The following is a 67,460-nucleotide window of genomic DNA, read 5'->3' on the forward strand; positions in this document are numbered from 1 at the left end:
TCACACGTGCACAGCCCCACCTGCCCACATGTGTGGGTCCACCCACCCCCGCCACTCCACACACACACTGAAGCTCCCTGGCTGCTCATCTGAGCAGAGGTCACATGGAGGGTCACCAGGAAGGCCATTCAAGGGCAATACAGGGTCCCCGGAAGGTCAGCAGATGGCCCTGGGCCAAGCTGGGACTTGAGCCACACTGGCCTGAAGCCTCCGCCTGGGCTCTACCCCTCCAGAGCCTCCAGGGGTCCTTAGTGCCCCAGCTGGCCCGGTCAGTGCTTTGGGGGTGACCCGTGTCCTGGCTCCACCTCCTCTGACGTGCTGGTTAATAAGAAGCCCGCTGTGGGAGGGCACTGCTGCAGCCATTAGGCCCACTGCCTCCGAGTGCCTGCCCTGTCCTTCCCTGCCCCTTGTGAGCAGTGTCTGGACCTAGGCCCGGCCATGTCCCAGCTGGTGGAGTGTGTCCCCAACTTCTCAGAGGGCAACGACCAGGAGGTGAGGCCCCAGGGGCTGGCGGAGGGTCGATACTGAGGGTCAAGAAGGGAGTCATTCCTTGTGGGCAGAGCTGCCTTCTCAGGACAGGTCCTCGGAGACCCTCATGGGCCCCACGAGTGCCCCAGATGTGGGGGACTCAGTGACTGGCTGGGGTGGGGCACAAGGCTGCAGGGAGTTTGGGCAGATCACTTGCCTCTGGGGGTCTCAGTGGTCCCGTCGGGAGGGGGGCCCTTGAAGACCAGTGTGGAGGGCTGCTGGAGGCCACAGGGGATGTCTGGGCATGGCCCTGCACCAGCCCCGCAGCTGTGAGGTGGACTTGCGCCCCTCGACCTACGGGACGCGAGGCTCAGAGAGGTCAGGCAGGCCACTGGGGGTGGCAGGAAGGGAAGGGGCAGAGCTGCAGCTGTCTCAGAAGGTCCAGGCCTGAGGGCTCCTCACTGCTGTCAGCACCGGCAGGGGTGCTTCGCCGCCCAGAGGCTGGGGGCGAGGGACCCTGCCCTCTGCAGTCTTGGACTGCTGGCCACCCTCGGGTGCCCTGGCCACTGCTCTGGGTGTTACAAGCAGGCCCCAGACTCATTTCCTGCTGAAGGGACACCTGATATCTGCTCCTTGCTGTGTCCGTCCACCAGGGCCCGTGGATGGGGTCTCCCCGCTGACCCCTTCGCGAGCCCCATGTGCTCAGAGCTACCTTCCCAGGCCCGGGCTGGGGCAGGTGCAGCTGCTGCCACAGCTGCACCTGGGTCTGAGGCTGGGGCCCTCCCAGGTGATCGAGGCCATCTCCCAAGCCATCTCGCAGACCCCAGGCTGCGTTCTGCTGGATGTTGACGCAGGCCCCTCCACCAACCGCACCGTCTACACCTTCGTTGGGCAGCCTGAGTGCGTGGTCGAGGGTGCCCTCAACGCCGCCCGCAGGGCCTGGCAGCTCATTGACATGAGCAGGCACAGAGGTGAGGGCAGCTGCGGGGCCAGAGGTGGGGCCACTCCACAGCTCAGCGCGTCCGACTGAGCCCTGTGCTGGCCGGCCGCCTTGGGAGAGAGGTGGCCTGGGCAGTGGTTTGGGGTGTAGGTCCAAGAGGGCCACAGGGCGGACTTCTCCAGGGAAGACCTGCGAAGGATCGCTGACCTGGGCCACACCTACTGTGCTGGCCTGTGAGCGTTCGGGGCCAGGAGCAGGGGAGGGGCACAGAGGGGCCAGTGGACACAGCCATGGGAACCTGCTGGCCCAGAAGGAGTGGGCACCAGCTGCCCCGGCTTCAGGGTCATGAGGTGATCGCCAGCTCACTTATCTGGACCAGGCTCAGGGGGCCCTGGGGGGAGGCAGGGGCAGAAGATGTGACAGAAGCTGACCTGTCAACCTCCTGAAAGCCAAACAGTGATGGGCTGGCAGGGTCCAAAGTCAGTGGACATGGAGCCTGAGCTGGTCAAAAGGCCAGGGTGTCTGTCTGTAGAGCGGGATTCTGGGTGACCCTGACTGGTCACAGATAAGAGGGTTACCACAGGGTCAGGAGGAGCCCATCCTACAGCAGAGGGGTGGGGCTGGGAGGGCTGACCCCAGTCAGGCCACCACAGTGGACGCTGTTTGTTGAGTGGGGCTGGGCTGGCGGTAGCCTGGCCAAGCTGCTGGGTTCGGCCTGGCCAGGAGCCCTGGGAGCTGGGGGTGGCTCTGTGCAGCATTCATGGCTGTCGGCTGGAGACGCTGATCCCAGAGGGGCCTCCTGCCCACCTGCAGCTTCGCCAGGTCTTGGCCCACGCCCCCTGCCATGAACACCGTCTGCGGAGGCCACTGTGGCCACTGCCGTGTCCCTGCTAGGCCCCCCGGGCAGAATCTGCTGCCACCAGGGCGAGTCCAGGCACAGGGGGCTGGCCACTTCCCTGTGGTTGGCATGGACAGCTGGACAGATTATCGGTCTGATCAGCTTGGTCAGGGGGGTGGAGGGTCCTGGGAGTCCCACTCCTCATCAGCCCCTTGCAGGGGAGCACCCTCGCATGGGCGCCCTGGATGTCTGCCCCTTCATCCCAGTGAGGGGTGTCAGCATGGACCAGTGTGTGCTGTGTGCCCAGGCCTTTGGCCGGCGGCTGGCGGAGGAGCTGAAGGTGCCAGGTGAGTGTGTGGCTGGGGGCAGGTGCAGTAGCCCTGCCATGCTGACCCCTGGAGCATTCCCAGTCCCACTAAAAATTGCCATGAGAGAACACTGTGCAGGCCAGGCCCTCTGTGGGGGTAACCAAGGTGCAGGAGAGGCCCCTCCCTGGGGGTAACCAAGGTGCAGGAGAGGCCCCTCCCTGGGGGTAAGCAAGGTGCGGGAGAGGCCCCTCCCTCGACAGTGAGGAGGGTGCAGATGGCAGCAGTGCACCTGGTGCTCTGTCCTGCTGCTGTTGTCCTGGGCGGGGCCCCTGGGCCCATGCGGCAGTGCAGGCCAAGAGGTGCATCCAGACCCTAGCAAGCCTTAGTGAACAGGCAGAGCAGTCAACCCTCCAGGGGAAGGGTGCATAGACACAAGCCCCACCCAGTTCCTGCCCGGCAGTGGCGACTGGCCCGCGGCGTGGGCCTTGGCGAGCTGGTCCTCTGTCGTCTCTGGGTTACTTGCAATGGACTTGCATTTGGAAAAGAAATGCCTTGTCCCGTAGCACTGGCCACTCACTCCACACTGGCTGTGTGACCTTTGTAGGGCATCAGAGCCCCTGGGCAGGGGCCATGCTCTGTCCCTCAGAGGCCATGATGTCCATCCCAGGAGGCACAGAGTGGGGTGCCCAAGCTGAGGGAGGCTGCAGGAGCCGCCTATGGGGCCCCAGGGAACAGGTTTAACCCTTGCTGGCTGAGCTCTCTTGCAGTGTACCTCTATGGTGAGGCAGCACGGACGGCCAGCCGCAGGACCCTGCCAGCCATCCGGGCCGGGGAGTACGAGGCCCTTCCTGAGAAGGTGCTGCCCACAGGTGGCTGGGTGGGGAGAGCATGGCTGTCCCTTCCCCTGCAGCGGGTGGCCCAGCCCTATTCTCATCCAGGGTGAATGTCTCACAGCTCAAGCAGACCGAGTGGGAACCTGACTTCGGCCCCAGCTGTTTTGTCCCCAGCTGGGGGGCCACTGTCACGGGTGCACGGAAGTTCCTCATCGCCTTCAACGTCAACCTGCTCAGTACCAAGGAGCAGGCCCATCGCATTGCACTCAACCTGCGGGAGCAGGGCCGAGGGAAGGACCAGGTAAGCCTTGTGTGCCACTGCCCCACGTCCCTGTGGGCTCAGCCTGTCCCCAGTCCCCCAGCGGTCGAGGCAGTGTCAGCACAGAGCCAGCTGCAGGCCAAGGCAGGGAGCATGGGTGCTGCTCAGGCGGGCTCGGTGGGGCTGCAGGCCCAGCTTCCAGTGCTAGGAGTCAGGAATTTGCTGTGGCACACACTTTCCACAGAAGCAGGCAGACCTTGCCCAGGGCTAGAGCACCGCAGCACTTCCCACTGCCGAGAGGACAGGGCCACCTCCACCCCGCCTCCTCCAACAGGTGCCCTGGTCCCCAAGGTGTCCTACCAACCCTCAGCTGCCTGGAAGCCCCAGGGCCCACGTGTCCCCACATCCCTCAGGCACCCAGGGCCTGCCCCCAGCAGGTCTGCACAGTGGCCTGAGCTCCACTCCTGCAGAGCCAGGGTCAGACAGATGCCAAGCACGCACCTGGTGAAGGAGGTCACCTCCGGCCCGTCTGTCTCCCAGGGGCTCAGGTCCTGCCAAGCCTAGCTGCCCTGCTGTGCACCCTGCTGACATAAAAGCAAGCAGCCCTCAAGTCCTCCTTTGTGTCCTGGCCAAAGGGAGAAAGTCATCAGAGTCCCCTTCTCACAGGAACTTGACTTGTCACTTCAGGACTGAGGGACAGAGCAGCTGCTGGGCGGGTGGGTGGGTTGGGAGGATTGGGGGAGTGTGGGGCCCCGGCTGGCCCTCAAGTCAGTGTCCCCAGGCCTCCAGGGATGGCATGGGCACAGCTTGGGGCCCTACGGGATGGTCATCCAGCACCCACCCCTGGGACCTCAGTTTCCCTGTGACGGGCAGGAATCTTCCTGCCCCTCTCCAATCAGCCCAGGTGAGAGAGAGGCTGGTCCTGATGCCAACCAGCCAGTCTTGGTGGCTCTCAGCACTGGCACCAGGGGGTCCGCGTGGAGGTGGGAGGGAGCTTGTCTCCCAGGCTGGGACACGGTTCCTTTGCAGCCGGGACGTCTGAGGAAGGTTCAGGGCATTGGCTGGTACCTGGAGGAGAAGAACCTGGCTCAGGTGTCGATGAACCTCCTGGACTTTGAGGTCACAGGCCTGCACACGGTCTTTGAGGAGACCTGCAGAGAAGCCCAGGTGGGCTGTCAGGGGGGATGTGTCCTGGGGAGCCGGGCAGTCATGCTCCTGAACACCCTCGGTCCAGCCCGAGGTGCTAATGCTGCCCAACAGGAGCTGAGGTGCTAATACTGGTCAACAGGAGCTGAGCCTCCCAGTGGTGGGCTCACAGCTGGTGGGCCTGGTGCCTCTGAAGGCTCTGTTGGACGCAGCCACCTTCTACTGTGACAAGGAGAACCTGTTTGTCCTGGAGGAGGAGCACCGGATCAGGCTGGTGAGTCCCCTCCATGGGCAGGGACAGACCCCAGGGACCATGTGGAGCCAGTGCTGGAGACTTCCTGGGGCTCTAGGCTCCCACCTGGCCGGGCCCTGGTGGAGCCCTCTCCTCCGGCCCCGTCCCTCCCTGGTGCTCAGAAGGCAGGGCTTTGTTCTCCCTGCTATTCTGCAGAGGCTGTGAGTTTCCTGACCCGTCCATGTCCTTGGCTGCTGCCCTGGTGCAGGACTGCACTGCCCCCTCCTGGGCCCTCCTCAGCTGGAGGGTTGTGGTCCCTGGGCCCCGGGCCTGGTTCCTGTGGAGCCGTGTGCGCAGTTTTCATCCTGCCACAGCTGCACAGCGGGGCTTTCAGAGTCCCTCTGCTTCAGGCTGCTCCTCTTGGTGAGCACACACTGGGCTTTCCGGAAAGCCTCGGTGTGCAGTTGTGCTGGTGGCTGTGTCTGCTGGCTCTGCAGGTGGGCCAGCTCCTCTCTGTGTCTGCGGTGGGCGTGGGAGCACCACCTGGGCTGGTGGGGGTCAGGTCTGTGCGGGTGTCCGGCTCCCGGTCGTTGCAGCAGGATGTCTCCTCAGTATCTGGGCCTCGCAGTGCCGGGCTGGAGGCCAGAGCCAGGGGCGCTGGGCAGGCCTCGGGTTCCACCCGTTCAGAGCTTCCTGCCAGCCTGCTGTGCAGACGGGTGTGACCCCCCCACCCCCGTTTGCTCCCATTTCCTCTCCCTCTGTCTCCAGATTTCCAGAGTGTTTTGGGGGAAGATTCTTTGGTGGTTAGACCTAAGTTTAAATGGTACACTTCGCCCTCTGGCACTTGCTGATCAAGGTCAGACGGCATCGTTGGACCCGTGAAGAAAGCAGTTCAGCTCACTGCACTGTGCAGACGTTTCTGCTCGGCTTAAATTGTTGGGTTGCTCTTTCCATGTGGCCTGCAGTGACCGGACCTCACACCCATGACGGCTACTGCGTGGCTCAGGGCCTCAGGGCTTTCTTCTATGGTCCTGACGTCTGTGGCAATGTCCCTGTCACTATTCTTGTCAGACCACAAGTTGCCTGTTTTTCTAGGAACACCCAAAACGTATGTCCACTCCTTTGGAAGCATCGGCTGGGGAAGCCTACGGCTGACCGGCCTCCTCCTTATCCTAGAGGCTCAGACACTGCCTCTTGTCCTGGTGATGGCGCCGCGCCCTGCCCCTGGGGATATTTAGGCTCCACGGCTGCTCAGGCCCTTGCCTGGTTCCGCCCGGTGCCCGCGATCCCGCGGGCAGACTCAAGGCGCCCCTCCCCTAGCATGCTGTCTGGCTGCGATTCTCCCAGATGGGGCCTCTGGGTCCTGGGCAGGGTTAGACCAAGTCTGCTGCCTGGTTGTTGAAGGTCACTCTGTTCTGTGGACTTGCTGACATGGAGCTCCGTGTGGTCCCTGCTGATAGGCCACTTGTGTCCTGCCCTCTGCTCCCTGTTCTCTCATGCTCAGCATGCTTCTTGTTCTGGACCCCTGGAGAGTGGACAGGACACTGTGTGCACTGTGTCCAATTTGTCCAGAGTGTGTCTTCAGAACAAACACGCTGTTCTCCGAGCCACACTGCTGCCATCAACTCATGGCCCTGGAATTTCATCTGCAGCCATGGTGATTGTGCTGTCCCACCCTGGCTGTTGTCCTTCCCGCCTGGGGTCACTTCAGGCAGCACATTGCCCCTCAAGCCTCTCCTGCCTTCTACCGGGCCAGTTCTTGGTCTCCTGGACATTCCCTGGCCTGGATACACTTCATGAGCAGGCTGGTTGTGTTGTGCAAGGTCCCTCCACAGCCTGGTCTAACACTGCTTGTCACAGGGTGGCCAAGTGTCCGGCGGGAGTGGCCAGTGGCCCCTGTTCTCCTGTAACAATGGGAGGCCAGTTGACCAGGTTCAGTGCCAGGTTCGACTGCAAGTCCAGGTGGGGTCCTCGCCCAGGCTGTCCCCGGGGAGGTACCTTCAGACCAGGAAACGCCATGTGCTTCAGTGAGCTTTCTCATTACTGTGACCACGAGACCTGACGGGAACAAAGAGGAGGGGAAGTTTTCCTGGCTGATGGTTTCGGAGGCCTCTGTCCAGGGATGGCGACCCCTGCTGTGGCTGAGGCGAGGCAGCTTGGGTGGCAGGGGGCGTGGTAGAGGGCAGCAGCTCGGGTGGTGGCTCCGGGAGCAGAGGGCCAGCGAGGTCCCCGCCGGGAGGCTCGGGTGCCGGCCCGCGTCTGGCCTGTGAGCAGTCCTTCTGCCTCTCACTGTCTCTTCTGCTGTGCTTCCTGCGTTTGCCCATGAGCCGAGGACCTTTGGAACCTCATTGGCGGCAGTTCCTGGGCCCTGGGTGCAAAGCCCTCTCGGGCTGGTGTTGCTGCAGTTTGGGTTCAGGGACAGGACTGCCCAGGGCTACGTCAGAGCGCTGGGCCATGCCGGCTGTGGCACCCGACAGGGCTCCTGGCTCCGAGCCCTGCAGCCTGTGCACTGGCCTTGAGAACCGCACTCCCGAGGCCTCCCCCGGGGGCCCACTCCCAGCCTCCGGCTTCACACGGGGATCAGGAGATCAGCCTCCGGCCTGACTGTGTCCCCCCAGCGACCCTCTCCCCAGGACTCGCCCACTTGGCAGAACAGCGAGATGGTCCCTGGCCAAGGGCTCCACCAAGAGTTTGAATGGCTTCTGGTGGGGGGGTTCCTGCCCACACAGGGTCCTCTGACTGCCTTGTGCACCTAGGTGGAACGCGTCTCCCTCCCTCCTGGGTTGGGTGACTCAGCTTCTCCAGCCTGGAGACCTCCTTAGGCCTGCAGGAAGGATTGAGCCTTGTCAGGAAGGGCGGCTGTAGCCGGCCCCTCGTGGCCTGTGGGCGGCGCTGTGGGACATGGTGACCAGGCCCGACCCTTCCTCTGGCCTGTTTCCCCGGGGTACAGAGTAGGGGCCGTCGCAGTGACCTGCCCCAGAGCTGGAGCTTACTCGGGCTCCTGGAGAAACCCATCCTGAGGTCTGGGGCTGAGGTCAGACACCCTCTGCAGGTGGTGAACCGGCTGGGCCTGGGCTCCCTGGCGCCCTTCAACCCTTCAGAGAGGGTCATCGAGTGAGTGCCGTCCCTGAGCCCACATGCCCCCCCCACCCTCGCCCTGTCCAGTCCACCCCTCCACCCAGTCCTCCCCGCCATGCCCTCCATTCCCCCACCTCCTGCCCTGTGCCTGCTGGGCTGGGGGCTGGTGGACACAGTGAGACCCTGACAAGGCCCCTGCTCGGTCCACCTGTGGTTGTTATGTCGGCTGAGGACGGCCTGGTGGGAGTGAGCTGTGACCTGAACTGGCCTGGCCACTGAGCTGTCCACCCTGCAGGTACCTGGTACCAGACAGGCTGGAGAAGAGCCTGCTGGACATGTCCCTGCGTGCCTTCCTCCGAGAGGTGGGCGCCCGCTCAGCCGCCCCTGGGGGTGGCTCGGTGGCAGCAGCCTCTGCGGCCATGGTGAGCACCAGCTGGGGAGGCAACCAGTAGACCCCTGAGTGAGGGACCCCAAGGTGCAGGACCCCAAGAGAGGGGCTGCACTGCCCAGGACCTCAGAGTGCGTGCCCACCATGCCAGTACCCTGCAGGCAGACAGGGTCCCCCTGCTCTGGCCGGGGGCTGGGCCCACCACCCCATGGGACTCTGCAGGAGGATGGGGTCCCCTGCTCTGGCTAGGGACTGTTTGGTTGGCAAGTCCCATCAACATGAGTCTTTGCCAGGGTGCAGCGCTGGCCTCCATGGTGGGCCAGATGACCTATGGTCGGCGCCAGTTTGAGCATCTGGATGCAGCGATGCGGCGCCTGATCCCGCCCTTCATGTGGCCTTGGCTCGGCTGACTTCACTGGTGGACACGGACGCCCAGGCCTTTGCCACCTACCTGGTGAGGGTGGGGACCTCCAGGGCCTGGTCCAATCCCTGGCCTTTGCCACCCCAGCCCCTGCTCAGGGACCTGCAGCCCGCCTGTGGTAGCTTGGGGCAGGGGCTGCTCCCAGCACAGGAGGCTGAAGACTAGGGCAGCAAGATGGCCGGTTGTCCTCCATGCTGTGGGACCAGCAGCTGGCTCCTCAGGAGTCTGAGGGCCAGTATGAGGGCTTAGGCAGGTAATCCATGGCAGGTCACTTCCAGAGCATGGTCCGCGATGCTGGGGCTGGAGGGACCCAGACCGTAGGCCCAGACCTGGAGGGAGAGGACCCTAAAAATAGCCACAACCTGGCTGGACTTTGTAGTCATGCCTGTAATCCCAGCTCAGGAGGTTGAGGCAGGAGGATCACAAGTTCAAAGCCAGCTTCAGCAACTTAGTAAGGCCCTAAGCAAATTAGTGAGACCCTGTCTCAAAATTTAAAAAAAAAGGTGGGGGCTGGGAATGTGGCTCAGTGGTGAAGCCCCCTGGGTTCAATTCCCAGCATAGGAGGTCAACAGGAAAAAGGAAGACTGATGATTAACAGCCTCAGAGAGACGCCAAACGCCCTTGTGCCTAAAATGAAAGATGGAGACTTTGCAAAATGAGAATAGCATCTTTGAAACAGGTTAGATAGAAGAGGGCAGGGAGGGCTGAAGAGAGGGTGGGAATGAGAGAAAGAAAGAGACAGACAGAGATAAAGACAGAGATAAACACAAAGACAGAGGCAGAAACAGAGATAAAAAGAGAGGGAGAGACAGAGAGACAGAGAAAGGAATAGGGAGAGAGAGAGATGAGGGGGGAGAGAGAGAAAGATAGGTGTATTTAAAAAGAAACATCAGTTTAAATGTATCAGAAAATTAGGTACTACCCCATGTTTAGAAATTAGAAGTAAAAATAAGATGAATATTAGAAAACAGTTAGAGGAGAAAGCCCATAAGTGGAAATGTAATCCAACTGCAGGTGAGGAAGAGGAAAATAAGCATGAAGGTGCATAAGAAAACAGGTGTGCCGGAGCCACAGGGCAGGGTCCCGCAGGCAGAGCCGAGCCACCCCGTTCCCTGGCGGCAGGGGATGGAGTGCAAAGCTGGAAGGGAGCTCCTCCTCAGACACAGAGATCCCCAGCTGCAGCAGGAGGCCGCCAGCCCTCACTGGCCCACACCGGCCCACCTCACTGGGAGTGGGAAGCAGCCACCTGGGGGCTGCAGCACCTGAGCTGGCCCAGGCCCCGCAGGCTCCAGCGTGGACGGCTGTAGCTGGGATCCCTGGCGTGGGCAGAAGGCTGTGGTCCGCAGGCAGGGGGCTCAGGCTAGGCCGGTGCCCCGAGGGCTCGCGGGTGGGAGGAGGCCGTTGGGACGGAGGTTTGACTGAAGCTGCCCATGTGGCACCGTCCCCCAGCTGTCCTCCCAGAACCGCCCTGCATGCTGCACGTGGGCTGGCATCTGCTTGCCAGCCGGGCTGGGATCCGAGTGGGGAGTGTGTGACGTCAGGCCCGTGGCTGGTGGCCGGGCGGGCTGCGGGTGGTGCCGTGGGAGGCAGTGCCTGGGTCTCGGCTCCCCGCTGCTCCGCCCACCGCCTGAGGTTCCTGTGTGCAGACGTGGTGCGAGCACCCGCTTGTCTTGAGCCCCATGCTGTGGGAGTCTGGACAGGAATCAAAGGCCCTCCTGGGCCCTTGGTTTCCTTCTCTAGAATCAAGGGCTCCAGAGAGTGTAAAGTCTCTCTGTCTAGGATGGTGAACCACAGACCCCAACATGCTGTTCTCCAGCATGCCACTGCCCAGGTCCTGTGGCCAAGAAACCAAGCAGCCCCCAGCGGGGAACTGCCTGGCAGGGGTGGGCGGGCATGCCGGCATGCTGCCCCAGGACGTGGGCCTGGCTTACTGTCACACAAGCATGGTCTGGGACACAGCTGCTCCCTCTGTGGTCACTGCCTTGTGGTTTTCGGTCTTCTTTCTGGCAGGAGGCAATGAAGCTGCCCAAGAACACTCCCGAGGAGAGGGACAGGTGGGCACAGCAGGGGCAGCCAGGCCATGGCTTCGGAGTTGGGGAGGCCACAGAAAGATGGCCTGGTTGTCCTGCGTGGGTTCTGTGTGCCCGGCCCTGGTGGGAGCCCTGGGGGTGGGGTCAGAGGGACCCCTGCCCCAGCTCAGACCGCGGTTCGCTCTCGCCCAGGCGTGCGGCTGCCCTGCAGCAGGGCCTGAGGGGTGCGGTCGCCGTGCCCCTGGCGCTGGCAGAGACCGTGTCGCCGCTGTGGCCGGCTCTGCGGGAGCTGGCCCTGTGTGGGAACCTGGCCTGCCAGTCTGACCTGCAGGTAGGAGGCTTGGACACCTCACAGGCCCCCTGGTGGTCTCGGTTTCTCTTCCAGCTGGAAGATGGGTTTGAGATCTCACTCGGGGTCCCGTTGAAGTCAGGCTGTGGTCATGCCCCACCCCACTGTCCCCACCTCCATCTGTAACTCCCAGGGCAGCTCGAGTCCATCAGGACCCTGTGGCCACGGGGAGGGTCAGGACGGATGGGTCCAGGGCTCTGTGTCTCCCCCAGCCCCTGGACCCCAGGGCCTGCAGGTCTCCAGGAGAAACCTGGAGGTCTCCAGGTGTCAGGGTTGGGTCCTCAGGCTCCTGATGAGGGGTCCTCTCCCTGGGTGGCCTCAGCTGCTGAGGGTGGGTCAGCGCGCCCTTCCTCTTGGTTTGCCAGAAAAGAGTGGGTGGCCTTCCCAGGCCTCAGGGGCTGCGTCCACTCTCTGTGGGTGGGGATATGAAGGTGTCCAGGCCCTGCCGTCCATGGAGCCCTGGGGTGTGGACCTTGGGCCCAGCCAGTCTGCTCCTCCCTGGATGAGGGTGAGGTTTCCAGGGGCCGTTGGCCTCTGAAGCCAGTGCGCTCCCTGGCGTCAGCAGGTGGCCGCCAAAGCCTTGGAGACAGGTGTGTTTGGTGCGTACTTCAACGTGCTCATCAACCTCAAGATGTGAAGGACCAGGTGTTTAGGACCAGGTGAGCAAGGGCTGGGCTTTCCTCCAGGCCTGGCCCCGGGCCGGCACTCCTGGGCAAGGTTGTTCCTACCAGTCGGCCACTGTGCTGGACAGGTGGGGAGACGGCATTGCCCTCTTGGGGGGCTGCGCAGACAGGGTGGCCAGTGCCAGCTGGCACCCCTTCAGTGTTCCCAAGAGGCCAGGTCTGGCTGGGGACAGGAAGCTGTGGGGGTAGAAGCCTGGGCGCTGGCCTGCCCTCCCCACCCCCACCCCCACCTGCCCCGTGTCCCACCAGTCCCCTGCAGATCTCTCAGGTTGGTGACCTACACCCCAGCCAGCTGGCTGAAAGGGCAGTGGCCCCAGAGCTGACCTCAAGGTCACAGGTGGCGGTGGCAGGACAGCCCACGATGGTTACTGAGGTGTGCCTCATGGAACACAGGCCGCCGTTTCAAGTGCACAGTCGGGCATTTGGCACCTTGGCCACGGCTCTCGGCTTTAGAACAGTCCACCAGCAGAGGCCGCTGCCCGCCCACCGGCATCGGCTCTCTGACTTCTGTCCCCCGGGCGTCTGTGAACCTGGGAAGGGCTACTTCAGCTCATCCTGCCATTGTGCAGGATGTTGGCGTGGCGACCCCTCCAGGGCCAGCTGCACGAGCACTGTCCCACAGGTGCCAGGGACGCAGCTGTATCCTAGGAAGCTGTGGAAGAAGCCAGGAGAAGGGGTGGAGTCTGCAGAGGGCTGGTGGCCCGGCTGCCCTAAGGCTCCCACCCGCATGGAGACCCTGGAGGAGCTGCCCAGATGGCCCCAGTCACCCTGGGTGGCAGGCCAGGGAGAGGGCAGGAAAGGTGGCAGTGGGGGCCTGGGCCCTGGGGACAGTCGGTGGCACTGGGTCACAGCATAGCAAAGGCCACCCGGCAGGCACAGGTGGTGAGTCGCCACGCCTCCGTCCGTCAGGTCCGCCAGCGCATCTCCAGCCTCCTGCAGGAAGCTAAGGCCCAGGCTGCGCTGGTGCTGGACAGCCTGGAGGCTCGGCAGGAGTGACAGCTGGTGGGAGTGACGTGGCAGGAGACCCCTGGACAGCATGGCCTCCAGCAGCCCTGGCCTTCCTGAGGATCCCAGCTGCTCAGGACAGGGCTCCACATGGCTCATCCATGGGGGGCAGGAAGCACGGGCGGGTGAGCAGTAGGTCAGGGTGTGAGGCAGGCCTGTCCCAGGTCTCCTGTGACTGAGCCTGTCACACTTGGTCACCTGTGGCCCCCAATAAAGTCTGAGCTCCAAACCTGTGTGGTGGTTTGGGTTTGGGGAAGGGGAAGGGACCCCAAGGTCAGTGAGCCCTGAGGTGACAGTCCAGCCCTAAGGTCCCCAGACTGGGGGGCCGTGCCCGGTCACAGGTGGCTGGGACAATGTGGCAAGACCTTGCATTGGACAGCAAGTGACTCTAAGGACCTATAGCCTCATGTGCTGGACGGTGGGGCCCCAGCGATCAACTCCCAGCTGCCCCCAGAGCCTGTGTTGCTAGGTTGAAGGTCACTGTTGATAGGACTGCAGATGCGATTCCATGAGAACACAGCTGGACGGTTCCCTGGAGAAGACAGGCCAGGTGCTGGCTTGGGTGGTCTTCCTAAGCTGGGCCGGACCCCACGTTCTCAGGAGGAGAAGCCAGCAGCTGTCCAGTGCCTCCCAGGCAAACAGGCGCCCAGGAAGCTCCTGCAGACCAGCCCACAGGGACAAGGTGCCGGGGAGGGCAGCCCGCCCCTGCTGGTGACAACGGCCTGTGTGCCTGCCTGACATTGCCCTTGGGGGATGGGCGAGGATGGCCGTGAGAGGCCGGGTGCGCAGGGATGGCCCTTGAGCATCTCCAGGGTGTCGGGGTCTTTAGCCCCCTTGCTCTTCTCGACCAGCGCAAGGGAGGGGAGCGCTCCCCACCAAGGCCAGACTGGGAAAGGTGGGGCCGACTGACGCCCGCTCCCAGCCCTCCGGGCAGAGGACAACCAGACGCATCAGGGACCAGCCACAGCAGGAACTCGTTTATTGAGGAAGTCACACAGCTTTTATGTAGGGTGGAGGCTAGGCGGGAACCAATCAGCTTAAAGGTCAGCAAGGGGGGGTCATGCAGGCGAGAGTCCCATAGGACTATATGGCACGTTCGCAGAACTGTTGTTAACCATCCCTGACGGTGGTCCAATTTATCATCATTAACTTTTGAAACCACCTTTGAGGCCTTGATCTTGCTCACCTCGCCAGGGAGTAAGGAGTCAGCCTGAGTTAGTTAACGTGTCATTAGTCCCAACACATCCCCTTTGTTGTTTTATATTAAGGTGTGTCTGTCTTAGGTTGCCCCCGGGAGGGTGTCACCCATCATGGAACATCACCCTAGCAGTTTGGGGGTCCGCCTTACTCGAAGTGTGGCCTGTCTTAGGTTTCCTCTTCTGAGGATCTTACCCGTCATTGACTATCCCCTTAGCACTTCACGTGGGACCCCTCAGGAGGAGCAGGGCTTAAGGGAGACACTTAGACCCCAGTGTCCTGATACGAGTGATCCAACGATCCTATAGGGCTCCCAATCACCATTATGAAGGGCGGTATAATGCTGTTGGACCACCACGAGCTGCACAGACTTAGCCTAGCTCTTCAGGAAATGGATAAGCTTATTGATTATGCAAGGCCCAAAGGTGAAGCACAAGGACAATGGTGATTAGTGGTCCCATAAGCTGGAGGAGGTAGGGGAGCCACCCGTGTAAACCCAGTCCAGAGGAAATTAGAGTGGAGCTCATTCCTACGATGTTCCAGATCTTCTTGTAGGTTTTTGATTTTATCTTGTACAATGCCAGAGGCCGCTGGTGTAGAAACAGCACTCTTCACCAAGGACAAGGCAAAGCCCTCCTTCCTTCGCTGTTAGCAGATCCAAACCACTACGATTTTGCAGGACGACAGTGGCCAAGGAATCAAGCTGAGCCTGCAGATCTAAGATGGTAGAGCTGCAAAGTGCAATCTTAGGAGCTCTGTGCAGCTCTCAGGAAGTCCACTGTCCAGAGTCCATGAGGTCAGAGACCCCAATCTCAATCACTGCTGTACCATTTTGCTACTGCGTATTACACTCTTTCTTAAGTGTCATTTTAAGAAGTTTACATATATTGACTCCTGAGTCTCTATGAACATTAGTTAACACATTTAACATTATATCTAAACATGAATTAAAGAAAGACTGAGAGAGCTTTTAAGTTTCCTTTTGTGTGGCAAAGTGGTAAAATGCTTCATGCTTAACCTTTAAACAAATCAGGCTCTCAATAACTTTTAGAAATACTTTAACAAATTTTACATATACCCTATTGATGACAGGTCCTATATAGAACATTAAATGGATAGGTTTACCATTACAGACAAGTTTAATTTGGAGAATAGCAGCTTGATAAATTTTCTGCTTTAAAAGGCTCGTATACCTGGAAAATATGAACACATTAATATACAAAGGAATAATGTTTAAGTATGTTACCCTATGGAATAACTTTGTAAATTAATCAGATGTCTCTAACCAAACACGTTTGAGTAATTCCATACATGTCGACTCTAATTCACTCATCTTATTGTAAAAAACCAATATATCAGCAGACAAGTGTAAAAAAAACCAAGGTATCAGACAAGTGTAAAAAAAACCAAGGTATCAGACACGTGTAAAAAAAACCAAGGTATCAGACACGTGTGAACGGTACTTGCCGTCTCTTTCCTGTTGAAGAAAAAGTCCTAGAAAATTGATGTTAGAACGTTTTATAAACATCAACATTTTATCAGTGTGACCACTTAGAGACTTGTGAGTTATTTTAAAGACATTTAACTCTTATTAGTTTACCCCAATTTAAATGGAACCTTTTTAAATCATGTGAATTAAAATATTTGGATCCATTTTAAAATTTTAATTTTATGCGCGCTTATATTTAACACAAAAGCAAAGGACTTGTAATGCTTATCTCCATTTCAGTGTAACGGATGTTCAAAAATAACTCTAGAGTTGGAATAAAAAAGAACTGATCAAAATCATTAACCTAGGTATCAAAATTGTGAGCTCAAAAATGTAGCATGAGAAAATGAGAAGGAGAGAAGAGGTGAAAGGGAGAGAAAAAGGATTCTGAGTTGCAGCCCAGGAGACATTTAAGGTGGACACTTCCTTCCTTGGGTTTGAGACTGGTCTCCCACTGAGCATTCTGGTTTCCTCCATTTACATTTCAATGTAAGCCTTGACTGAGATCTGGATCTGAAAGGGGCTAAAATGTTCTAGCAGAAAACTTGATGCCTTGGCATTTTAACCCTTTTTGTTGGTTAGTAATCAATTCAGGTTTGGACTCAGAAAATTGTGAAACAATTATCTCCTACTACTTGTGGGGAAAGGGGCTGCTGTATCTTACTCCTTCTACGACATGCCACTGATGGTTGGGCTGGTTACTCCCTCCACACTGGCATATGTGGGACCTCGTGGCAGGAGGACTAGGTGGGCTGGGCCAGGGAATGGAAGCAGAAACAGCTGAGCCAAAGTTGGAGGAGGAGGAGGGATTTCATAGTGAATTAGGGGCTCTCAGTGTGATTAGAATACTTGCAGTAAACATCCAAAAATGTGATGCCTAGGATGAACGTCAGAAGAGAGAGAGGATGAGAAGTCCAGTAACAATGAGGCAGAGAGTCCCAAAGAAGGAATATTGTACCTCAAGAGGGTGTGCTCTTGGGTAAATTATATTGTTCTGGTTGATGGCATTTGAGGTTCCTGGTGGGCACCCAGAGAGGTTCGGTTCTCCAATCGGAAACACACACCCAAAACCTCTGCCAACACTTCTTAGTGGACCAGGACCACGCCAGCATCCAGTTAATGGATCTTTCCATTCAACTTCAACTTTCAGGTAAGGCACCTGATTGGCCCAGTGTCGTTGGAAGGTAGTTAAAGGCTGATTTTTTGAGAAATTTAAAATATTTAATATAAGCATTGCTATTCTTAATTGATCATGGGGGTTATTTCCCCCTTTTGTTTTATTACTTGATCTTTTAAAGTTTTATTATGTCTTTCAATTATGACTTGTCCTTTTGGATTATATGGGATTCCTGTAGTGTGTTTAATATGCCAATTGTTGAAGAATTCTTGTAATGATTTACTTGTAAAACAGGGCCCATTATCCATTTTGATCTGTTGAGGCAAGCCTAAAATGGCAAAGCATTGTAAGAAATGGCTTTCAGCGTGCTTGGCCTTTCACCAGAGTGAGCAGTGGCCCAGCAGGCATGGGAGGAAGTATCAATAGACATGAATATGTATTTTAATTTCAAATGGTGCATAAAGAGTCACATCAGTCTGCCAGATAATGTCAGGTTTTAAACCTCTGGGGTTTACCCCGGGGATTGGAGAGGTGGAACCTGTAAGAAAGGTAGGCAAGATTTGCAGGTTCTTACAATCTTTTTTAAATCCTTTACGGGGACCAAAGGAAACTTATGATGTAACCCTCTCCGATTTAAGTGGGTCAGGTCATGAAGGCCTTGGGCTAGTTGTAAGTCCTGTTGAGGTTGGGCTATAGCTATTGAGGTCCCTGATGTGGCTAACTGGTCGGCCACAGCATTGCCTTGTGCAAGGGAGCCAGGTAGATTTTGATGTCCTCTTAGATGCTGTAAGAATATGGGTTCGGCCCGCTCCTTTAACAAGGACCGCACCTGGATCATCAAGAGGGTAATAGGATTTTATCTAACTTGATATATGAAGAGACCAATGTAGGTAGCAGGTTACCACATATAGGCTGTCTGAGAAAAGGGTCACGGGTTCTTGTACTTGAGTGAGGGCCATAGCAATTGCATAACTCCTTAAATTGTGCTGACCCAATAACTGGTTCAAAATTGGGTGATTACTTCCTGTTTCACTAATCTGGGAGGGGGGGTAATTACAACAGCAGATCCCTCTTTTCCTCCGTCTGTGATACATTACAGCTTCAGGAGGGGTTTAGTGGAAAAAGTATAGGGGGTGCCCATTTCAGTTTTGAAATGAGGACACCATTTGGGTTGACCATAATGGCAGTCAATCTTTCCTAAGAAGCCCTCGATGCACAGGATACTCTAATCGTTATTCCTTTGAACCCAGTCAAAATCCAACAGGCGATAGGGCACTGTCAAAACAATCAGGCTCTTTTCCACAGTGCCTAAGGGTAGCATCCCTGCCTTTAATTATAAGGTCAGGCCAATTGGTCAAGGTGAGCGTAGACCTAGGAGCCGCCCCATGACTGCGTGTATCCATTGAAGGGGCTCTCCCCACTGAGTTAGGCTGCTGTGGACAGCTGAGAACCGGGGAGAATCCAGAGGCTAAGGGGGTCTTCAGGCCGGTATCGAGCCAACCAGGTAGAGTTAAGGGCTACTTGTATTTTTTGGAGTATATGTTGATGATCTTGAGTTAGGGTAACAATGTTTGTAGGATCTTTGTCCCGTAGCAGGTCAAAGAGAGAGAGGATATCCTCCATAGAGATAGGAAGCCATGGTCTCACCAGTTAAGTTCCCCTAATAATTTTTGTAAATCAACCAAGGAATAGGAGGATTGGAGGAGTAATTGAGGTTTAAGGGGACAACAGAATCCAATTTAAGCTCAGTTCCCAGTACCTTGAAGGGAGGGACAGTTTGGACCTTATCATTAGATATATGTAGTCCTCCTCTCTCCCGAAGGCCTTGGAGTTCTTCGTATGCTGAGCTTAGGTGTAGGGCATTAATGGCTCCTATAATAATGTCATCCATGTAAATATACAAAGTAATTTGTGGCCTTTTTCGTAGGGGTTGAAGGAGCTTCAGAAACAAAATGTTGACAAAAGGCAGGCTATTTGCCATGCCTTGGGGTAGAACCACCCATTCTAACGTTCAATCTGGTCTTGGTAATTGGTAGAGGGCACTGAGAAAGCAAACTTCTCACAGTCGTCTGGGTGGAGTGGTATTGAGAAGAAACAATCTTTGATATCAATAACAAGAAGCAAGAGATCTCTTGGGATAGAAGGGATCCAGGGAAGACCCCTTAAGGGGTTCCCACTGGAACCATACAACTATTAATTTTCCTGAGATCCTGAAGCATCCTCCATTTTCCTGATGTTTTTTGGATGACACAAACTGGACTATTCCAGGGGCTTAGACATGGGTCCTGATATGACCTAAGGTTAGTTGTTCTTGTACAATATTTCTTAAATGTTGAAGCTTATTTTGGGGTAATGGCCACTGTTACCCATATTGGGGGACCTGGGAGCCATTGGATGGCTGGTTATTGGAACAGTGGCCCTTAGGATTGGGGGTGAGGCTTTACCCGGGGAGCTGGGACCTTCTGCCTAGATGCCTCAAAAAGAGGGTCTCCTCTGTAATTGCTAAAAGGGCCAGATAGATAAATTTGTTTCATATTCCTCTTGCTGAAGGAGGTCATCATGCTCTGCCTTGTGATCGTTTTAAGACCCCTGCTTCCCCTAAGATACCGTCCTAGTAAATTTGCAGTAAGACCTGAGGCCACGAGGGGGCGCACGTCTCCCTGGGCACGTCCACATCCCGCCATTTGAGCCAATCTTTGGTCTCTTCTGATTTAGGGTCACCTCCTACCCCAAGCCACTGAGGGCCAGGAACCAACCTCCATTGAGGTGGAACTTCCTCCTTTCTTCACACAGTCCTATCTGCTCCAGTGTCGATGAGACAGCGAAATTTCTTTCCTTCTATAAGAATGTCCATTTTTGGCCACATGGGAACAGTCCAATGTGCCTCAGGGGGGCTATTGGGGGAGAAACCTTTCTGTGACGGGGCTGGAGGGTGCCCCCTGATTAGTTTAAAGGTTTCCCCTCAATGTCGAATTTAGATTTGTAATCCTTCTGCCCATGGAATCCCTTTCTGCGTCTTTGGGCAAGGCGTCTGGGGGTGGCCGGCCTTTGAGCTGAACTCGTAGAGCGTCCGGGGGAGCCTCAGAAGGCACCTGCCCAGTGGGGCGATCCCTCTTGAGGTGGCTGCTTGCCCGCAGCCATGACATGCTCCTTGCCCTTAGCCGCGACTGGTGGCAAGGCTCCCGTGAGAGCCTCGGCAACTGAGGCAGTTTGGGCCTGTCGGGCTGCAGCCAAGGATTGAGACCGATGCGCTTGCGTGCCAATGTCTTTGGCAGCCACGATCCACCTTCCCATGGGGTGATCTTCACCCCGCACAGGCCAATTTGTGATCGGTAGTCATTCCTTCCCAAACTAACATTTTAACAAATCGATCTCTTAGGGGCCCCGGAGGGAATTTTCTCTGAAGGCTTCTTTCTACTCTTTCAATGAAGGTCGCTAGGTCCGCAGTTGCCTTCTGGGAAATCCCTGCGATGGGGTTCTGAGGGGCCTTCCTCTAGCTTTTTCCATGCTGCCAACCCTAGGGCTCTTACTTGTTCTTGATGTGGGGCTGGGATGGCAGCCTGTGAGAGGCCAGCAGAGAATTGGTCACTGGACCCCGAGAGCATCCGTAAGTAACCGGGACGGGAGGGCTAGCGGCCTGGTTCCGTTCAGCCTGAGCATGACGCTCTTCATTAAAAAGGACACCACTTGAGATAGAAAGGACCAGGAAGCACAGCTGTAGTTAGGCTCTTCCAGTCCTGAGTGGTGCACGCTGGCGGGCGAGGCCCTGGAGGATGGTTTCACCCAAGGGGAACTGGGCCCATCCTCTGGAAGAGCTTTCTTCAGTTCCTTTATTCTTGTGCCTCCCATGGGTGCCATACACAGGTCGGTTACCCCCTGGGTTAGCATTTACCGGGAAGGCCATACAGGGTGGCGGGGTAGAGTCAGAGAGTTCTCTCCCAGTATCATAAAATGGCCGCCGGGAAGATTTCCCGCCATCTGGACAAGACGGTGGCAATGAGCCTCCCGGGGCGCAAGTGGGCCCTCGCTATGTGTAGAGGCTGGCTGACCTCGTGGTTCCTCAACCTCCGGAGATGGGCTGGGCTCCTCATTAAAGGTCTCCAATGTTGTTTACTATGTGGCAAGTTTCCGGAAGGAGATGCAACGGGAGGAGCCGCTGGTTCTTTAGGCGGCGGCTCTTTGGGGGGAAACTTGGAGCCCCTTTGGGAGGTCCTGGAGAGAAGCAGGGTATTAAGGGCGGATAATGTAGGGCAGACTCCCAGTGGAGGACCCCCCCCTAAACTGATTTCCCTCTTCCTAACAAGTTGTTGTACACCATCCCATGTGGACCAGTCAGAAAGGTCAGCGGCAGGAAGCCAAGGGGCCACCGAGTAAGGTGTCCCAGGCTTTTTCCGCCTGTGCATCCGACACTCAAGGCCCCTGCTCTTCAGCATGAGTCTGAGCTGAGAGCGCAGGGTCGCCTGTGTGGTGTGCGTCTGCCCCATCTTTTCAGGGGTGCCTCACCTGGGAACTCGCTTGGCCCGATCTGCCAGTACTTTCGGTTTCGAAGCTGCCTCTTCGCTTTGGCTGCGGATCAGCCTTGAGGGCCCCACGCTGGGCGCCACCAGGGCACCAGTGGCTCTTTAAAGGTCAGGAGTCCCCAAGGACAGGGCAGCAGGTCACGCGTGTGCCACCCTTGCATTCCGGAGCTCTACCCGCAGCCAATACCCAGTTCACACCTGTGCGCTCTGTCCTACGAAGGCTGCAGGACCCTGGCCAGCTGGCGTGGCATCGCCAGCTCTCCCTCTGCAGGAGGCTTCAGTGCTGTGACCTCCACCTGGACCCTGAGCCAGGAGTGGGATCCAGACACTGGCCAGTCCTAGGCCAGGGCCAGCAGGGCTCTGAAGGGCTGACCCAGGCTCTCCTTGAACTCTGAGGCTCTGGGAGAGAGGACAGGGCAGAGAACGTGAGCAAACCCTGGCCAGAGGGGTGGGGGGCCTCAGCCCGCGGAGGGCACACCTCAGCTTCTGCCTGCTGCCCAGGGCTCCCTGACCCTGTCTTGCAGAAGGGGACTGGCCAGCTCACCAAACCTACAGAGTGCTGCCATGAACACCCACATCGTGCTCTGCCCGACCCAGGTGCACACACGCCCACGTCTACCACGTTCGCCTGTCCTCTGTGTGTACACGGACACTGACCCACACACACGTGCACGCCAGCACCTGCACAAACACACTCTCACAAGCACACTCTCACACGTGCACAGCCCCACCTGCCCACATGTGTGGGTCCACCCACCCCGCCACTCCACACACACACTGAAGCTCCCTGGCTGCTCATCTGAGCAGAGGTCACATGGAGGGTCACCAGGAAGGCCATTCAAGGGCAATACAGGGTCCCCGGAAGGTCAGCAGATGGCCCTGGGCCAAGCTGGGACTTGAGCCACACTGGCCTGAAGCCTCTGCCTGGGCTCTACCCTCCAGAGCCTCCAGGGGTCCTTAGTGCCCCAGCGGCCCGGTCAGTGCTTTGGGGGTGACCCGTGTCCTGGCTCCACCTCCTCTGACGTGCTGGTTAATAAGAAGCCCGCTGTGGGAGGGCACTGCTGCAGCCATTAGGCCCACTGCCTCCGAGTGCCTGCCCTGTCCTTCCCTGCCCCTTGTGAGCAGTGTCTGGACCTAGGCCCGGCCATGTCCCAGCTGGTGGAGTGTGTCCCCAACTTCTCAGAGGGCAACGACCAGGAGGTGAGGCCCCAGGGGCTGGCGGAGGGTCGATACTGAGGGTCAAGAAGGGAGTCATTCCTTGTGGGCAGAGCTGCCTTCTCAGGACAGGTCCTCGGAGACCCTCATGGGCCCCACGAGTGCCCCAGATGTGGGGGACTCAGTGACTGGCTGGGGTGGGGCACAAGGCTGCAGGGAGTTTGGGCAGATCACTTGCCTCTGGGGGTCTCAGTGGTCCCGTCGGGAGGGGGGCCCTTGAAGACCAGTGTGGAGGGCTGCTGGAGGCCACAGGGGATGTCTGGGCATGGCCCTGCACCAGCCCCGCAGCTGTGAGGTGGACTCGCGCCCCTCGACCTACGGGACGCGAGGCTCAGAGAGGTCAGGCAGGCCACTGGGGGTGGCAGGAAGGGAAGGGGCAGAGCTGCAGCTGTCTCAGAAGGTCCAGGCCTGAGGGCTCCTCACTGCTGTCAGCACCGGCAGGGGTGCTTCGCCGCCCAGAGGCTGGGGGCGAGGGACCCTGCCCTCTGCAGTCTTGGACTGCTGGCCACCCTCGGGTGCCCTGGCCACTGCTCTGGGTGTTACAAGCAGGCCCCAGACTCATTTCCTGCTGAAGGGACACCTGATATCTGCTCCTTGCTGTGTCCGTCCACCAGGGCCCGTGGATGGGGTCTCCCCGCTGACCCCTTCGCGAGCCCCATGTGCTCAGAGCTACCTTCCCAGGCCCGGGCTGGGGCAGGTGCAGCTGCTGCCACAGCTGCACCTGGGTCTGAGGCTGGGGCCCTCCCAGGTGATCGAGGCCATCTCCCAAGCCATCTCGCAGACCCCAGGCTGCGTTTGCTGGATGTTGACGCAGGCCCCTCCACCAACCGCACCGTCTACACCTTCGTTGGGCAGCCTGAGTGCGTGGTCGAGGGTGCCCTCAACGCCGCCCGCAGGGCCTGGCAGCTCATTGACATGAGCAGGCACAGAGGTGAGGGCAGCTGCGGGGCCAGAGGTGGGGCCACTCCACAGCTCAGCGCGTCCGACTGAGCCCTGTGCTGGCCGGCCGCCTTGGGAGAGAGGTGGCCTGGGCAGTGGTTTGGGGTGTAGGTCCAAGAGGGCCACAGGGCGGACTTCTCCAGGGAAGACCTGCGAAGGATCGCTGACCTGGGCCACACCTACTGTGCTGGCCTGTGAGCGTTCGGGGCCAGGAGCAGGGGAGGGGCACAGAGGGGCCAGTGGACACAGCCATGGGAACCTGCTGGCCCAGAAGGAGTGGGCACCAGCTGCCCCGGCTTCAGGGTCATGAGGTGATCGCCAGCTCACTTATCTGGACCAGGCTCAGGGGCCCTGGGGGGAGGCAGGGGCAGAAGATGTGACAGAAGCTGACCTGTCAACCTCCTGAAAGCCAAACAGTGATGGGCTGGCAGGGTCCAAAGTCAGTGGACATGGAGCCTGAGCTGGTCAAAAGGCCAGGGTGTCTGTCTGTAGAGCGGGATTCTGGGTGACCCTGACTGGTCACAGATAAGAGGGTTACCACAGGGTCAGGAGGAGCCCATCCTACAGCAGAGGGGTGGGGCTGGGAGGGCTGACCCCAGTCAGGCCACCACAGTGGACGCTGTTTGTTGAGTGGGGCTGGGCTGGCGGTAGCCTGGCCAAGCTGCTGGGTTCGGCCTGGCCAGGAGCCCTGGGAGCTGGGGGTGGCTCTGTGCAGCATTCATGGCTGTCGGCTGGAGACGCTGATCCCAGAGGGGCCTCCTGCCCACCTGCAGCTTCGCCAGGTCTTGGCCCACGCCCCTGCCATGAACACCGTCTGCGGAGGCCACTGTGGCCACTGCCGTGTCCCTGCTAGGCCCCCCGGGCAGAATCTGCTGCCACCAGGGCGAGTCCAGGCACAGGGGGCTGGCCACTTCCCTGTGGTTGGCATGGACAGCTGGACAGATTATCGGTCTGATCAGCTTGGTCAGGGGGGTGGAGGGTCCTGGGAGTCCCACTCCTCATCAGCCCCTTGCAGGGGAGCACCCTCGCATGGGCGCCCTGGATGTCTGCCCCTTCATCCCAGTGAGGGGTGTCAGCATGGACCAGTGTGTGCTGTGTGCCCAGGCCTTTGGCCGGCGGCTGGCGGAGGAGCTGAAGGTGCCAGGTGAGTGTGTGGCTGGGGGCAGGTGCAGCAGCCCTGCCATGCTGACCCCTGGAGCATTCCCAGTCCCACTAAAAATTGCCATGAGAGAACACTGTGCAGGCCAGGCCCTCTGTGGGGGTAACCAAGGTGCAGGAGAGGCCCCTCCCTGGGGGTAACCAAGGTGCAGGAGAGGCCCCTCCCTGGGGGTAAGCAAGGTGCGGGAGAGGCCCCTCCCTCGACAGTGAGGAGGGTGCAGATGGCAGCAGTGCACCTGGTGCTCTGTCCTGCTGTGTGTCCTGGGCGGGGCCCCTGGGCCCATGCGGCAGTGCAGGCCAAGAGGTGCATCCAGACCCTAGCAAGCCTTAGTGAACAGGCAGAGCAGTCAACCCTCCAGGGGAAGGGTGCATAGACACAAGCCCCACCCAGTTCCTGCCCGGCAGTGGCGACTGGCCCGCGGCGTGGGCCTTGGCGAGTGGTCCTCTGTCGTCTCTGGGTTACTTGCAATGGACTTGCATTTGGAAAAGAAATGCCTTGTCCCGTAGCACTGGCCACTCACTCCACACTGGCTGTGTGACCTTTGTAGGGCATCAGAGCCCCTGGGCAGGGGCCATGCTCTGTCCCTCAGAGGCCATGATGTCCATCCCAGGAGGCACAGAGTGGGGTGCCCAAGCTGAGGGAGGCTGCAGGAGCCGCCTATGGGGCCCCAGGGAACAGGTTTAACCCTTGCTGGCTGAGCTCTCTTGCAGTGTACCTCTATGGTGAGGCAGCACGGACGGCCAGCCGCAGGACCCTGCCAGCCATCCGGGCCGGGGAGTACGAGGCCCTTCCTGAGAAGGTGCTGCCCACAGGTGGCTGGGTGGGGAGAGCATGGCTGTCCCTTCCCCTGCAGCGGGTGGCCCAGCCCTATTCTCATCCAGGGTGAATGTCTCACAGCTCAAGCAGACCGAGTGGGAACCTGACTTCGGCCCCAGCTGTTTTGTCCCCAGCTGGGGGGCCACTGTCACGGGTGCACGGAAGTTCCTCATCGCCTTCAACGTCAACCTGCTCAGTACCAAGGAGCAGGCCCATCGCATTGCACTCAACCTGCGGGAGCAGGGCCGAGGGAAGGACCAGGTAAGCCTTGTGTGCCACTGCCCACGTCCCTGTGGGCTCAGCCTGTCCCCAGTCCCCCAGCGGTCGAGGCAGTGTCAGCACAGAGCCAGCTGCAGGCCAAGGCAGGGAGCATGGGTGCTGCTCAGGCGGGCTCGGTGGGGCTGCAGGCCCAGCTTCCAGTGCTAGGAGTCAGGAATTGCTGTGGCACACACTTTCCACAGAAGCAGGCAGACCTTGCCCAGGGCTAGAGCACCGCAGCACTTCCCACTGCCGAGAGGACAGGGCCACCTCCACCCCGCCTCCTCCAACAGGTGCCCTGGTCCCCAAGGTGTCCTACCAACCCTCAGCTGCCTGGAAGCCCCAGGGCCCACGTGTCCCCACATCCCTCAGGCACCCAGGGCCTGCCCCCAGCAGGTCTGCACAGTGGCCTGAGCTCCACTCCTGCAGAGCCAGGGTCAGACAGATGCCAAGCACGCACCTGGTGAAGGAGGTCACCTCCGGCCCGTCTGTCTCCCAGGGGCTCAGGTCCTGCCAAGCCTAGCTGCCCTGCTGTGCACCCTGCTGACATAAAAGCAAGCAGCCCTCAAGTCCTCCTTTGTGTCCTGGCCAAAGGGAGAAAGTCATCAGAGTCCCCTTCTCACAGGAACTTGACTTGTCACTTCAGGACTGAGGGACAGAGCAGCTGCTGGGCGGGTGGGTGGGTTGGGAGGATTGGGGGAGTGTGGGGCCCCGGCTGGCCCTCAAGTCAGTGTCCCCAGGCCTCCAGGGATGGCATGGGCACAGCTTGGGGCCCTACGGGATGGTCATCCAGCACCCACCCCTGGGACCTCAGTTTCCCTGTGACGGGCAGGAATCTTCCTGCCCCTCTCCAATCAGCCCAGGTGAGAGAGAGGCTGGTCCTGATGCCAACCAGCCAGTCTTGGGGCTCTCAGCACTGGCACCAGGGGGTCCGCGTGGAGGTGGGAGGGAGCTTGTCTCCCAGGCTGGGACACGGTTCCTTTGCAGCCGGGACGTCTGAGGAAGGTTCAGGGCATTGGCTGGTACCTGGAGGAGAAGAACCTGGCTCAGGTGTCGATGAACCTCCTGGACTTTGAGGTCACAGGCCTGCACACGGTCTTTGAGGAGACCTGCAGAGAAGCCCAGGTGGGCTGTCAGGGGGGATGTGTCCTGGGGAGCCGGGCAGTCATGCTCCTGAACACCCTCGGTCCAGCCCGAGGTGCTAATGCTGCCCAACAGGAGCTGAGGTGCTAATACTGGTCAACAGGAGCTGAGCCTCCCAGTGGTGGGCTCACAGCTGGTGGGCCTGGTGCCTCTGAAGGCTCTGTTGGACGCAGCCACCTTCTACTGTGACAAGGAGAACCTGTTTGTCCTGGAGGAGGAGCACCGGATCAGGCTGGTGAGTCCCCTCCATGGGCAGGGACAGACCCCAGGGACCATGTGGAGCCAGTGCTGGAGACTTCCTGGGGCTCTAGGCTCCCACCTGGCCGGGCCCTGGTGGAGCCCTCTCCTCCGGCCCCGTCCCTCCCTGGTGCTCAGAAGGCAGGGCTTTGTTCTCCCTGCTATTCTGCAGAGGCTGTGAGTTTCCTGACCCGTCCATGTCCTTGGCTGCTGCCCTGGTGCAGGACTGCACTGCCCCCTCCTGGGCCCTCCTCAGGGAGGGTTGTGGTCCCTGGGCCCCGGGCCTGGTTCCTGTGGAGCCGTGTGCGCAGTTTCATCCTGCCACAGCTGCACAGCGGGGCTTTCAGAGTCCCTCTGCTTCAGGCTGCTCCTCTTGGTGAGCACACACTGGGCTTTCCGGAAAGCCTCGGTGTGCAGTTGTGCTGGTGGCTGTGTCTGCTGGCTCTGCAGGTGGGCCAGCTCCTCTCTGTGTCTGCGGTGGGCGTGGGAGCACCACCTGGGCTGGTGGGGGTCAGGTCTGTGCGGGTGTCCGGCTCCCGGTCGTTGCAGCAGGATGTCTCCTCAGTATCTGGGCCTCGCAGTGCCGGGCTGGAGGCCAGAGCCAGGGGCGCGGGCAGGCCTCGGGTTCCACCCGTTCAGAGCTTCCTGCCAGCCTGCTGTGCAGACGGGTGTGACCCCCCCACCCCCGTTTGCTCCCATTTCCTCTCCCTCTGTCTCCAGATTTCCAGAGTGTTTTGGGGGAAGATTCTTTGGTGGTTAGACCTAAGTTTAAATGGTACACTTCGCCCTCTGGCACTTGCTGATCAAGGTCAGACGGCATCGTTGGACCCGTGAAGAAAGCAGTTCAGCTCACTGCACTGTGCAGACGTTTCTGCTCGGCTTAAATTGTTGGGTTGCTCTTTCCATGTGGCCTGCAGTGACCGGACCTCACACCCATGACGGCTACTGCGTGGCTCAGGGCCTCAGGGCTTTCTTCTATGGTCCTGACGTCTGTGGCAATGTCCCTGTCACTATTCTTGTCAGACCACAAGTTGCCTGTTTTTCTAGGAACACCCAAAACGTATGTCCACTCCTTTGGAAGCATCGGCTGGGGAAGCCTACGGCTGACCGGCCTCCTCCTTATCCTAGAGGCTCAGACACTGCCTCTTGTCCTGGTGATGGCGCCGCGCCCTGCCCCTGGGGATATTTAGGCTCCACGGCTGCTCAGGCCCTTGCCTGGTTCCGCCCGGTGCCCGCGATCCCGCGGGCAGACTCAAGGCGCCCCTCCCCTAGCATGCTATCTGGCTGCGATTCTCCCAGATGGGGCCTCTGGGTCCTGGGCAGGGTTAGACCAAGTCTGCTGCCTGGTTGTTGAAGGTCACTCTGTTCTGTGGACTTGCTGACATGGAGCTCCGTGTGGTCCCTGCTGATAGGCCACTTGTGTCCTGCCCTCTGCTCCCTGTTCTCTCATGCTCAGCATGCTTCTTGTTCTGGACCCCTGGAGAGTGGACAGGACACTGTGTGCACTGTGTCCAATTTGTCCAGAGTGTGTCTTCAGAACAAACACGCTGTTCTCGAGCCACACTGCTGCCATCAACTCATGGCCCTGGAATTTCATCTGCAGCCATGGTGATTGTGCTGTCCCACCCTGGCTGTTGTCCTTCCCGCCTGGGGTCACTTCAGGCAGCACATTGCCCCTCAAGCCTCTCCTGCCTTCTACCGGGCCAGTTCTTGGTCTCCTGGACATTCCCTGGCCTGGATACACTTCATGAGCAGGCTGGTTGTGTTGTGCAAGGTCCCTCCACAGCCTGGTCTAACACTGCTTGTCACAGGGTGGCCAAGTGTCCGGCGGGAGTGGCCAGTGGCCCCTGTTCTCCTGTAACAATGGGAGGCCAGTTGACCAGGTTCAGTGCCAGGTTCGACTGCAAGTCCAGGTGGGGTCCTCGCCCAGGCTGTCCCCGGGGAGGTACCTTCAGACCAGGAAACGCCATGTGCTTCAGTGAGCTTTCTCATTACTGTGACCACGAGACCTGACGGGAACAAAGAGGAGGGGAAGTTTTCCTGGCTGATGGTTTCGGAGGCCTCTGTCCAGGGATGGCGACCCCTGCTGTGGCTGAGGCGAGGCAGCTGGGTGGCAGGGGGCGTTTGGTAGAGGGCAGCAGCTCGGGTGGTGGCTCCGGGAGCAGTAGGGCCAGCGAGGTCCCCGCGGGAGGCTCGGGTGCCGGCCCGCGTCTTGGCCTGTGAGCAGTCCTTCTGCCTCTCCCTGTCCTCTTCTGCTGTGCTTCCTGGTTTGCCCATGAGCCGAGGACCTTGGAACCTCATTGGCGGCAGTTCCTGGGCCCTGGGTGCAAAGCCCTCTCGGGCTGTGTTGCTGCAGTTTGGGTTCAGGGACAGGACTGCCAGGGCTACGTCAGAGCGCTGGGCCATGCCGCTGTGGCACCCGACAGGGCTCCTGGCTCCGAGCCCTGCAGCCTGTGCACTGGCCTTGAGAACCGCACTCCCGAGGCCTCCCCCGGGGGCCCACTCCCAGCCTCCGGCTTCACACGGGGATCAGGAGATCAGCCTCCGGCCTGACTGTGTCCCCCAGCGACCCTCTCCCCAGGACTCGCCCACTTGGCAGAACAGCGAGATGGTCCCTGGCCAAGGGCTCCACCAAGAGTTTGAATGGCTTCTGGTGGGGGGGTTCCTGCCCACACAGGGTCCTCTGACTGCCTTGTGCACCTAGGTGGAACGCGTCTCCCTCCCTCCTGGGTTGGGTGACTCAGCTTCTCCAGCCTGGAGACCTCCTTAGGCCTGCAGGAAGGATTGAGCCTTGTCAGGAAGGGCGGCTGTAGCCGGCCCCTCGTGGCCTGTGGGCGGCGCTGTGGGACATGGTGACCAGGCCCGACCCTTCCTCTGGCCTGTTTCCCCGGGGTACAGAGTAGGGGCCGTCGCAGTGACCTGCCCCAGAGCTGGAGCTTACTCGGGCTCCTGGAGAAACCCATCCTGAGGTCTGGGGCTGAGGTCAGACACCCTCTGCAGGTGGTGAACCGGCTGGGCCTGGGCTCCCTGGCGCCCTTCAACCCTTCAGAGAGGGTCATCGAGTGAGTGCCGTCCCTGAGCCCACATGCCCCCCCCACCCTCGCCCTGTCCAGTCCACCCCTCCACCCAGTCTCCCCGCCATGCCCTCCATTCCCCCACCTCCTGCCCTGTGCCTGCTGGGCTGGGGGCTGGTGGACACAGTGAGACCCTGACAAGGCCCCTGCTCGGTCCACCTGTGGTTGTTATGTCGGCTGAGGACGGCCTGGTGGGAGTGAGCTGTGACCTGAACTGGCCTGGCCACTGAGCTGTCCACCCTGCAGGTACCTGGTACCAGACAGGCTGGAGAAGAGCCTGCTGGACATGTCCCTGCGTGCCTTCCTCCGAGAGGTGGGCGCCGCTCAGCCGCCCCTGGGGGTGGCTCGGTGGCAGCAGCCTCTGCGGCCATGGTGAGCACCAGCTGGGGAGGCAACCAGTAGACCCCTGAGTGAGGGACCCCAAGGTGCAGGACCCCAGAGAGGGGCTGCACTGCCCAGGACCTCAGAGTGCGTGCCCACCATGCCAGTACCCTGCAGGCAGACAGGGTCCCCCTGCTCTGGCCGGGGGCTGGGCCCACCACCCCATGGGACTCTGCAGGAGGATGGGGTCCCCTGCTCTGGCTAGGGACTGTTTGGTTGGCAAGTCCCATCAACATGAGTCTTTGCCAGGGTGCAGCGCTGGCCTCCATGGTGGGCCAGATGACCTATGGTCGGCGCCAGTTTGAGCATCTGGATGCAGCGATGCGGCGCCTGATCCCGCCCTTCCATGTGGCCTTGGCTCGGCTGACTTCACTGGTGGACACGGACGCCCAGGCCTTTGCCACCTACCTGGTGAGGGTGGGGACCTCCAGGGCCTGGTCCAATCCCTGGCCTTTGCCACCCCAGCCCTGCTCAGGGACCTGCAGCCCGCCTGTGGTAGCTTGGGGCAGGGGCTGCTCCCAGCACAGGAGGCTGAAGACTAGGGCAGCAAGATGGCCGGTTGTCCTCCATGCTGTGGGACCAGCAGCTGGCTCCTCAGGAGTCTGAGGGCCAGTATGAGGGCTTAGGCAGGTAATCCATGGCAGGTCACTTCCAGAGCATGGTCCGCGATGCTGGGGCTGGAGGGACCCAGACCGTAGGCCCAGACCTGGAGGGAGAGGACCCTAAAAATAGCTACAACCTGGCTGGACTTTGTAGTCATGCCTGTAATCCCAGCTCAGGAGGTTGAGGCAGGAGGATCACAAGTTCAAAGCCAGCTTCAGCAACTTAGTAAGGCCCTAAGCAAATTAGTGAGACCCTGTCTCAAAATTTAAAAAAAAAGGTGGGGGCTGGGAATGTGGCTCAGTGGTGAAGCCCCCTGGGTTCAATTCCCAGCATAGGAGGTCAACAGGAAAAAGGAAGACTGATGATTAACAGCCTCAGAGAGACGCCAAACGCCCTTGTGCCTAAAATGAAAGATGGAGACTTTGCAAAATGAGAATAGCATCTTTGAAACAGGTTAGATAGAAGAGGGCAGGGAGGGCTGAAGAGAGGGTGGGAATGAGAGAAAGAAAGAGACAGACAGACAGAGATAAAGACAGAGATAAACACAAAGACAGAGGCAGAAACAGAGATAAAAAGAGAGGGAGAGACAGAGAGATAGAGAAAGGAATAGGAGAGAGAGAGAGAGGGGGAGAGAGAGAAAGATAGGTGTATTTAAAAAGAAACATCAGTTTAAATGTATCAGAAAATTAGGTACTACCCCATGTTTAGAAATTAGAAGTAAAAATAAGATGAATATTAGAAAACAGTTAGAGGAGAAAGCCCATAAGTGGAAATGTAATCCAACTGCAGGTGAGGAAGAGGAAAATAAGCATGAAGGTGCATAAGAAAACAGGTGTGCCGGAGCCACAGGGCAGGGTCCCGCAGGCAGAGCCGAGCCACCCCGTTCCCTGGCGGCAGGGGATGGAGTGCAAAGCTGGAAGGGAGCTCCTCCTCAGACACAGAGATCCCCAGCTGCAGCAGGAGGCCGCCAGCCCTCACTGGCCCACACCGGCCCACCTCACTGGGAGTGGGAAGCAGCCACCTGGGGGCTGCAGCACCTGAGCTGGCCCAGGCCCCGCAGGCTCCAGCGTGGACGGCTGTAGCTGGGATCCCTGGCGTGGGCAGAAGGCTGTGGTCCGCAGGCAGGGGGCTCAGGCTAGGCCGGTGCCCCGAGGGCTCGCGGGTGGGAGAGGCCGTTGGGACGGAGGTTTGACTGAAGCTGCCCATGTGGCACCGTCCCCCAGCTGTCTCCCAGAACCGCCCTGCATGCTGCACGTGGGCTGGCATCTGCTTGCCAGGCCGGGCTGGGATCCGAGTGGGGAGTGTGTGACGTCAGGCCCGTGGCTGGTGGCCGGGCGGGCTGCGGGTGGTGCCGTGGGAGGCAGTGCCTGGGTCTCGGCTCCCCGCTGCTCCGCCCACCGCCTGAGGTTCCTGTGTGCAGACGTGGTGCGAGCACCCGCTTGTCTTGAGCCCCATGCTGTGGGAGTCTGGACAGGAATCAAAGGCCCTCCTGGGCCCTTGGTTTCCTTCTCTAGAACCAAGGGCTCCAGAGAGTGTAAAGTCTCTCTGTCTAGGATGGTGAACCACAGACCCCAACATGCTGTTCTCCAGCATGCCACTGCCCAGGTCCTGTGGCCAAGAAACCAAGCAGCCCCCAGCGGGGAACTGCCTGGCAGGGGTGGGCGGGCATGCCGGCATGCTGCCCCAGGACGTGGGCCTGGCTTACTGTCACACAAGCATGGTCTGGGACACAGCTGCTCCCTCTGTGGTCACTGCCTTGTGGTTTTCGGTCTTCTTTCTGGCAGGAGGCAATGAAGCTGCCCAAGAACACTCCCGAGGAGAGGGACAGGTGGGCACAGCAGGGGCAGCCAGGCCATGGCTTCGGAGTTGGGGAGGCCACAGAAAGATGGCCTGGTTGTCCTGCGTGGGTTCTGTGTGCCCGGCCCTGGTGGGAGCCCTGGGGGTGGGGTCAGAGGGACCCCTGCCCCAGCTCAGACCGCGGTTCGCTCTCGCCCAGGCGTGCGGCTGCCCTGCAGCAGGGCCTGAGGGTGCGGTCGCCGTGCCCCTGGCGCTGGCAGAGACCGTGTCGCCGCTGTGGCCGGCTCTGCGGGAGCTGGCCCTGTGTGGGAACCTGGCCTGCCAGTCTGACCTGCAGGTAGGAGGCTTGGACACCTCACAGGCCCCCTGGTGGTCTCGGTTTCTCTTCCAGCTGGAAGATGGGTTTTGAGATCTCACTCGGGGTCCCGTTGAAGTCAGGCTGTGGTCATGCCCCACCCCACTGTCCCCACCTCCATCTGTAACTCCCAGGGCAGCTCGAGTCCATCAGGACCCTGTGGCCACGGGGAGGGTCAGGACGGATGGGTCCAGGGCTCTGTGTCTCCCCCAGCCCCTGGACCCCAGGGCCTGCAGGTCTCCAGGAGAAACCTGGAGGTCTCCAGGTGTCAGGGTTGGGTCCTCAGGCTCCTGATGAGGGGTCCTCTCCCTGGGTGGCCTCAGCTGCTGAGGGTGGGTCAGCGCGCCCTTCCTCTTGGTTTGCCAGAAAAGAGTGGGTGGCCTTCCCAGGCCTCAGGGGCTGCGTCCACTCTCTGGGGTGGGGATATGAAGGTGTCCAGGCCCTGCCGTCCATGGAGCCCTGGGGTGTGGACCTTGGGCCCAGCCAGTCTGCTCCTCCCTGGATGAGGGTGAGGTTTCCAGGGGCCGTTGGCCTCTGAAGCCAGTGCGCTCCCTGGCGTCAGCAGGTGGCCGCCAAAGCCTTGGAGACAGGTGTGTTTGGTGCGTACTTCAACGTGCTCATCAACCTCAAGGATGTGAAGGACCAGGTGTTTAAGGACCAGGTGAGCAAGGGCTGGGCTTTCCTCCAGGCCTGGCCCCGGGCCGGCACTCCTGGGCAAGGTTGTTCCTACCAGTCGGCCACTGTGCTGGACAGGTGGGGAGACGGCATTGCCCTCTTGGGGGGCTGCGCAGACAGGGTGGCCAGTGCCAGCTGGCACCCCTTCAGTGTTCCCAAGAGGCCAGGTCTGGCTGGGGACAGGAAGCTGTGGGGGTAGAAGCCTGGGCGCTGGCCTGCCCTCCCCACCCCCACCCCCACCTGCCCCGTGTCCCACCAGTCCCCTGCAGATCTCTCAGGTTGGTGACCTACACCCCAGCCAGCTGGCTGAAAGGGCAGTGGCCCCAGAGCTGACCTCAAGGTCACAGGTGGCGGTGGCAGGACAGCCCACGATGGTTACTGAGGTGTGCCTCATGGAACACAGGCCGCCGTTTCAAGTGCACAGTCGGGCATTTGGCACCTTGGCCACGGCTCTCGGCTTTAGAACAGTCCACCAGCAGAGGCCGCTGCCCGCCCACCGGCATCGGCTCTCTGACTTCTGTCCCCGGGCGTCTGTGAACCTGGGAAGGGCACTTCAGCTCATCCTGCCATTGTGCAGGATGTTGGCGTGGCGACCCCTCCAGGGCCAGCTGCACGAGCACTGTCCCACAGGTGCCAGGGACGCAGCTGTATCCTAGGAAGCTGTGGAAGAAGCCAGGAGAAGGGGTGGAGTCTGCAGAGGGCTGGTGGCCCGGCTGCCCTAAGGCTCCCACCCGCATGGAGACCCTGGAGGAGCTGCCCAGATGGCCCCAGTCACCCTGGGTGGCAGGCCAGGGAGAGGGCAGGAAAGGTGGCAGTGGGGGCCTGGGCCCTGGGGACAGTCGGTGGCACTGGGTCACGCATAGCAAAGGCCACCCGGCAGGCACAGGTGGTGAGTCGCCACGCCTCCGTCCGTCAGGTCCGCCAGGCGCATCTCCAGCCCTCCTGCAGGAAGCTAAGGCCCAGGCTTGCGCTGGTGCTGGCAGCCCTGGAGGCTCGGCAGGAGTGACAGCTGGTGGGAGTGACGTGGCAGGAGACCCCTGGACAGCATGGCCTCCAGCAGCCCTGGCCTTCCTGAGGATCCCAGCTGCTCAGGACAGGGCTCCACATGGCTCATCCATGGGGGGCAGGAAGCACGGGCGGGTGAGCAGTAGGTCAGGGTGTGAGGCAGGCCTGTCCCAGGTCTCCTGTGACTGAGCCTGTCACACTTGGTCACCTGTGGCCCCCAATAAAGTCTGAGCTCCAAACCTGTGTGGTGTGTTTGGGTTTGGGGAAGGGGAAGGGACCCCAAGGTCAGTGAGCCCTGAGGTGACAGTCCAGCCCTAAGGTCCCCAGACTGGGGGGCCGTGCCCGGTCACAGGTGGCTGGGACAATGTGGCAAGACCTTGCATTGGACAGCAAGTGACTCTAAGGACCTATAGCCTCATGTGCTGGACGGTGGGGCCCCAGCGATCAACTCCCAGCTGCCCCCAGAGCCTGTGTTGCTAGGTTGAAGGTCACTGTTGATAGGACTGCAGATGCGATTCCATGAGAACACAGCTGGACGGTTCCCTGGAGAAGACAGGCCAGGTGCTGGCTTGGGTGGTCTTCCTAAGCTGGGCCGGACCCCACGTTCTCAGGAGGAGAAGCCAGCAGCTGTCCAGTGCCTCTCAGGCAAACAGGCGCCCAGGAAGCTCCTGCAGACCAGCCCACAGGGACAAGGTGCCGGGGAGGGCAGCCCGCCCCTGCTGGTGACAACGGCCTGTGTGCCTGCCTGACATTGCCCTGGGGATGGGCGAGGATGGCCGTGAGGCCGGGGTGCGCAGGGATGGCCCTTGAGCATCTCCCAGGGTGTCGGGGTCTTTAGCCCCCTTGCTCTTCTCGACCAGCGGCAAGGGAGGGGAGCGCTCCCCACCAAGGCCAGACTGGGAAAGGTGGGGCCGACTGACGCCCGCTCCCAGCCCTCCGGGCAGAGGACAACCAGACGCATCAGGGACCAGCCACAGCAGGAACTCGTTTATTGAGGAAGTCACACAGCTTTTATGTAGGGTGGAGGCTAGGCGGGAACCAATCAGCTTAAAGGTCAGCAAGGGGGGGTCATGCAGGCGAGAGTCCCATAGGACTATATGGCACGTTCGCAGAACTGTTGTTAACCATCCCTGACGGTGGTCCAATTTATCATCATTAACTTTTGAAACCACCTTTGAGGCCTTGATCTTGCTCACTCGCCAGGGAGTAAGGAGTCAGCCTGAGTTAGTTAACGTGTCATTAGTCCCAACACATCCCCCTTTGTTGTTTTATATTAAGGGTGTGTCTGTCTTAGGTTGCCCCCGGGAGGGTGTCACCCATCATGGAACATCACCCTAGCAGTTTGGGGGTCCGCCTTACTCGAAGGTGTGCCTGTCTTAGGTTTCCTCTTCTGAGGATCTTACCCGTCATTGACTATCCCCTTAGCACTTCACGTGGGACCCTCAGGAGGAGCAGGGCTTAAGGGAGACACTTAGACCCCAGTGTCCTGATACGAGTGATCCACGATCCTATAGGGCTCCCAATCACCATTATGAAGGGCGGTATAATGCTGTTGGACCACCACGAGCTGCACAGACTTAGCCTAGCTCTTCAGGAAATGGATAAGCTTATTGATTATGCAAGGCCCAAAGGTGAGCACAAGGACAATGGTGATTAGTGGTCCCATAAGCTGGAGGAGGTAGGGGAGCCACCCGTGTAACCCAGTCCAGAGGAAATTAGAGTGGAGCTCATTCCTACGATGTTCCAGATCTTCTTGTAGGTTTTTGATTTTATCTTGTACAATGCCAGAGGCGCTGGTGTAGAAACAGCACTCTTCACCAAGGAACAGGCAAAGCCCTCCTTCCTTCGCTGTTAGCAGATCCAAACCACTACGATTTTGCAGGACGACAGTGGCCAAGGAATCAAGCTGAGCCTGCAGATCTAAGATGGTAGAGCTGCAAAGTGCAATCTTAGGAGCTCTGTGCAGCTCTCAAGGAAGTCCACTGTCCAGAGTCATGAGGTCAGAGATCCCAATCTCAATCACTGCTGTACCATTTTTGCTACTGCGTATTACACTCTTTCTTAAGTGTCATTTTAAGAAGTTTACATATATTGACTCCTGAGTCTCTATGAACATTAGTTAACACAATTTAACATTATATCTAAACATGAATTAAAGAAAGACTGAGAGAGCTTTTAAGTTTCCTTTTGTGTGGCAAAGTGGTAAAATGCTTCCATGCTTAACCTTTAAACAAATCAGGCTCTCAATAACTTTTAGAAATACATTTAACAAATTTTACATATACCCTATTGATGACAGGTCCTATATAGAACATTAAATGATAGGTTTACCATTACAGACAAGTTTAATTTGGAGAATAGCAGCTTGATAAATTTTCTGCTTTAAAGGCTCGTATACCTGGAAAATATGAACACATTTAATATACAAAGAATAATGTTTAAGTATGTTACCCTATGGAATAACTTTGTAAATTAATCAGATGTCTCTAACAAACACGTTTGAGTAATTCCATACATGTCGACTCTAATTCACTCATCTTATTGTAAAAAACCAATATATCAGACAAGTGTAAAAAAAACCAAGGTATCAGACAAGTGTAAAAAAAACCAAGGTATCAGACACGTGTAAAAAAAACCAAGGTATCAGACACGTGTGAACGGTACTTGCCGTCTCTTTCCTGTTGAAGAAAAGTCCTAGAAAATTGATGTTAGACGTTTTATAAACATCAACATTTTATCAGTGTGACCACTTAGAGACTTGTGAGTTAATTTTAAAGACATTTAACTCTTATTAGTTTACCCAATTTAAATGGAACCTTTTTAAATCATGTGAATTAAAAATATTTGGATCCATTTTTAAAATTTTAATTTTTATGCGCGCTTATATTTAACACAAAAGCAAAGGACTTGTAATGCTTATCTCCATTTCAGTGTAACGGATGTTCAAAAATAACTCTAGAGTTGAATAAAAAGAACTGATCAAAAATCATTAACCTAGGTATCAAAATTGTGAGCTCAAAAATGTAGCATGAGAAAATGAGAAGGAGAGAAGAGGTGAAAGGGAGAGAAAAAGGATTCTGAGTTGCAGCCCAGGAGACATTTAAGGTGGACACTTTCTTCCTTGGGTTTGAGACTGGTCTCCCACTGAGCATTCTGGTTTCCTCCATTTACATTTCAATGTAAGCCTTGACTGAGATCTGGATCTGAAAGGGGCTAAAATGTTCTAGCAGAAACTTGATGCCTTGGCATTTTAACCCTTTTTGTTGGTTAGTAATCAATTCAGGTTTGGACTCAGAAAATTGTGAAACAATTATCTCCTACTACTTGTGGGGAAAGGGGCTGCTGTATCTTACTCCTTTCTACGACATGCCACTGATGGTTGGGCTGGTTACTCCCTCCACACTGGCATATGTGGGACCTCGTGGCAGGAGGACTAGGTGGGCTGGGCCAGGGAATGGAAGCAGAAACAGTTGAGCCAAAGTTGGAGGAGGAGGAGGGATTTCATAGTGAATTAGGGGCTCTCAGTGTGATTAGAATACTTGCAGTAAACATCCAAAAATGTGATGCCTAGGATGAACGTCAGAAGAGAGAGAGGATGAGAAGTCCAGTAACAATGAGGCAGAGAGTCCCAAAGAAGGAATATTGTACCTCAAGAGGGTGTGCTCTTGGGTAAATTATATTGTTCTGGTTGATGGCATTTGAGGTTCCTGGCGGGCACCCAGATAGGGTTCGGTTCTCCAATCGGAAACACACACCCAAAACCTCTGCCAACACTTCTTAGTGGACCAGGACCACGCCAGCATCCAGTTAATGGATCTTTCCATTCAACTTCAACTTTCAGGTAAGGCACCTGATTGGCCCAGTGTCGTTGGAAGGTAGTTAAAGGCTGATTTTTTGAGAAATTTAAAATATTTAATATAAGCATTGCTATTCTTAATTGATCATGGGGGTTATTTCCCCCTTTTTGTTTTATTACTTGATCTTTTAAAGTTTTATTATGTCTTTCAATTATGACTTGTCCTTTTGGATTATATGGGATTCCTGTAGTGTGTTTAATATGCCAATTGTTGAAGAATTCTTGTAATGATTTACTTGTAAAACAGGGCCCATTATCCATTTTGATCTGTTGAGGCAAGCCTAAAATGGCAAAGCATTGTAAGAAATGGCTTTCAGCGTGCTTGGCCTTTCACCAGAGTGAGCAGTGGCCCAGCAGGCATGGGAGGAAGTATCAATAGACATGAATATGTATTTTAATTTTCCAAATGGTGCATAAAGAGTCACATCAGTCTGCCAGATAATGTCAGGTTTTAAACCTCTGGGGTTTACCCCGGGGATTGGAGAGGTGGAACCTGTAAGAAAGGTAGGCAAGATTTGCAGGTTCTTACAATCTTTTTTAAATCCTTTACGGGGACCAAAGGAAACTTATGATATAACCCTCTCCGATTTAAGTGGGTCAGGTCATGAAGGCCTTGGGCTAGTTGTAAGTCCTGTTGAGGTTGGGCTATAGCTATTGAGGTCCCTGATGTGGCTAACTGGTCGGCCACAGCATTGCCTTGTGCAAGGGAGCCAGGTAGATTTTGATGTCCTCTTAGATGCTGTAAGAATATGGGTTCGGCCCGCTCCTTTAACAAGGACCGCACCTGGATCATCAAGAGGGTAATAGGATTTTTATCTAACTTGATATATGAAGAGACCAATGTAGGTAGCAGGTTTACCACATATAGGCTGTCTGAGAAAAGGTTCACGGGTTCTTGTACTTGAGTGAGGGCCATAGCAATTGCATAACTCCTTAAATTGTGCTGACCCAATAACTGGTTCAAAATGGGTGATTACTTCCTGTTTCACTAATCTGGGAGGGGGGGTAAATTACAACAGCAGATCCCTCTTTTCCTCCGTCTGTGAATACATTACAGCTTCAGGGAGGGGTTTAGTGGAAAAAAGTATAGGGGGTGCCCATTTCAGTTTTGAAAATGAGGACACCCATTTGGTTGACCCATAATGGCAGTCAATCTTTCCTAAGAAGCCCTCGATGCACAGGATACTCTATCGTTATTCCTTTGAACCCAGTCAAAATCCAACAGGCGATAGGGCACTGTCAAAACATCAGGCTCTTTTCCACAGTGCCTAAGGGTAGCATCCCTGCCTTTAATTATAAGGTCAGCCAATTGGTCAAGGTGAGCGTAGACCCTAGGAGCCGCCCCATGACTGCGTGTATCCATTGAAGGGGCTCTCCCCACTGAGTTAGGCTGCTGTGGACAGCTGAGAACCGGGGAGAATCCAGAGGCTAAGGGGGTCTTCAGGCCGGTATCGAGCCAACCAGGTAGAGTTAAGGGCTACTTGTATTTTTTGGAGTATATGTTGATGATCTTGAGTTAGGGTAACAATGTTTGTAGGATCTTTGTCCCGTAGCAGGTCAAAGAGAGAGAGGATATCCTCCATAGAGATAGGAAGCCATGGTCTCAACCAGTTAAGTTCCCCTAATAATTTTTGTAAATCAACCAAGGAATAGGAGGATTGGAGGAGTAATTGAGGTTTAAGGGGACAAACAGAATCCAATTTAAGCTCAGTTCCCAGTACCTTGAAGGGAGGGACAGTTTGGACCTTATCATTAGATATATGTAGTCCTCCTCTCTCCCGAAGGCCTTGGAGTTCTTCGTATGCTGAGCTTAGTTGTAGGGCATTAATGGCTCCTATAATAATGTCATCCATGTAAATATACAAAGTAATTTGTGGCCTTTTTCGTAGGGGTTGAAGGAGCTCAGAAACAAAATGTTGACAAAAGGCAGGGCTATTTGCCATGCCTTGGGGTAGAACCACCCATTCGTAACGTTCATCTGGTCTTGGTAATTGGTAGAGGGCACTGAGAAAGCAAACTTCTCACAGTCGTCTGGGTGGAGTGGTATTGAGAAGAAACAATCTTTGATATCAATAACAAGAAGCAAGAGATCTCTTGGGATAGAAGGGATCCAGGGAAGACCCCTTAAAGGGGTTCCCACTGGAACCATACAACTATTAATTTTCCTGAGATCCTGAAGCATCCTCCATTTTCCTGATGTTTTTTGGATGACAAAAACTGGACTATTCCAGGGGCTTAGACATGGTCTGATATGACCTAAGGTTAGTTGTTCTTGTACAATATTTCTTAAATGTTGAAGCTTATTTTGGGGTAATGGCCACTGTTACACCCATATTGGGGGACCTGGGAGCCATTGGATGGTTGGTGTTATTGGAACAGTGGCCCTTAGGATTGGGGGTGAGGCTTTACCCGGGGGGCTGGGACCTTCTGCCTAGATGCCTCAAAAAGAGGGTCTCCTCTGTAATTGCTAAAAGGGCCAGATAGATTAAATCGTTGTTCATATTCCTCTTGCTGAAGGAGGTCATCATGCTCTGCCTTGTGATCCGTTGTTAAGACCCCTGCTTCCCCTAAGATACCGTCCTAGTAAATTTGCAGTAAGACCTGAGGCCACGAGGGGGCGCACGTCTCCCTGGGCACGTCCACATCCCGCCATTTGAGCCAATCTTTGGTCTCTTCTGATTTAGGGTCACCTCCTACCCCAAGCCACTGAGGGCCAGGAACCAACCTCCATTGAGGTGGAACTTCCTCCTTTCTTCACACAGTCCTATCTGCTCCAGTGTCGATGAGACAGCGAAATTTCTTTCCTTCTATAAGAATGTCCATTTTTGGCCACATGGGAACAGTCCAATGTGCCTCAGGGGGGCTATTGGGGGAGAAACCTCCTTTCTGTGACGGGGCTGGAGGGTGCCCCCTGATTAGTTTAAAGGTTTCCCCTCAATGTCGAATTTAGATTTGTAATCCTTCTGCCCATGGAATCCCTTTCTGCGTCTTGGGCAAGGCGTCTGGGGGTGGCCGGCCTTTGAGCTGAACTCGTAGAGCGTCCGGGTGGAGCCTCAGAAGGCACCTGCCCAGTGGGGCGATCCCTCTTGAGGTGGCCTGCTTGCCCGCAGCCATGACATGCTCCTTGCCCTTAGCCGCGACTGGTGGCAAGGCTCCCGTGAGAGCCTCGGCAACTGAGGCAGTTTGGGCCTGTCGGGCTGCAGCCAAGGATTGAGACCGATGCGCTTGCGTGCCAATGTCTTTGGCAGCCACGATCCACCTTCCCATGGGGTGATCTTTCACCCCGCACAGGCCAATTTGTGATCGGTAGTCATTCCTTCCCAAACTAACATTTTAACAAATCGATCTCTTAGGGGCCCCGGAGGGAATTTTCTCTGAAGGCTTCTTTCTACTCTTTCAATGAAGGTCGCTAGGTCCGCAGTTGCCTTCTGGGAAATCCCTGCGATGGGGTTCTGAGGGGCCTTCCTCTAGCTTTTTCCATGCTGCCAACCCTAGGGCTCTTACTTGTTCTTGATGTGGGGCTGGGATGGCAGCCTGTGAGAGGCCAGCAGAGAATTGGTCACTGGACCCCGAGAGCATCCGTAAGTAACCGGGACGGGAGGGCTAGCGGCCTGGTTCCGTTCAGCCTGAGCATGACGCTCTTCATTAAAAAAGGACACCACTTGAGATAGAAAGGACCAGGAAGCACAGCTGTAGTTAGGCTCTTCCAGTCCTGAGTGGTGCACGCTGGCGGGCGAGGCCCTGGAGGATGGTTTCACCCAAGGGGAACTGGGCCCATCCTCTGGAAGAGCTTTCTTCAGTTCCTTTATTCTTGTGCCTCCCATGGGTGCCATACACAGGTCGGTTACCCCCTGGGTTAGCATTTACTGGGAAGGCCATACAGGGGTGGCGGGTAGAGTCAGAGAGTTCTCTCCCAGTATCATAAAATGGCCGCCGGGAAGATTTCCCGCCATCTGGACAAGACGGTGGCAATGAGCCTCCCCGGGGCGCAAGTGGGCCCTCGCTATGTGTAGAGGCTGGCTGACCTCGTGGTTCCTCAACCTCCGGAGATGGGCTGGGCTCCTCATTAAAGGTCTCCCAATGTTGTTTACTATGTGGCAAGTTTCCGGAAGGAGATGCAACGGGAGGAGCCGCTGGTTCTTTAGGCGGCGGCTCTTTGGGGGGAAACTTGGAGCCCCTTTGGGAGGTCCTGGAGAGAAGCAGGGTATTAAGGGCGGATAATGTAGGGCAGACTCCCAGTGGAGGACCCCCCCCTAAACTGATTTCCCTCTTCCTAACAAGTTGTTGTACACCATCCCATGTGGACCAGTCAGAAAGGTCAGCGGCAGGAAGCCAAGGGGCCACCGAGTAAGGTGTCCCAGGCTTTTTCCGCCTGTGCATCCGACACTCAAGGCCCCTGCTCTTCAGCATGAGTCTGAGCTGAGAGCGCAGGGTCGCCTGTGTGGTGTGCGTCTGCCCCATCTTTTCAGGGGTGCCTCACCTGGGAACTCGCTTGGCCCGATCTGCCAGTACTTTCGGTTTCGAAGCTGCCTCTTCGCTTTGGCTGCGGATCAGCCTTGAGGGCCCCACGCTGGGCGCCACCAGGGCACCAGTGGCTCTTTAAAGGTCAGGAGTCCCCCAAGGACAGGGCAGCAGGTCACGCGTGTGCCACCCTTGCATTCCGGAGCTCTACCCGCAGCCAATACCCAGTTCACACCTGTGCGCTCTGTCCTACGAAGGCTGCAGGACCCTGGCCAGCTGGCGTGGCATCGCCAGCTCTCCCTCTGCAGGAGGCTTCAGTGCTGTGACCTCCACCTGGACCCTGAGCCAGGAGTGGGATCCAGACACTGGCCAGTCCTAGGCCAGGGGCCAGCAGGGCTCTGAAGGGCTGACCCAGGCTCTCCTTGAACTCTGAGGCTCTGGGAGAGAGGACAGGGCAGAGAACGTGAGCAAACCCTGGCCAGAGGGGTGGGGGCTGGACCTCAGCCCGCGGAGGGCACACCTCAGCTTCTGCCTGCTGCCCCAGGGCTCCCTGACCCTGTCTTGCAGAAGGGGACTGGCCAGCCAGATGCTCACAGAGGCCCTGAGGGCCAGTACCCAGAGTCACACTCCTGCAGTCCCCAGGCCCTGGTTGTCCCAGGGGCTCTCCTGTCCCCTGAGTCCTCAGAGGCCCTCTGTCACCAGGCTCCTGCGGTCTCCACAGAGACCCCGCGGGTCCTCACCCTTGAGGGCACCCCAGGCCTCTGGGCACAGTGGCTGCAGGTCCTGGTCTCAGTTTCTGACCCTTGGCCTCAGGTCTCCCCCAGCCACATCCCTGAACTGCTGCAGGCTGAGCACAGTGACCACAGGTCTGTCTGCTGCTGCCAGGAAGTGGGTCCAGGTGCCTGGGGGCTGGCGCAGAGGTTGGGCCCTTTTATGGGGGATGCATGGAGGGTGGAGGGGCCGCCTTCCCTCCCATTCCTGGGTCAGGAGGAACTGTCGTGCTGGGCAGCAGGCGCACGCTGACCTCGAGCTGCCTCTTGCACCCACCAGACCCCACCTGACGCTCCGCGTCACTTTCTCCACCTGTCCTTCGGCCCAGTGGCTGTGGGGCCGGGGTTCCTCTGGCACTGGGGGATCTGGGTGGCTGGCTCTGCCATCATCTGCCGGAGACTGCAGGCCCGGTGGTCTGTGGTTTTGTGGCTGCTGGCCCTTCCCGCAGTGTGAGCGCTGGCCAAAGTGCCCTGGGGGACACAGCCATGCTGACTGGGGCCCAGGTCTCAGGAAGGCCGGCCCGGTGTCAGCCTCAGGGAGGGGCCTGTGTCCAGGGCTGGGGGCTGGGCAGACCGCTGTCTCTGTGTGTGAGGGTGCGGTCACTGGTTGGGCACTGGCGGGGGCTGTTGGCAGCTGCCAGGACCTCACCCCAGCCCTGGGGGCCCTTCGCCATGGCCAGGGTGCAGTTGTAGGTCCCAAGGTGGGTCCCAGGAGGAGGGGTATTGGGTCCTGGGTGCTGGGGTGGCCAGACGCGCTCACTGACTCAGGCCCAGCCCCAGCTCCGGGGCTGGTGGAGAACAGAGGAGGAGAGTGCTGCCCGTCCTGCCCCACCTGCCCGGTGACGCTTCTTCAGGAGCTGCCCAGGAGGGTCAGGGACCGGCCTCCCCAGCACAGACCCAGCAGAGGCCGGGATGGGCCTTCCCACCACGCTGCCCTGGCCACTGCAGCTTGACCCGAAGGCAGGGCGGGGCCTGGGCTGCAGGAGAGCCCTGGCTGGTGACCACCTCCTCCCTCCAGCATGTCCAGGCTTGGGAGGGCAGCTGAACGGGGCAGCAGAAGCAGCATCCCCATGGGGGTGAGGCAGGGCTGCCCATAGCGTGGAGGGGAGAGGTGACAGTAGCTGGGCCCTCGGAAGCGAGGCGTGTTCCCGTGAGCCTGTCCAGTAGGGTCAGCTCCTTCCTGGCCCAGGGCTGTCCAGGCCACATGGTCCACAGCTACCATGGCAGAGGTCTGAAGGCACAGGGACGTGGGGACACGTGGACGACCTGGTAAGGGAGCTGAGATTGGAGATGTTGGTGAGGGGGCAGGTGCGGTGTTGAGAGAGCTTCTGGTGTGGAGTCCGGGAGGACATCAGTGGGGAGGTCCATGAGGGAGGTCCGTGGGGGGGGTCAGTGGGGGAGGTCCGTGGGGGGATCCGTGGGAGGGTCCGTGGGGGGGGTCCGTGGGAGGGTCCGTGGGGGGGTCCGTGGGAGGGGTCCGTGGGGGGGTCCGTGGGGGGGGTCCGTGGGAGGGGTCCGTGGGAGGGTCCGTGGGAGGGGTCCATGAGGGAGGTCTGTGGGTGAGGTCCGTGGGGGGGGTCCGTGGGAGGGGTCCGTGGGGGAGGTCCGTGGGTGAGGTCCGTGGGGGGGTCCGTGGGGGCAGTGGTGAGGCTGCGTATGTGCCCGGAGGAGGGGCCTGGCTGGGAGTGGGGTTTTCGGGGGTGGCAGGTGCTGGCGGGGAGGGTGATACTGGTCTGGTGGGGAGGGGCCGATGGGATTGGGAGGGGACCCGGAGCCCTTGCTGGGGTCTGTTGGTGACAGAGGGTTGTCTCTGGCCAGGGCCATGCTGGCTGTGGGATGTTGGCCAGTGCTTGCTGAGGGACGAAGCCTGGGCTGTCAGCGAGTGGACTTAGATGTGATGCTCAGGGGACCTGCGGGCCCACAGGAGGTGTGGTCATCTCCCCTGCAAACTGACCTTTCCCCATGGAACCTCCCACAGGCTAGCAAGAGACCTGGGGTCTGAAACACCCCAAATCACCCACGTGCATGTCCTTCTGGCCATCACTTGCTGCCCACCTCCTCCTGGCCGCCCACAGCTTGCCCTCCTAGAACTGGGGGTGTCTGGGAGCCCCCTGTCCTGGCTTGGGACTGGGGAGAGGTCAGCCCAGTGCAGAGTGTCAGGGTGCAGTTCTTGCTGAGCCTGGTCGCTTGGGGACGGAGAGTGTGGCCAGTGCCTGTGGCAGTCCCTGGACTGGGGGTTGGGGACACAGGGCAACGGAGGTCCCTGGTGGTGTGTGCACACAGCATGGTCTCAGGGCTGGAGGAGGCCTCGAGGCGCAGCCCGTGCCTGTGAGGGGCCAGCCGGGCAGGCACTGGGGACTGGCAGCAGCAGGGGGTCCAAGCCTTTATTGGACATGGGTCCATGGACAGGGCTCTCGGGAGAGCTCATGAGCTCAAGGCTTGAGGGTAGGTGGTGACCAGGCCCCAGCAGGGCTGGAAAAGCCTTTGGAAGGGGAGGGGAGGCAGGGAGGCCGAAGGACAGAGTCTGTGGACTACAGGGCACCGGGGAGCCTCTGGGCTGGCAGAGGTCTTGAGGGCGAGGTGTCGTGGGACAGAGGCTGGCGGGGCCTGGGAGCCCGTGCTGGGCAGGGCCTGCCTGGGGTCCTCCCATCCCAACCTCCTTGGGAGAAGGGCTCTGGCCGCAGCGAGAGACCCCGGGCAAGCGTCGGCTGGCCTGCCAGGCGGGGCCCCAGTAGCACCACGCGGGAGAGCAAGGTGGCGGCGCTAACAGATCCAGCGGATGAACCTGTCGAAGAAGCCGGGCTGCACCAGGCTGTCGAAGTCCTTCTCCCGGAAGATGGCCGCCCGGTCGCCCAGGCTGATCTTGTGCAGCACGTCCATGTCCACGTCGCTGCCCACGGCCACCACGGTGGGCACCACGTTCTGCTTGCGCATGGAGTGCAGGGACTCCTCCAGGCTGGCGTTGCCCGTGACGCCATCGGTGAGGAAGACGAAGGCCAGCTCCGCGTGGCGCCGGGCCCCGCCCCGGGCGCCCCGCACCACGCTGTTGATGGCGTGCACGATGCCGGCGCCCACGTGGGAGAAGGAGTTGAGGTAGCGGAGGTCCTGCAGCGCCTCGTGGATGACCGTCAGGTTGGAGGTCAGCGGGAAGGCCACCTGCTGCTCCTGCTGGCCGCCGTACTGCACCAGGGCCACGCGGGCGTTGAGGGGGTCATCCTCCCTGCGGGCCAGTGTCAGGCGCCGGGACACCTCCTCCACGAAGCCGCGCGCCTTGTGGAAGTTCTGCTCGCCCAGCCGCTCGGAGCCGTCCAGCAGGAAGACGATGTCCACGGGCCGCTGCGTGCACTGCGCCACGTACAGCTCTGTGGGGAGACGGGAGATGGGGCCGGCCGCGGGGCCAGGGCCGCCCCTCTGCGCTCTCAGGGGCCCTGCACTGCGGGCGGGGGCCACGCCTGGCCGCTGCCGCATCCTCGGCCCTGGTTCCGCAGGGAGGAGCACCGCCCACCAGGAACACTCAGGAACCGGGAACCCAGACCTGGTGGAGCCGGACTCCAGTGGGCAGCCCAGGCCGGCACCTCCAGGCCCTCCTCCTGGCTACTCGCAAAAGGGCGGCCATCTGCTGGGGTCCCTGACCCTGACCCTCAGAGCTGCCCACCTGCCCCCAAGCAACCTGGAGCTGTCTGGGCCACACGTCCCCCAGGAAGACAGACATCCGTGTCCCCTTGGGCTTGCACAGCGTGGCATTCAGTGAGCTCAGGTGTGGCCCGCAGAGACCCATGGCCATCTGAGGCCACCTCCCTGCGCACTCCCCACCAGCCCTGGACATGGGAAGAGCGCAGGTGGACTTCGCCAGAGTGTCGGAGCCCATGGTCTGAGACCCCTAAGGTACCGTGGCCAGGCTCCTCCCTTGGAAGGGGCCATGGACATGCCGGCCCCAGGGCCTCTGCTCTTCAGAGAACCCTCATTGCTGCCATAGGCCTGGGCCTTTGGGTCCCCAGGAACCCATCAAGAGCAGGGCCCTGACCCCAGACGCGCATGACCAGGGACCTCACACGCCACAAGTGTCCCCACGCTCCAGCCCACGGAAGCAGGTCTGGTCAGTGGCCACTTGGCTGCAGAGAGCCTCCTGACATGGCCTTCCAAGGAGGACGCCCACCAGCAACTGAGCGTGGGCACCATCTTGCTAATGAGCTCAGTAACGACGCCGCTTACTCTAGTGCACACCACCCTGGACCCAGCTCAGAGGGTCTGGGGAGTGGCCTAGAGTGTCCCAGCCCCCCACAACTGACAAGCGTCCTCTGTCGTCACCACGCACGCAGGCAGACCAGCAGCAGGCAGCTGGGTGGGGACTTGGGTGGCCCGCACCCCCCCCGGGAGATGCAGCACAGTCGAAGGCCTGGGACTTTGGCAGGCCCCGCACCTCCCAGTCCTGTGGGCACCTGCACCTGCCTGCCACCCCTGCAGCAGGGCGGAAGCCCAGGCAGGACCAGGCGGCCCCGTCTGCCTGCCTGGGGGAGTGACCCTCCCCGGGCCGCCTGTGCTCACTGGGGGAAGGCCGCCACATCAGCAGAGCACCCTGGCGGTCTGGGCTCCAGTGCCAGAGGGCAGTGATGCCTTGCCAAGGGTGGGTGGGCACCAGGAGTGGCTGGGCTGGGCACGCGGATGCCCGGAGGCCAGGCACGTGGTGTGACCTCATGGCTCGCTTGAATGCATCATGGCCACAGGAACCACCTGCCACCCATCCCTGGTCACCTGTGGACCACAAACACCTGGTGTCACTGAACCCAGGATCACTGGCCATGCCTGAGACCGGGCTGAACCAGAACCTGGGACCCTGCGAGAGACCCTTCCCAGGGTGCCGACAGCAAGCCTGCCTCACCTACACCCTGGGGCAGCTCAGCAGACGCTGGGGTGGCCCCTTTGGGGGCCCCGTCCTAACCCTGGAGAGGCAACGGTCACTTTCTGTAGCAAAAAAGGACGGGTTGGGTGAAGGAGCTTGAGATGAGAACAACCTGGATTTAGGATGGGCCTTAATTCAATGCCCACTGTGCTTGAAGGAGGAGAGAGGACACAGGCAGAAGAAGGCCACGGAAGACTGGGTGAGGCCGGAGCAGGGCACAGGCCGGCGGCAGCACCCCGGGACTGAGAGCAGGAAGGCCCCCGGTGAGCCTCTGCACAGGCGCCGCCCGAGACGCCTCCCTCTGGCCTCAGCAGGGCGATGGCTGCTTCTGGGCCCAGCTGGTGGAGGTGGCCCTCCAAGCTGGGAAGCAGGGCGGGGGCAGCTCCGGCCTCTGCCCACATGGCCCGGGCTCAGCAGAGCGCCAGTGCAGTCTCAGGGTCCCCAGTGATGTCCCTGTGCACCAGCTTAAAGGTGTCAATGAACAGCTGCATCCAGTCTTGCCGCTCGACCCCTGTGGCGAACTTGGCCCGCTCTGCAGTGTAGACCATCACGGCCACCAGCTGGGAGTAGGAGGCCGGGTCCTGCGTGGCCTCTGTGCTGTTTAGCAACTGCTGGATCAGGGGGATGGTCCTGGGGAAGGTGGGCTCGGGGCCCTCTTCCGTACGGAGGAAGGTGACTGGGGGTTCACCAACAGGCCGCAGTCCATCTGCAAGGGAGCGTCCAGAGAAGACTTTAAGGGCCCTGGTGGGTGCGAGTGGGCCTCCAGCCCTCCTCGGGCCTCTCTGCAGAAAGCAGAGTCAGGACCAAAGCAGAGAGCAGACACGAGGCCCAGAGAGGCGAGTGGCCAGGAGGTGCCATTGGGAGAGGGGGCCTCTGGCTGGGCCAGGAGGTGGGGAATGGTTGAATGGAGGCTGGAGGCCCTGCCAGCAGAGGATCAGCACAGCAGCTGCCTCAAGCCCTACCTGGGCGACCAGCCCCTCGCGGCTCCTCAGGAAGCCCTGCCCTGGACACCCCCAGGAGGTCTGCAGGCCCAGGCGTCCAACCCTCTCCGATGTGAGATGTGACCCGTCCCCCAGCCACACTGACCCCTAGGACCCAGGGACAGGGCAGCTGCGGAGGCCTCTCTCCTGCTCCTCCCTGACTCTCCCACCCTGGATCTCTCTCTGGACCATCTTCCTGTCTCTCACTGCCACCCCCGTCTCTGTTTCTCTATCCCGTCTCTGTTTTTGTCTCTCTCTGGATTCCCTCGTCTGTCTCTGTCCCTCTGTCTCTGGATCCCCATCTCTCTCTTCCCTCCCCCATCTCTATCTCCTTCCCCATCTTTGTCTCCCTGGATTCCTCCTATCTCTATCTCTCTCTGTATCCCTCCATCTATCTCTGTCTCTCTGGATCCCCCATCTCTGTCTCTGTTCCTCTCCTCTCTCTCCCGCCTGTCTGTCTCTTTGCCCCCTGCTGTGGCTCCCATGCCCCCTGGAGGGGAGGCCTGACTCTGGTGGGCACCTCGCTCTAAGTGGCTCTGGCCTCCGGTCAGGCTGGAGTAGTGGGCAGATGCAGATGGCCAGTCCCCGCCCCTCAGGCCCCCCTCTGCACACTCCAGCTCTGGGAATCCCCGTGCCCATTTCCACCCCGAGCTGGGGTCACCCTGCAGTCTCTCCTGACTTCGGTCATTACCAGGTCACTTCGTCCTCAGGGGCTGGAGCCCATACCTGGCTTGTCCCCTGGCAGCCTCCATGGCCTGACAGAGTCACAACTGCCCCTGCCTGGTGCAGGCCCAGGGCGGCTGGGCTTCAGGACGGACGGGGCTGTTTGGCCCAGGTCAGGGCTAGGCCAGAGTTGGCGGTGTCCACCGGCGCTGGGTTCGCACGGGAGGTGCCCACAAGGACCCACGGATGTCAGAGGGCAGGTGGCTCTCACGGTTGCATGCTTATTTACTCGAGTTTCAAAAGGCCGAAAGGAGGGAGCTTGGTAAGCTCAGCAGGGGATCAGGAGGCCCGGAAAGAGGGAGGGTGTCCTAGGGCGGCTCCAGGCACAGGTCCGAGGCTGCAGGGGCTGGGCCAGAGTGGCCGAGGTCCTCATTTCCTCCGGGACCCCGTCACCTTCCCAGAGCCATGTCATGGTGCCACTGTGCCCCGAGGCCAGGCACCCCCACTGTGTGGCTCATGAACCCAGCAGCGCCCTGGATGCAACGCCAGCAGGCCACACCCAGCACACACAGCTGCGTCCACCAGAGCGGCAAGGGCATTGCAGCTTGCTCGAGCTGAAGGTGAGAGTGACCCACCCCTTGAGAGCCAGCAGAAGCCACAGCCATATCGAGGACGCAGCACCAGCCCGCGGCGGGCCCTGCACTCCCGCCTGAACCCTCCCAGCAGGGACAGCTCCAAGAAGGCTTCGCAGACAGACGCCACCGCGGACACCACCGCCAGCGTGCCCAGCGGGAGCCCAAAGCTCCCCAGCCTCGACCAGGAGCCAGCTGAGAACACTGGGCCACGGCCGAGGGACCAGGACTGGCTCCTGCGCCCCAGGGTCCAGCTGGCCGCGGGTGGGTAGCATCGGCCTGGCCCTGTGCAGACCCCACTGGTTCCAACCCCGCCAGGCCACTTGGGCCTCGACCGCTGGCTCAGGGTGCTGCTCCCCTGCCTGCCTGATAGGCCTCAAGCTGCGGGTCTGGCTGGGGACTTGCCTGGCCGAGATCAGGGCCAACACTGTCCTGCCAGCACTGTCCCAGCATGTGGATGCCTGACCCACTGCCCAGTCCGTTCCCAGGTGGCTGGGCACTCGTGAACAGGCTCAGCAGCCACCCTGCTGTGGAAGGCTGAGAAACGCTGAGTTCCCAAGGTAGAGGCCGGCGAGATGGCTGCTAGCAGGTGGCCCTCCAGCAGGACACTCCATCTCCATGGTGGCCCCAGGTCCCATCCCTGGCCTGGGGTCCCCTGCCTGGGAGGGGACAGGGCTGGCCAGCGGGGACATTAGCCCCTGAGGCCCCTTCGGCACCTTTGGGGTCCTCTCACCCAGTCACCCTGCAGTCCTCTTGGCCATGGAGGGGCAGCAAAGGCACCCAGCAGAGCAGGTACAGCCCCGGGGGGCTGGACAGCCTGGCTGTGCCTGCCGCCCTGCCGGGGCTGTGCCAGGGCCCGTCCACCCTGAAACAGGGCTGACCCGGGGGCTGACCACACACAGAGCCAGGCCAGCAGCTCCTGCGCCCACAGTGCCTGGGGAGCTGCCGCTGGCCCTCCTGGGTCGGGCAGGGCCGGGGTCCCCTCGCGGGCGGGCCTGGGCCCAGCCTGCTGCAGGAGGCCGCTGCTAGCCTGGGCGGGCGGGGCGCCTGCGTCACCTGTTTGGCAGGGAAGCTCCGGGCACACGATCTGGGGGTCTGCAAGAGAGGAGCGGCGGGTCAGCCGGCCGACCGCGCGGGCCTGCGGCGGGAGGGCCGGGCGGCAGCTCACCCGGGCAGAGGACGTCGGCCATGTCGTCGATGAAGCGCTCGGCCACCAGGTCGGAGAAGAGCGTCATGTTGCGCACCTGCTGCGGCTGGTCGCAGGCGATGGAGAAGAGGTTCTCGCTCTCGTGGCGCTCGTGGAACATGTCCCCGATGCCGATGGCCGTCACGGTGACGTCGCCCGCGCACAGCGCCCGCAGGTTCAGGTCGTCGTCCCGCGGGTCGTGCCGCCCGTCCGTGATGACCACGGCGAACACGCGGGTCTTGTGGCGGCGGCTGTCTTTGATGAGCTTGTTGTAGGCGAACTTGAGGGCGGAGGGCGTCCAGGTGCCGCCCGCGATCCACTCCAGGTTCTTGACGGCCTCCTTGAAGCTGGACAGCGAGTCGATGCGCTCGTCGTCCAGCTGGATGGCCTCGAAGGTGCCCTCGTGGCTGTACTGCACCACGCCCACGCGGGTGCCTGCGCGGGCGAGAGCGCGCGGCCGCCGCATCAGACGCGCCCAGGCGACTGCCCCGGCCTGGGAGGGAGCCCCTGGCCTCTCCCGTCCCGCCCGGCCTCCGCCTGCCTCACGGACCCGTCTCCGACTTGGGGTCCTTGGCCATGGCGCCCAGCCTGTTGACCACGTTGATCACGAAGTTCTTCTCCAGGGTGAAGTTGGTGTAGCCGATGCTCTCGGAGCTGTCGATGACGAAGACCACGTCCAGGGCGCCACAGCGCTTCTCGCAGTCTGCGGGCCGCAGCGTCAGTGGGCGGTGCCAGAGCCGGCCCCGCCCCGCCCCAGCCCCGCCCCCGGCCCCGCCCCCGGACTCACCGCAGCACCCGCAGGTCTCCCGCACGTAGGTCATGACGTCACACTCCTGCGGCAGAGGGCGGGGGCAGAGCGTGTCTCCAGGGGGCGGAGCCCGCGGTCCAGCCGCCCCGCCCACCTGCCCGCCCGGCGCCCTCCTGATTTTCGGGAGGGAGGGTGCTGATCCCTCCCACGTGACACCTACCGTGAGGCCTGGGTCTCCCGCGGGGCCGGGCTCACCCTGGAGGAGGGACAACGGTGTGAAGTGAGACCTGGGGCCCGAGGTGGGCGGGGCGTCACTCTGGTGCCACTGCCCGGTGCACACCAAGCACACAGGGCAGAACCCAGAGGCCAGCTGTGCACTGGCCTGGCTGTGGACCGAGCGGCAAAGGGACAGAGGTGGCCTACCTCAGGTCCTGGGACTCCTCTGGGCCCCCGAGGGCCCGGCTCGCCAGGGGGACCAGGATCTGCCTGCGAAGGAACAGGGCGGGCTCAGCTAACCCCCCGGGCGGGTCCTCGCGCCCGACGGAGTCCTGCTGCCCCTGCCTAGTGCCCCCGCCTGGGCAGGGCGGGGTCAGGGTGGGCTGTGTCAGCGTGGGAGTGCTCAGTGGGATGGTCCCGGCAGCCACTCCCAGAGCCGGGCCAGCCAGAGGGAACACAGAGGGGCTCGAAAGATGGTGCTGGAGCAGCATGAGCTGACCCCTGGCTCCTCACCCAGCACCTTCACTCACCCTTGCATCCTCACGCCCAAGCCACCCACTCATCCCGGCACCCACTCACCCACCTGTCCATCCACCCACCTGCTTACCTTTCCACCCACTCACCTGTCCACCCATCCATCCACCCATGTGCTCACCTGTCCACTCACCCACCTTCTCACCTGTCCACTCACCTACCTGCTCACCTGTCCACTCACCCACCTGCTCACCTGTCCACTCACCTACCTGCTCACCTGTCCACCCACCCACCCACCTGCTGGGAGCCTGGCCAGCACCAGGATGTGACAGGGAGGACACGGGACTGGCCTCTGCTAGGGACGAGGCCTGGGTGGCCCTGGCACAAGGGTGGGGACAGAGGGGAGAGAGGCCTCTGGGCCAGGCGGTCCTCCTCCAGGGGGGATGGGGCTCTAGTGCCAGGCGAGCTGGGTGTCCTCCTGAGAGCTCCCAGATGGACATGGTCAGCCTCCGCGCTGCCCGCTCTGCCAGCAGCCTGGTGCAGGGCGAGGTACTCACAGGCTCCCCCTTCTCTCCTTTCCTCCCCGGACCTCCTTTCGTGCCGAAGTCTCCTCTGCCTCCCTGTGACAGGAACACACGTGCCAGAGGCGTCGGTGCTGCAGACCCTCAAGGACCGGCCGCGGCCAGGCTCCTGGCAACACTGGGTGTCGGCAAGCCCTGACTTTCGTTCGCAAGGGGCAGACGTGGCGGCTACCACCATGCCAAGCTAAGCAGGCCTTGCACCACCTGGCCCGGGGCAGGGGCATGACCGCCAAATTCCAGCCGTGGTGGACACAGACTGCTCTGCTCCCCCCGGGGACGAGAGTGGCCCAGACGGGCAGGGACCCCACGTACCTCAGGGCCACGGGGACCGGGCTCGCCTTTATCTCCCTGTGAAGCAAACCAGGGTCAGAGGGTTGCCCAGCCGGAACGCAGCTCCTGGCCCAGGCTGAGAGGAGCTGTCCCTCACAGGGCCCACCTGTCCATCCTCCCGTCCACCCACTTCCTCACTCCCCTGTGGCGGAGGCCACCTGCTGACTGGGTGGAGCCACATGGCCCCCGGTGCTGGACAAGCCCGTGGTGCTGAACCCATCCTCTGACCTGTGCCCCACCTCCCTGGCCCTGCAAAGGCCCCCTCTAGGGGACAATGGGGCCTGCAGGGCCTTCCCAACTGGGTCCAGCCCCTCCCGCGGAAGCCCCTGGCCCACACAGCACTCACGGGTGTCCCTCGGGGTCCTGGGTAGCTGAATCCAGGCCTGCCAGGGTCTCCCTGGAGGAAGAGGCTGAACCAGTTGGAAGGAACAGAGGATGGACTGGGGCCCTGCTCAGGGGTGTGGACATGGACCGGGGCACCGTGGGGCGAGCCTCGCCCACCTCTCAGTTGGGGGCTGGAGGTGCCAGCACACACATCTGGACCTGGCACTTGGACCAGGTGGTGCCCCCGTGGCTGGCCCTCCCCTCAGGGCCCTGGTTTGGGAAGAGCAGCCATTTCCCGCACGGGGGTCAACTGGGGGAGGAGAGAGGAAGAGCTGCCCAGCTCCCTGCGCCCCACATACTGGCGTCAGGCTGGGCCCCGGCCAGCCTTGTCCAGGCCCCTCCAAGCCCCCTCCAGCCCCTCCAGTCAGGCCCCTCCCACCTCCCGTGAGCGGCTGCTCTGAGCCCTGTGCACCGTGCTGGGGGATGGGCCGCACCTTGGGGCCCGGCTGTCCTGAGTCTCCGCGGGGCCCAGCGTCACCAGGGTCTCCCCGAGATCCCTGAGGGCAGGAAAGGAATCAGAGGGTCGGCACAGTCCTCTGTGACAGGGCTGAACTGCACCTGGGCTCGTCTGACCCGCACAGTTCAGTCCTGGCACCGACCGCACTATGCCCAGCTCCCCGTGCTGCCCTTGGGATCCGAAGGTCTGAGGGTGCTGGCTCCTCTCTTCACGCATGGTCCAGACCCCAGGCCACCATCCCGCCTGCTGGGAGGGGTTGGGACAGCCCCTTCCCCGTGCGAGGACATGGGTGGGGTGGCGAAGGTTCCCTAGGGGACAGCTCCTGGTCCCACTGCCCAGCTGGGCCATGGGGATGGTGACTGGCAGGCAGCTGTGCCACCCACAGATGGGGGACCAAGCGTTCTGCAGGATGGGAGTGGACAGGAGGCTGGAGGCAGAGCTGGCCACCTGAGCCTCACGGCTGCGGGTGTCCTGCCACTGACCTGCTTCCCGGGCTCCCCAAGTGCCCCCTGGGGGCCTCTGGGTCCAGGCAGTCCCCGATCTCCCTGCAAAGGAAGAGGATGAGCTTGAGACCCTGACGTCCGTCCCGCGTAGGTGGGACTTGGGGCAGGCCACGTGACCTGTGCTCTGCAGAGGCCTGGCTCAGCATGGAGGGCAGCCTGACCACGGGCAGGGTCCACATGCAGCCCCTCCCAAGGCCGGTCTCAGTGGCACCTGGGACCAGGCGCCCAGCCTCTCTGGCCTCCCTGGCCTCCCCAGCCCCTCCAGCTCCCCAAACCCCACGCACCTTGGCTCCTTTGTTGCCGACCTCTCCGGCCAGGCCCCGGGGGCCCTCGGGGCCAGGGTCGCCCTGTGGGAAGAGGGGCCAGTCAGGTCTCACTGGGGGACTCATGTTTGGATCCCCCCTGAGAGGCCATGTGGTAGGGATGTGTGGATGGGAGTCAGAGGAGGGGTCACTGAGTCCCCTGGGGAGGACGGTGTCTGGCAGTGTCCAAGGTCATGCTGGAACAGTGGCATCTTTCATCCTGCAGTCCCACTGACCACCAACCTCACGGTCCCACTGAGGCCACAGGTATTGTGGGTGGGACCCCACTCAGCCTGGGACGAAGCCCCTTCACCCACAGCTTGAAGGGAACAGGTAACTGTGGGTCATGCCACCAGGCCGCATCAGCGCTACCCTCGACAGCTGCAACAGCTACAGGGGCAGGTGTGTCCACAGTGGGCTGAGCGGTGCACAGCCCGAGCCCCGGTGCGAGGCAGCAGGGGTGGGTGGCGCACTCCTGCTTTCCCAGGCCCTGCAGGGGGCAGCCCCTCAGTGGGGGTCCCAGCCGTTCTGGTTCTCCTGGTGGGTGAGGGTGGGGTCAAGTCTCACCACCAGGGCTCATGGCTCCATGTGCCCTCTGGCTCCTGCACATGGACACTCACCTTCTCCCCCTTGGGGCCGTCACTGCCGGGGCCGCCCTTGGTTCCGGGGTCTCCCCTGCGCCCCTGCAGAGAATGGGTGGGTTGGTGGGGAGTAGTGGCTCCTAGGGCCCTGGAGATGGACACTGGCCAGCCACTCGGCCCTAGCTCTGCGCTCCCGGGAGGACTCTGGCTTGGGGTCTGGGGACCCTGAGCCCAGGGTTCCTTCAGAGGACTCAGCAGGGCCTGAAGGCTCCACACCCATCCTGCTGCTGGTCAGCCTGTTCAGCAGAGGATGCCGGGACGAGGGTGGGGTGAGGCTCCTGGCCAGGCTGAAAGTCCAGGCGAGGCTGAGCCAGCTGCAGGGAGGGCAGGCGCAGAGCCAGCCGGCAGGGGTGTGGCGAGGAGCAGTGCCACCCAGGGCGCCTCCCGAGCCAGGGTTCCACCGCGGCAGGGCTGCTGCGCAGGCTGGGGACTCACGGGCTCGCCTTTGGGTCCGCGGGGCCCAGGTCCACCCTTGGCTCCTTTCACGCCAGGACTTCCTGGGGCTCCGTTGTTGCCTTGGTAACCCTGCCGAGGGGAGGGGACATTCAGACAGCCCGTTGCAGCAGGCCTGTGGAGGCCGGGGAAGGGCGTGCCCAGCCGGCATGTGCCCCACGGCACGGCCGCCCTCCCGCCTGCTTCCCTCCGAGCTCAGGACGGCCTCCCAGGGCCCACCCTGGCGGCCTGGCAGTACAGGGCAGAGGTTGGCCCATGCTCAGGGCTCCTGGGTCCTTCTCGCCCCTCCTCCCATGTGTGAGGAGACAGGTGTGGCTGGCCAGCCTGGCCAGGAGCGGAGAGTGTGGCAGGGCTCACCTTGCTTCCTTTGTCTCCAGGGTCTCCTGGGGGTCCCCTGCGTCCTGGGCGGCCTGAGTCCCCCTGGGAGGTTTGGAGAGATCAGCCTCTGCCCACACAGGGCCGGGTTCCGAGCTCCCAAGAGAGCTGCTGGCTGTGCTCAGGGTTCTGGGCAGCCGGGGGCAAAGGGCCGGGAGGGAGGGGTCCCAGGGCCCAGAGGCTCCCTGCAGGGGCTCCCACGAGCGACGCCCTAGGAGGGTGGCGGCTGGGGTACCAGGCCTCGCTCCTGAACCTCCCATTCTAGCTTCCTTCTAAGGCTGTATCCCCCAGGGGCCCGGGGCTAGGGCAGGGAGGCCCTAGGGGTGGCCCCGCTGCTGCGCGGCCACACGTGGCCGGTGGCCTACCTTGGCACCTTGGTCTCCCCGCTCGCCTGGGCTTCCAGCTTCCCCTGGGTACCCGTCGGGGCCCTGAGGGAGGAGGGCAAGGTGTGTCAGGGGCTCCTGCTGGCTGCTGTCCCCAGACAAGGTCTGGTGCTGCCCCCAAACTGGGCAGTAAAGCCCCATCCTCAGGGCCCACTGTGGGCACCACCCACCCCCACCTTGAGGCTCCTGGGTCAGGGGACCCCTGCCCAGGAGGCCAGGCACTGACTGGTCAGTCAGCGAGGGACAGGCTGATGCACCAAGCTCTACAGTGCAGGGTCTCGCGATGGCGGGACCACTTGACCTGGCCACCCCACATGCCTCCGCAGGGGGGCCCAAAGCTCCTGCGGTGCTGTCACGTGGGACCCCAACCCTGGCCCAACCCAGGGTGGCGGCAGGGGCAGGCAGGGAGGGCAGGCGGGAGGGAGAAGCAGAGGCCATGCCTGGCATTGCCTCCATTGCCCCCAGAGCCGAGGGCAGTGAGACAGGCAGACCAGGCCCGAGGGGCACCTACCCGGTTTCCTGGGTCCCCCTTGCAACCAGGAGGCCCAATGCGGCCCAGCTTGCCCTGCAGGAGGAGGGGGCAGACGCATCAGAGGATTTCAGGTGGAGGTGCAGTGACCACGCTGCCCAGGTCACTCCACGGCACCAGGCTGTGGAGCTTTCTCAGGGTACGCGGCTGGAAGGTGCCCCCTGTGGCCATCACGCATCTTCTCTGTAGTGGCTGAGCCCCGGGAGGAGGCCAGGGCACAGGTGTGGAGTGCCCCCATGTCTGTATGCTCAAGTGTGCCCATATGTGCCCAAGTGTGCCCAAGTGTGCCTGTGTGTCCCCGTGTGTGTGCCCATGTGTGCCCGTGTGTCCATGTGTCCCCATGTGTACCCGAGTGTGCCTGTGTATGTGCCCATGTGTGCCCATGTGTGCCCGAGCGTGCCTGTGTGTGTGTGCCCATGTGTGTGCCCATGTGTGCCCGTGTGTCCATGTGTCCCCATGTGTACCCGAGTGTGCCTGTGTGTGTGCCCGTGTGTGCCTGTGTGTGTGTGCCCGAGTGTGCCCGTGTGTGTGCCCATGTGTGCCCGAGTGTGCTCGAATATGCCTGTGTATGCATGTGATCAGTCAGTGTGGCACCGAGCTGGCTGCTCACTCTACCTTCTGCCCGTCAGTCCCATTCTTGCCAGCCAGGCCAGGAGCCCCCTGAAAAGGGAGGAAAGGGGATCTGTTAGCCCTGGTCCTTGTCCCCCTGGGCAGCATGGAGGTGGGCGCCTGCCCGCCCCGTCCAGCTCACCTTCCGTCCGTCGGCTCCAAATTCACCCTGCAGAGGAGGAAGTGAGGGATGAGTGTCCAGCTTCACAGACCCTGTATCTCTGGGTGTGGGTCAGAGACCTTGGGCCCCTGGAAGGTGAGAGGGGCCCCTCCCCAGAGCCCGCCTGCCCCGCGAGGGACGGGGCAGCTGCAGACGGGCACAGTCTGCATCAGCGGGGCCTGTGTAGGGCTGCCCAGCGTTGGCTCACCTTCTCTCCTTTGAAGCCTGGAACACCCTGAAGGCAGAAAGAGCGGACGGGGCGTTAGAAGGGTCAGGGGGCTTGGTGGGACCCTAGAGGTGGTGGGAAGACCAGGCAGAGCCCAGCAGCCAAGGGCAGGTGCAGCAGGCTGAGTCCAGCACCTGGAAGCCTCTGTGGACTCTGAACCACACTCAGCAGAGGAGGCTGGACGAGGGGTCAGACTGGATGCTTGGTTTTGGGGTGACCTTTGACTACAGAGGTGCTTCTCCTACTTGGTTACAGGGGCATGGGGTGCTGGACTGGAGACAGGGGTGAGGGTGTGGGGGAGCCTTCCCCAGACTCCACTGTGTCCCCCGTGCCATCCCCACCATGCCCACCCCAGCCCCAGGCAGGGCCCGTGGAACTCACCTTGGGTCCTGGGAACCCAATGGGGCCCTCGATGCCTGGATCTCCCTGTGGAAGAACAGAGAGCCTCGGATGGAATCCCAGTCCTGGGGGTCGGGGTGGGGATGGACGGGGCACAGGGGCCAGGGGCACACTCACCTGTCGTCCCTTCTGTCCAGGCTCTCCTGGCTCACCCATGTTGCCCTTGGCACCCTAGAGCAGACAAGAGGGAGGAGTAAGCTGAGGCAGGGTGAGGAGGCCAGATCCTCAGCAAGGTGGCACATGAAGGCCACCAGTCCCTCCAAGAGGGGAGACACCTTACAGTCGGGTCAGCCGATCGATGCCAGACCAGGGTTTGTTTTGACCCTCTTTTTTCTGAGCCCTGATGGACAGCTTTCCAAGAAGCCACCCTGCCAAACCAGGCCAGAGTAGCCTGGGAGGCAGGCCCTCCTCAGCCAGGGCACCAACTCTGCACCAGGTCTGTGTCGTATTCTTAGCAAGTCAGTTGCTCTGGGATCAATTCAAAGGGTGGCATGCAGCAGGACTCTCCGCGGTTCCAGACCATTCAGAGGTCACGGTCCCTTGGACTCAAAATCTAATCACACAACGTAGAACTTAGGGGCGGCATCCAGTTATCAATATGCGCCCCAACTCAAGGGCAAAGAGCAGAGGAGAGGCAAGAATCAGGGCCGCAGCACGGGTTGGGGGAAGACCAGCAGAGCACGGGGCTGCGGCGCCCAGCCACAGGCTATGCCAGCTCTGGTCCCCTGGCTCCCACCCGTCAGGACCTGGCTGCTGCACCCTGGTGGCTGAGGCTCTCCTGGTGGCAAATTCACTCCTGGCGGACTGGGAGAAGTCAGGGCAGGAGGCAGGGGTGAGGCCTGGAGCTGCCACCTGGACGTGTGTCACTGGACACCTCTGTGCTGTGGGACGGTGTCCCCCGAGTCCCTTAGATGCCCTTCTCATCCTGCTGAAGTTCCCCTCTGCCTTTCTACGGCTTTGGACTGATGGGAGCTGCGGCTTCGCTCTGGCAGTGAGGCAGGAGGGCTACACCTGCACGCCTCTGCGGTCAGGAACCGGGGCAGCAAAGGGAAGACTTCCCTGGCCCCCGGCTAGTGAGCCGCAGCAGTCCTGGGCCAGTCAGCAACCCTGGCAGCAGGACGTGCTTCCTGTTCTGCTCATCACAGGGAGGTCTGGGTGTGGTCTGCTGAGGGCCGACCTGTCTAGGTGAGCTTTCCTACTTGCACAAGTATTTTAACAGCGTACCTTAATAATTTTTAAGAAGTTCCTACTTGTCTCAAAATGCCATTTCACGGCAAGGGGACACAATCCTAAATTCAGCTTTTCCAGGTTGGAAGTGTTGAGACCGTATAGCATGGCCAGCCTCAAGGTGGACTTTCAGACAGGTCGGGCTTCCCGGCAGAGGGGCCTGCAGGCCTTCGGGGCAGCTCACCTTCTGTCCGCGGTAGCCCTTGGGGCCGGGTGGCCCAGGGATCTCCAGACAGCTCACCTTGTAGCACTGGAACGAGAAGGTGGGGGACTGTGGGTCAGGGTGGGACAAACCGCCCGGGATGCTTGGAGGAGCCCCCAAGGTGCCCCAGGGACCACTGGGCCAGGATGAAGGGACGGACACACGGTCCAGGGGGCTGAGGGCTGGCTTTCAGAGAGGCCCTCCAGGAAAGCATTGGGAAAGTAGGCTGAGTTTGCAATGATGGGTAGTGGCAGCATCAAAGAGCAGCGGGCACTGGCTAGGCACCGTCTGTATGCGCGTTCACACCGCTGTGCTGGTAGCTGCTCTGGGGGCGGGTGGTGACTTCAGGGGCCGGCTCCCCTTTCCTGGGAGCTGGAGCTGAGGCCACATAACCGCTCACAGCCCCGGGCCCAGCCGGGCACACTGCTGCCTGCCCTGCTCTTGCCCGGCAGGTGGCTCAGGCCCCAGTCTGGGCTGGACACGGCCTGCCGGTCAGGGGCGAGACCTCCACGCTGACTGTGCTCAGTGGGGCCTAGGCAGACCCCAGGGGCCCCAGCAGCCTGGGCTGAGCCTGGCGTCCTCCCCAGGCCCACATAGAAGAGTTCCATCCTGTGCCAAGAGCCAGGGGCGGCAGGGTGTGGGCCTCCCTGCTGGGTCCGCAGCCTCAGAGGCCCAGGCGGCAGAGCGGCCAGGGCTGGCGGGGCTGGAAAGCGCCACTCACCTCTCCGTAGGCTTCGTGTTTCTGCAGAAAAGACAGAGAGGGCTGGTGAGCACAGCCTGGGAGGCGCCGAGACTGCGGGGCCGCCGACCAGGGCCTCCCGCCAAGGGTCACGGTGGGCTGGGCTCTGGCTGCCACTCACCATGACCTTGATGATGCGGTTGATGGTGTCCTGGTCGATCTCGGTGGAGTCGGGCCGCATGGTGGCGTAGTTGCTGCGGTAGAGCTCGTGGGGGGTGCTGGCGAGGTCCCGCAGACCCTGCTCGTTCAGGTTTCGGTTGGGGGCCACCGCGAAGAGCCGGATGCCCTCCTCGCGGGCCCGCTCGGCCTGCAGCTTGATGCCCCCGCACGGGCTGCCCGTGACGTGGCCGTCGGTGATGACCACGGCGAAGCTGACCACGCCACGGCCCACATGCTGCCGGATCTCCTGGGTCATGTTGGCCAGCGCGCAGTCGGTGAAGGTGCCCCGGCGGAAGGAGCGGATGCTCTGCAGGCTCTTGGTGAAGGAGGCCCTGTCGCTGCCCGGTGGGCTGAACACCTCCACCTGGTCGGAGAAGTGCAGGCCACCGTAGCGCCAGCTCAGGGCCACCTGGTCCAGGTAGAGCTCGTCCTGCAGCTGGCTGATGAACTGCGGCACGAACTGCTGCATGTGGTAGAGCAGGCTGTCCGTGGGGGACTGCATGGCCACGCTCTCCGAGGTGTCCAGCACGAAGTACACGTGGACGGGGCAGTCGGCTTTCTCTGGGGAGCGGGGCCGTCAGACCAGCCGGCAGAGGCTGCCCCCCGCCCGCCCCGCCAGTACCCCCGCTTGCCCCCGTGCCCCGGGGCCTGGCTGTCCCCGGTACCTGGGCAGTTGTTGTTTCGCTCAGAAGTGGAGATGTCCGGTGAGATGACCTCCTGCTGCTGGGCATGCAGGACTCCCAGAAGCCCCCCGAGCAGGAGTGCGGAGAAGGGGCCCCGGAGCATTGTGGCAGTGGCCGTGGGCCCTGAGGTCCTGCAACAGGAGAAGGGCTGTGCAGGGGGCGCCTTGGCCCCAGTGTGCCGGGCACACACCACTGGCCAGCACCTCCAGGGTGCCCAGGCCTGGGCTAGGCAGCTGTGCCTCCCCACTGCCTGTGGGGCTGCAGACCTTCAGTGGGCACATCCAGGCTCAGGTCTGGGTGGGGCGTGGATGTGGGAGACCCCTCCTTGCCCTCTGGAGCCGGGCACAGAGGTAGACAGGTCCGTGTGAGCAGGATCAAAACGCCAGAGGCCAGCCTTCCTGGCCCACACGCTCTAGGGGCTGTCCTGGGAGCAGGAGGCAGGTGGAGCATGCTTGCTTTGCTGGGGAGGTGCTGCCAGCCCCACGTGTGCCCTGGAGTCCTTCTGCTCTGACCTGATGACCGTTTAACGTGGCCGTGCTAGTCTGGCGGTCTGTAGGTACCTAACAGCTGGGGTCCTGAACCAAAGAATGCTGTCCCCTCCCAGAGCATCCTCCCGGGTGTCCTGCAGCTTGGCTTGAACTCCGGATGGCCAGAGCCAGCCTCACTGTCCTGCTGGCCTGGGATCCACAGAGCACCAGGTGGACAGCACTAGGGCTCCCTTTGAAATGCTGGCTCGACAAGGCACTGTGGAGAGGCCTGTGCTCCATCTGACGTCCACCAAGGGTGGCAGAGGCTCTGAAGGTGGGAGTGTCGGGCTGCCCGGGCCCAGGGGCTCGTGTTGCCCCTCCCTCCGTGTGGGTGGGCCAACCCAGACTCCAGCAGAGCCACCCCCCAGCCGCGCTGGAGGGGAGGGGTAGGGGGACACGGTGAGGGGCCGTGGCCAGGCTGTCCAGCTGCCCGCAGCCCTTGCCCCCTCCCACACCACAGGAGACGGCTGGAGAAGAGGCACAAACACGGTCGAGAGGTGTGGGCAGGGACGCGAGGGTCAGGGAAGCTGCCGAGGCCGGAGAGCCCCTTCCAGCTTGGCTTTAGTCGGCCCCAGTGGGAAGAGTAGAGCCTGAGAGAACAGCCTTGCTACCAAATATGGCGAGAAAGTGAGCCATTGGCCGGAGCTCGGGAAAGGGGCAGGAAGCCCAGGGCCCAGAGCAGAGACCGGCATGACAGCGAGGAACGGATGCCCAGGGGGGCCACAGGTCCTGCCCAGGGCCGCGAGGGCACTGCCAGGTGGGCAGAACCTCCTGCAGGGAGCCTGGGAGCCACCTCTCGAGTGTGACAGATTGGGGACAGCAAGGACAGCCAGGCATAGGACACCCCTAAGAAGAACCCGGCGGCACTGAGGCTGGGTGTTGTCACGCTGCCTGAGAGGCCAGCAGAGCAGACCATGGCCTGGGCCTCCAGGGTGGCCATGGAAGCTCCTGGTCTGGCTGTCTCTCCAGGCTGCCCGTCACGTGGCGCCTGGGAGCTGGATCTCAGCCAGCAGCCACGGAGAGAGACCTGGAGCACAGGCCTCGGCCCCCACGGCACAACTGCACCGCCTGTGAGACCCCCAGCCAGACCACCCAGCCCAGCTCCCTGAGTTCCCCACCCGAAGAAACCACGGGTCCCGAAGCTGCTGATCTGCTCCCGCCAGTAGCAAGCAGTAGAAAATGCTGCAGGACATGCTGCTTAGGCTGATGAGGAGGACCAGCTTCACGCCAAGGAGCACACCCAGAGCGTCCAGGCTGGGGACGAGGCTCCCGCCCCCGAGAAGTGCCTTGGGAAACAGAATCTGGCTTTTGGATAAAAAATTATCCAAATATCTTAAACAGGTATTAAGAAAATCAGCTATTTCTACCCGGTTGGCTGTGCTGGAGCACGCCTCTGATCCCAGCAACCAGGAAGGCCCAGGCAGGTGGACCACAAGTCTGAGGCCAGCCTGGGCCACTTAGGAAGACCCTGTGTCCAAACAAAACTTAGAAGGCTGGGGGTGTGTAGCTCAGTGGTGAAGCATCCCTGGGTTCACTCCCTGCCCCCAAATCAGTTATTTCTAACCAAACCTACAATCGAGTGCGATTTTAGTTAAAGTATCCAGGCACAGCTTTAGGTTTCCTTGCTGGTAGGACAGCCCACAGACCCCACCCTGCTAGGCACACGGAACGCAGCCCCAAGGTGCCTCCCGGGCTCAGCAGAGGGGACGAGACCATGGGAGGGAGCCTCAGATCCCCTGACTCCCGAGACCCCTCCCCTCACACTGGTCAGGCGTGGGCCCGTGGAGAGGGGCTCTCCCCGCACAGGAGGAGGAGCCAGGCCCACTGCAGGGGCTGCCCAGGGGCTGGCTGGTGGCCAAGGTCGGAGCCCAGGCAGGGGGGCTCCAGCCGGGCTCCCCACGTGCGCGTCCCCAGCCCCACTTGGGTAGAGCTGGTGGGTGCCATCCTCTGTGCGAGGTGGGTCTTCCTGCTGCGGGAACCCTCAGGCCCTCCCGTTCTTTCCCGACTGGGGTCGGCTTTGACTTGCTTTGCTGCCATTTGCACGAAGTACCCCTCCCCATGCTTCCCATCCACCTGTGTCGGGATCTAAAGCCAGTCTCGGGATACAGGGTAAGGCTGGATCACGGTTTTTAAGATCCACTTTGCCAATCTGTCTTTTAATTGGAGAGTTTAATCCGCTTCAGAAATCTGAAGTGATTCCTGATGAAGAAGGGCTTTTTCACTCACATTTATTTTCCACGCACCGTACAGCTCTTTGTCCTGATTTTCTGCATTGCTGTCTTCCTATGTGTCTAACTGACTTTGCATGAAACATTTAGATCCTTTCCTCATTGCCTTCACATTTATTGATTGTTTATTTTCCTCGTGGTTACCACGGGGATTACATCTAACGTCCTAAAGTTAAAATGCTAAACTTATACCAGCTGGACCTCAGTGACATACAAAAGCTCTGCTTCTTTAACGGCTTTGTCCCCATCCCTTTCAACTGTGACGTCACAAAGTTACATCTTGCAGAGTTGCCCCTCAGGGTTGGGGGTGGCCTGGGACCTGCTGTGGATGCCAAGCCCACGCTCTGGCCCTCCTAGGGGTGTGCGGCCATCAGGCGGACGGTGCACCCTCCCTGTGTGAGCCAGCTCTACTTTGAGCACCCGCACTCGCCTGACTGACTGCCAACAGCCGCTAGGCTGCGCTGTGGGCGCAACGACCTCGGGGAAGCCTGCAATATTCAGAAGAGACGTGATTATTTTGAGATATTTTCAATCTGCTGTTGATTAAATATGTGGGTGTGGAACCCACGGTGTGGAGGCTGACTGTGTATCCTGCCAAAGCTACTCATATTTTTAGTGCATTTGTTTCTTAAAGTACTTAGCAAGTAAAATGTGGAATTACAGACCAAGGTTACAATACGCTGTTGGAGTGACGTCGTTTTCATTTAGAACCATCAGCCTCCTAAGGCGCGCAGAACACTGGCTGCCATCAGTCCCTAGCCTTCACCACGGCCGTGTCCTGGCCTCGCAGGTCCCCATGTCCACATGTGCCCTCCCTGCGTAGCATCCCTGCTACGTTTGCTTCCTGCTGTGGGCCTGGAGTGGAGGATCTGAAGACACCTCACACCCCTCACCTCTGGAGGGCGCTGTGCTTCATGTGGGCTTCTTGGTGACAGGGATGTACTTCAGCACTTTGGATGTGTCGGCTCATGGCTGACTGGCCTCCGACCCGTCCTAAGACATCTGGTGACACTAGGGAGGGTCCTTTGCATGTCATGAGCCATCCTGTCCTGCTGCCATCAAAATACTCCGTCTTTTGAGTTCAACTGCAGTGCGTCCCAGGTGGGTCTCTGGGTGCGTCCTGCCTGGCGCCACTGAGCTTCTCGGGTCTGTGATCATGTCGGTCCTCAAACCCGTGGCATTTTCTCTCAGCCATTACTTCTTCACATTTGTGGCCCCTCTTCTCCCTCTTCCTACAGGACTTTTGCAGTGTGCACACTGATCCTCCTGATGGTTACACAGGTCCCTGTGGCTCTGCTCCCTTTTCTCCAACCTTCTTTCTGTTCCTCAGACTAGGCAATTTCCCTTGTTCTGTTTTCAAGTTCATCAATTCCTCCTCCTTTCTGCTGAAGTCTGCCTTTGACCCCTCCAGTGACCTTTAATTTCAGCTGGACTTTTCAACTCCAGAACTGCCTTATGGTTTCTTTATAGGTTTTCAGGCTCTTCACTGATATCTCGATTCTGTTCATATATAGTTTTC

At 60.2% G+C, this 67,460-nt stretch overlaps 3 protein-coding genes across 5 annotated transcripts; 2 read left to right on the forward strand and 1 right to left on the reverse strand.

Moving 5' to 3' along the window:
• Nucleotides 1–306: 306 nt before the first annotated feature.
• On the forward strand, nt 307–13,108 carry FTCD (formimidoyltransferase cyclodeaminase). The gene is given in 17 exon segments (XM_079100793.1): nt 307–492; nt 1,256–1,439; nt 2,465–2,593; nt 3,322–3,410; nt 3,509–3,688; nt 4,676–4,813; nt 4,935–5,066; nt 8,077–8,138; nt 8,398–8,524; nt 8,784–8,874; nt 8,877–8,944; nt 10,922–10,965; nt 11,134–11,272; nt 11,856–11,916; nt 11,919–11,938; nt 11,944–11,949; nt 12,883–13,108. Coding segments are annotated over 17 exon segments (1,611 nt in total). The 5' UTR covers nt 307–438; the 3' UTR covers nt 12,970–13,108.
• A 9,260-nt stretch (nt 13,109–22,368) lies between these two features.
• On the forward strand, nt 22,369–34,624 carry LOC306637888 (formimidoyltransferase-cyclodeaminase-like). Its single transcript, XM_079100758.1, is given in 17 exon segments — nt 22,369–22,501; nt 23,265–23,307; nt 23,310–23,447; nt 24,471–24,599; nt 25,325–25,413; nt 25,512–25,691; nt 26,676–26,813; nt 26,935–27,066; nt 30,069–30,130; nt 30,389–30,459; nt 30,462–30,514; nt 30,773–30,934; nt 32,911–32,954; nt 33,123–33,151; nt 33,154–33,260; nt 33,844–33,939; nt 34,223–34,624. Coding segments are annotated over 17 exon segments (1,914 nt in total). The 5' UTR covers nt 22,369–22,447; the 3' UTR covers nt 34,610–34,624.
• An 11,792-nt stretch (nt 34,625–46,416) lies between these two features.
• On the reverse strand, nt 46,417–63,296 carry COL6A2 (collagen type VI alpha 2 chain). Of its 3 annotated transcripts, none has more exons than XM_079100736.1 (27): nt 63,169–63,296; nt 62,466–63,064; nt 62,327–62,347; nt 61,588–61,653; nt 60,294–60,347; nt 60,159–60,203; nt 59,760–59,786; nt 59,534–59,560; nt 59,398–59,442; nt 58,765–58,818; nt 58,236–58,298; nt 57,853–57,915; nt 57,478–57,567; nt 57,022–57,084; nt 56,384–56,446; nt 56,079–56,141; nt 55,574–55,636; nt 55,102–55,152; nt 54,738–54,773; nt 54,402–54,464; nt 53,578–53,640; nt 53,375–53,410; nt 53,194–53,239; nt 52,957–53,109; nt 52,389–52,841; nt 52,277–52,315; nt 46,417–47,407 (listed from the first exon to the last, which is right to left on the reverse strand). In XM_079100736.1, the coding sequence occupies exons 1-27, from the start codon at nt 63,287–63,289 to the stop codon at nt 46,809–46,811; spliced, it is 3,066 nt and encodes a 1,021-aa protein (XP_078956862.1). In that variant the 5' UTR covers nt 63,290–63,296; the 3' UTR covers nt 46,417–46,808. The 3 variants fall into 3 exon arrangements, with proteins under 3 accessions (XP_078956862.1, XP_078956863.1, XP_078956864.1); XM_079100738.1 differs by lacking the exon at nt 46,417–47,407 and adding an exon at nt 49,341–49,651; XM_079100737.1 differs by lacking the exon at nt 62,327–62,347 and having other exon boundaries at nt 61,588–61,674.
• Nucleotides 63,297–67,460: the final 4,164 nt, after the last annotated feature.

The sequence above is a fragment of the Sciurus vulgaris genome (assembly GCF_902686455.1).
Source record: "Sciurus vulgaris genome assembly, chromosome: 10".
Lineage (NCBI taxonomy): Eukaryota > Metazoa > Chordata > Mammalia > Rodentia > Sciuridae > Sciurus > Sciurus vulgaris.

What these genes read in the sequence shown, in the direction of transcription:
- COL6A2 (XM_079100737.1), bottom strand. Translation starts at nt 63,289, where the DNA reads ATGCTCCGGGGCCCCTTCTCCGCACTCCTGCTCGGGGGGCTTCTGGGA. An exon ending in CTGGACAGAAGGGACGACAG is followed by an intron (nt 60,204 to 60,293) that starts GTGAGTGTGCCC and finishes GTTCTTCCACAG; the next exon opens with GGAGATCCAGGCATCGAGGG. An exon ending in CAGGACAGCCGGGCCCCAAG is followed by an intron (nt 55,153 to 55,573) that starts GTGCGGCCCATC and finishes CTCTTCCTCCAG; the next exon opens with GGAGACCCTGGCAGGCCTGG.